This window comes from Lemur catta, chromosome 1 (assembly GCF_020740605.2).
Source record: "Lemur catta isolate mLemCat1 chromosome 1, mLemCat1.pri, whole genome shotgun sequence".
Classification (NCBI taxonomy): domain Eukaryota; kingdom Metazoa; phylum Chordata; class Mammalia; order Primates; family Lemuridae; genus Lemur; species Lemur catta.
In genome coordinates this window covers 118655-190743 of record NC_059128.1, presented here as the reverse complement: position 1 = coordinate 190743, position 72089 = coordinate 118655, and the positions used below count along the sequence as shown (strand labels likewise).

At 39.6% G+C, this 72089-nt stretch overlaps 2 long non-coding RNA genes across 6 annotated transcripts; one reads left to right on the top strand and one right to left on the bottom strand.

Annotated features, from left to right (window-relative positions):
- Nucleotides 1–21675: 21675 nt before the first annotated feature.
- LOC123643527 lies at nucleotides 21676–42076 on the top strand. 4 transcript variants are annotated; one of them, XR_006736821.1, is made up of 3 exons: nucleotides 21676–21699; nucleotides 35976–36117; nucleotides 41423–42076. It is a non-coding gene; the product is annotated as an uncharacterized LOC123643527 (long non-coding RNA). The 4 variants fall into 4 exon arrangements; XR_006736822.1 differs by lacking the exon at nucleotides 21676–21699 and adding an exon at nucleotides 33536–33574; XR_006736820.1 differs by lacking the exon at nucleotides 21676–21699 and adding an exon at nucleotides 35304–35579.
- Nucleotides 37007–68113, bottom strand: LOC123643518. Of its 2 annotated transcripts, XR_006736816.1 has the most exons (4): nucleotides 67728–68113; nucleotides 43999–44133; nucleotides 38799–38899; nucleotides 37007–37179 (listed from the first exon to the last, which is right to left on the bottom strand). It is a non-coding gene; the product is annotated as an uncharacterized LOC123643518 (long non-coding RNA). The 2 variants fall into 2 exon arrangements; XR_006736815.1 differs by lacking the exon at nucleotides 38799–38899.
- Between the last annotated feature and the right edge of the window lie 3976 nt (nucleotides 68114–72089).

The following is a 72089-nucleotide window of genomic DNA, read 5'->3' as shown; positions in this document are numbered from 1 at the left end:
AGTGCTAGGATTACAGGCATGAGCCACCGTGCCCGGCCAGCAATTTTTTTTTGAGACAGCTCTTACTCAGTTGCTGGGGCTAGAGTGCTGATGGAGTCGTTATATCTCTCTGCAACCTCCTACTTCTCGGCTCAAGTGATCCTCGTGCCGCAGCCTTCCAAGTAGTTGGGACTACAGGCATGGGCCACCGTGCCCGGCTACTTTTTTCTGTTTGTGGTAGAGATGGGGTCTCACTCATGCTCAAGCTGGTCTTGAACTCCTGAGCTGAAGGGATTCTCCCCCTTCGGCCTCCCAGAGTGCTAGGCTTACAGGCACGAGCCACTGTGCTGGGCCTGAAGTAGCAATTTTTAAAGCCAATCAAATATCCTTTAAGGGTTTTATAATTTAAATGTTTTTTTCCTTTGCCACAGGAAAGGTACCTGTTACCTAGGGTAGAAGTAGGCTGTTGATGTTTTGCCTTGTTTTTAGCTATGTCATTTTCTGTGTTGTATTACTGCTTGCTCGCAAGCTCTTGTAGTCATTTTCTGTTCAGTAGCCATTTCTCTTACCCCGCAATGCTACATCCTGGACGGTGCATGTGTTGTGGAAAGCACTTCTCACATGGTAAAGAAAAATAAAAAGCAGTGTAGTCAATGTGGATTTTTTTTACTGAGAAATGATGTATTTCTTGTTTAGAGACTGGCAGTGTAGTCACTAAAAAATGTTTTTCATCCACATTATATGTTTGTGAATGGATATGCAGGTGTCTCTGTTTGTTGGAAGGTAAAGTGAATCTTGAGATAAATTCGAGAAAAGTGTTTAGAATTATTCCATACATTTTGCTGTTTTAAAAAAGTGTTATTTTTTTAAAAGTTTCATTCCACAGTGAGTTTTTAGCCTCCTCTTTTTACATTTATTTTGTTTTTGTAAACTGTTCTAAAGAAGCTTAGAAACTAGTCACACAGTAAGTGGCAGAACTCACATTTGAAGTCTTTTCTGATTTTTCAGAGTCAGTAAGCTTGGGAAGCGCTGTACAGTGGCAGAAAGAATATGGACTTTGGAGTTAGACACACCTCAGTTTGATTCCTAAATCTGGCACATATTTGCTGCATGGCAAGTTCTTACCCTTGGTGATTTTTATTTTTCTTTTCATTTAAGTGAGGGTAATAGGCTTATTAAGATTAAATGAAGTAATACACATAAAGCGCTTGGCTTGTAGAAGGTGCCGATAAATGTTTCATTTCCTTTCTGCTACACCTTATGGTTTTAAAATATCTTGGAAGCCACTTGGACATTTCACTTGAAAGTGAATTGCAGTCAGGAAACTGGAAATAGACATAACCCAGGTGGACTCATATTGTAGTGACCCTCTTAATTTCCCTGTCTGAGAAGCAGAGTGGTTCTTAATATTTGACTTCAAGGCAGGTTTTATTGTTAAAAGCTGAAATGGAACCCATTGGGATGAGTTAATTATTGCTGACCAAAATGGCAAGAAAGTAACTATTTCTACATTTCCTGAGAAATTGAAGCATTTGTGCTGTATGCATAAAGATGGTAAATTTTAAAGGCTAAGAACTGACCCTTTGAAAAGAAATATATGATGAAAATAGGAGAAGAAAGTGTTAAACCAATAATAAAATTTTTTTTATCAGATTTAAGAGATGGTGCTGATTCAGACGTGCGCACAGTGACACAGGTGCTAAATGCAGTGCTGGAGGGAGTACAGATCTGTGGAACCTGTTGCAGAAGCACTTTGGCAATGTCACAGAGCAGAACTTAGTACTTCTGAGAGTACATCCTAAGTAACCGATTTTTCAGTTTTGCGGGAGTGAGGGGAGAAATAATTTTTTTACTGTAACAGCCTTATTGAGATTATTCACATAACATAAACACCTTTTTAAAGTACATAAGTCAGAGTTATGTAGCCCTTGCCACTATCTAATTTTACAATGTTTTCATCACCCCCCCCCCCAAAAAAAGAAATTAGTAGTCATTCCCCGTTCTTCCCTCTCCTCAGCCCCTGGCAACCACTAACATATTTCATCTTTCTAGATTCGCCTCTTTGGACATGTGATATAAATGGAATTATATGCTGTGTGGCCAACTGGCTTTTTTTCATTTTGCATAATGTTTCAAGTGTGATCTGGACAGTGTATATCAATAGTACATCATTCTCTTTTATGGCTAAATATTATTCCATTGTAGGATATACAACATTTGACTTATGTATGCACTAATGAATAGATAGTGAGTGAGTGAACCCAAACAACTATGATGAACAACGCTGCTATGAAAATTCATGTACGGGTTTTTTTGTGTGGATATGTTTTTTTTTTTTTTTTTTTTCTCAGACAGTGTCTCACTCTGTTGCCCGGCCTAGAGTGAGTGCCATGGTGTCAGCCTACCTCACAGCAACCTCAAACTCCTGGGCTCAAGCAATCCTTCTGCCTCAGCCTCCCGAATAGCTGGGACTACAGGCATGCGCCACCATGCCTGGCTAATTTTTTCTATATAGATTTTTAGCTGTCCAAGTCATTTCTTTCTGTTTTTAGTAGAGACGGGGTCTTGCTCTTCCTCAGGCTGCTCTCGAACTCCTGAGCTCAAACAATCTGCCCTCCTCGGCCTCTCAGAGTGCTAGGATTACAGGCGTGAGCCACCGCGCCCGGCCATCAAATCTCAATTTACTGAATCTTTTTTGATTTCAGATCAGGTTCCCTTCACAATATTGACTATGAGATTGCAGTCTAAGAATTTTCCATTTTTTTTGTCAAGCAAGAAAAAAATTATCTATAATCCTCGTATTTGTGGTTTCCAAAATCATACTGTTTAACTCAAGTAATTTGTCTCTTTTTCGTATGTGCTCTTAACATTATCACAAGCTATATAATACCTGCTGTTGATATTTGTCTGATTGAAAGGTTTTCTTGGTGTGCTATTTCCCCAGCAAAGGAATGTGTGTAAAGAGGTCTCTGAAACACTAGCTCTAGCCAGTGATGACACTAAGGAGTTAAGATCCTGTGTACATCCGGTGTTCTCATAGCACTTCTCTGAACCAAGGACAAATGACAGACTTTTTTAGTCGTGATGTACAGTCAGCCCATGGGTTCTGTATTCATGGATTCAACCAACTTTCTTGTCATTATTTGCTAAACAATGCAGCATAACAATTATTTACATAGAATTTACATTGTATTAGCTAGTATAAGTAATCTAGAGATGATTTAAAGTATACAGGAAGATGTGTGTGGATTATATGCAAATACTATGCAATTTTATATAAGGGATTTGAGCATCCTCAGATCTTGGTATCTGCAGGGAGTCCTAGAACCAGTCCCCCAGGGATACCAAGGGACAGTAATCAGCTGTAACTGATTACTCCTTTTAGATGTAATTTATTCATTTGAGCTATGAGAGACTTAATATTAACTAATCCAACCCATTTATTTTTTAAGATATGATTAAGGCCCAGAAATCTTAGCACTGTACTCCAGGCTTTTGGTCTTTAGTCTGGTCTTGCTGATATTTGCTGATAACTTTATAATAAGCTTTGTGATAGTAAAAAGAAACCATGAAATATTTAGCAATTTTTCATTTTCTCTTAAACTTCTCAATACAATAATGATCATTTCTGTGGTATATTGTGTTTTTCTACAAGCAGAAATGAATGCCGAACACTTACGAAGAGATAAAGGTTATTTGGTACATATTGGTGGTCTCTGTCCTTCAGTATCTGAGGTATGCCAAGATTTCTTTTTTGAACTTCATTTTTAAGTTTGTTAATTGTTCATATTATGATCATTTGTTGTGTTTCTACTTTTCACAAAGTTATTTCTCTTTTTTTATGCTGATTGAAGGTCTCATTTCCAGAAATACCAAGTTTCTGAAATTTCAATTTATGATTCTTCTACTAATTACAGGTGTGTTTCCCAAATTCAGTCAAATGTGCATTACTGTGTGCCTGCTGTTCACTAGAGGTTCTGTAGCAGACATCGGCCACAGTGGTGATAAAGTCAAAGGCCATTCCCACAGGAGTGTCCCAGGCTAGTATAGGGGGACACGTAGACAAATAGTTGCAGTCATTATAGACAAATAGCTGCAGTCATTAGTTTGTGCTGTTCTTAATCAGATCTTTCTTTGATTATACTTTGTAGCTTGTTATTAGAGTGCCTTAGTTAAGGAGAATGGGCTCCAGAAATAGATAACTTTGGCTCAATTCCCAGGTCTGTTAGCAACTTCATGAATAAATTTGGGCAATTTACTTAACCTTTTTGTACCTCAGCCTCCTCTTTGTCTATAAAGTGAGGTTAATAGTACTGTCATAGCGTTGTTGTGAAACTATGAGTTAAGTATGTAAAGCACTAGGAGTAAAGCCTAGCACATAGTAGATGCGCAGAAAATTGTATTCTATTATTTCTAATTTTAATTGCTTTTTAGATGACACTTTTATACTTTTTAGGTAGATAGCTACATCATCTATATATAATCTCTTCCAGTATATACATTGGTACTTTCTATTTTGTGACATTCTCAGATCATTCAAATCACAGTGGTGATGGAAATACCTTTACTATCTTCTGATAAAAAGTGCTGGCTGTTCATTTCAAATATGAAAATCTTTTATCAATTAAGAGAATCCTGTTTGTAGTTGGGGTTGAAATTTGTTAAAAAATAGGTGTTTAATTTTATTTAATGGAGTCACCTAAGAGTATGTGCTTTTTAAATTTTACTCATTAATGTGGTATTAATACATTTCATTATAGTAAAGTAGTATTATAATTCTAGTAGTATTACCTGATGTGAAAGATTCTTTCAATATCTTGTTGAATCCTTAAAACAAACTGTGGGTTTTTTTTTCTTAATTATTATACATACTGTGTGGAAATTTAGGAAATACAATTAAATGCAAAAATACAAGGAGGTTATAAAAAATTATCCATAGTCGCATCATTTGAAAACAACCACTTTTTAGATTTGATACGTATCCTGCCACTGTCTAGGTCTGTGCTTTTATAGGAATAGCTCTTGCTCGACTGCCTCAATTATATGGCTAAAATTCTGATTAGACGTTCCAGCTCTTTTTTTGGTCTACATATTTCCCCACAACAAGGCCATAAAGATATTCTCTTAAATATTCTGGTAAATGTTTTAAATTTTGACTTTCACATTGCAGGCCTTTGGGTCATCTGGAGGTTATGTTTGAACATAGGAATTAATTTTAATTTTTTTAGTATAAATAGTCCCCAGATTGCTAGTCTCTGCAACTTTATCATACATCAGCTTTGCAAATGTTTTATGTTAAATTTTAATATAAAATTAATAGGAGATAATTCATGAGAAATGCTTACTATCTTTTATTTCTCATCTTTAATTTGGTTTTTATTTAGTTATCCTAAATAAACATTCTTCCTGATTTCAAGCTAAGTATATCAACCATTTTTTTTTTTTGGGAGACAGAGTCTCACTCTGTTGCCCGGGCTAGAGTGCCCTGGAATCAGTCTAGCTCACAGCAACCTCAAACTCCTGGGCTTAAGCAATCCTACTGCCTCAGCCTTCTGAGTAGCTGGGATTACAGGCGTGTGCCACCATGCCTGGCTAATTTTTTCTACATATATTTTTAGTTGGGCAGATAATTTCTTTCTATTTTTAGTAGAAACAGGTCTCGCTCTTGCTCAGGCTGGTCTCGAACTCCTGACCTTGAACGATCCACCCGCCTTGGCCTCCCAGAGTGCTAGGATTACAGGCGTGAGCCACCCTGCCCGGCTTAGTATATCATCCTTTATAAGAGCATTTATTATTTTGAAAACTATATTTGAGCCAGTGGTTACAAAATTAAGTTTGAGGTAATTTAAAGTCATTAATGAAAAATCTTTTGGTTTTCTGCTTTTGTATTTTAGATATGCATCTCTTGCTTTCCAAAAAAAAAAAAAAAAACAGTGATGTAAAGATGGCTGTGAAAGGAATGATGCCAAAAAGGTGGGGGACTGCTGCTTTACAGTCTTTTTTAAATTCTTTATTCTTGAATAGTGCTACTCTATAAGTGACTAATTATTATACTTTCATCACTTTTTGTAGCTAACGTTATCTCATAATTGTTGAAACCATAAAATGCAGTCATTTTATTTTTTTATGCCCTCATCTTTACCTCACTGAAGTTTTAAACACGATGTGGAAAATGATGGAAGTTTGCTTTGTTCACTCTTTCCACTTCTCAGCAAAATGCCTGGGATCCCGTAGGCATCCACAGACCTTTCTTTTCAATGTACATGTAGTAAAATGCACATTTTGGTGTCCATGACTTTAGATGAAGGCATACGGGCAAGTAACCTCCACCATAATCAAGATACAGAACAGTTTCCTCATTCCAGAAAATTCTTTCATGCTCTGATATATTTCCTGTTCTTAAAATTTTACCTATTTCAGAATGTCATGTAAATGAAACCATACTATGTATCCCCAGTAGTCTGGCTTCTTTTACTTAGCTTAATGCACTTGACGTTGATCCATGCTGTTGTGTGTGTAAGTATTTCATTCCTGTTCAAGTATTCCTCATTTTTATTCAGTTATTTTCTTACTGACTTTTGAATTCTTTATCAGATAGATATGTGATTTGCAAATAATTCTTCTCAGCTTGTGCCTTGTCTTTTCATCTTAACAGTGTCTTTCTTAGCAGGGGTTTTTAATTTTCATAAAGTATAAACTATCAATTTTGCTTTTGTAACTTTTTAGTGTTGTAGCTAAGAGCTCTTAGCATAATTCAAGGTCACAAAGGTTTTGAGTTAATTTTTATAAATTGTTTGAGGTTGAATTGTGGTGGTTTTGATTCTTTGTATTTGTTTCTCTTTTGCATATGGAATTGTGCCAGTGTCATTTGTTGAGAAGACTGTCTAATGTCCATTGAATTACCTTTGCACCTTGGCCAAATATCAGTTGCCCCATTTGTGTGGATCTATTTCTAGACTGTGACAGTTCCATTTAACTCTATCTATTTTTCCACCCATACTACATGGCCTTGATTACTGTAGCTTTATAGTAACTCTTGAAATCAGGTGGAATGAGTCCTCTAACTTTATTATTTTTTAAAATTGTGGCTGTTCTAGTCTGTTTTGTCTTGCTATATAAATTTTATAATTCAACTTGTCTATCTACAACAAAAATCTTACTTGGATTTTTACTGGAGTTACTTTGAATTTACAGATCAGCACAAATCCCTTTTTAATAAATGGATGAAAGAAAAATATTCGTTGAATAAATGAATCTAAATTTTTCCCTTAATAAGATAAAGGGATCTCTTTCAACTCTGTCTGTTTTCCAATCCTTTCCTAATTCCTGGAGTTATCACATTCCTTTTCTATAGCATTACCGTTTCCATTCACAGACCTTTGTCTCTACTCTCAGTCAGGCATAGCCCTTCTTTATCCCGACAGGATTTTCACTTGACTTTGCATTCCTTTGACGTTACTATCCTTATCTGTCTTGTGTTCTTATTGCCAGACTTCTCAATGAAGTGATTTATATCCAATGTCTCAATTTCTTTGGTTGCTTCTCTCGTTTGTCCTAATAATCTGTCCTCAGTCTTTACAATTTCACTTGAACTCCTCTTTCCATTGTCACTGGTGACGTTTTCAATGGTCTTTCCCCATCTGCCTTCGTGACTCCTTGGCCTCTTTAAATTAGTCATTTCTTTCTGGAAACTCTTTTCGTCTCATCTCAGTGACACTTCACATGTAGGGTGAATTTTTTGTTTCCTTCCACAGTAGGAAGGAAGGAAACAAAGTACAATTAGGTTACATGGGGACCTAAACAGAAGGTTTGGGAACTGTGGCTTCTCCTCTCCCTTCTCATGTACCAATTAATATGGTTTCTTGCCTCTGCATCTCTGTGTGTTCATTCTCCTCCTCCTCTCTGCACATGACAGTTTTCTGCCCGCATTTGGCTTTGTGTTACTGAATTCTGACTCCACAGTATTTTCAGTTTGACAGATTAATTTGCTTGAGGAACACCAAAGGAGCACCCCGAACGCGGCGCCGGGTACCGGCACGGCCCCTTTGGGCCCTCGGACTCGGAGCTTCTTTGGTTGGACTGGTGGGTCGTCCCGAGTGCCGTTTTTGGTTGATGGTCTTGGTTTACTCTGAGCCGGTTCTTTTCCTAGGAATTGTTGTTTGGGATCCTAACTTAGATTTGGAGGTGCATCCTAAAGGGTCTTCTCCCTTGTCTTTTTATCGTAAAATTAATCTCAGTTGGCTTTGCTGTGCATTTTTGAAAGAGGAAACTGAACTGTCTTGTTGGTAGATAAATGAGAGACTGAGCTCCTCAGCTCCGAAGAGAAGGGGCAACCTTACTCCTCCCAGCCTTGGGAGACCCGGGCGACCGGGGTCCCGGGTGGGAGTTGCCTGGGGCGATTCCCTGAGGCACGAGTGGCCCCATAGGGAACCCCCCCACACACACATTAATTAAAAGAAGGCTCTTCCAGGAAACGCATATAAGAGCTGATCACTCGGCATTTGGAGCCCTCTCGGAGGTGCTAGACCTCCGAGAGAGAAACCTGAGACACCTAAGAGGGTGGGAGTGACTCAGTGGTGAGACCTTGAGGAGCCCCACCCACAAGCAGCACACTCTGATCCACGACACCAAACCCCGTGTTACAGTTCGGTTGCTTCTTTTAAAGAAAAAATGGGACATCCTTTAAAATGGAGGAAAGACAAGGGAGAATGACCCCCATGGGGCACCGCAGTTGGTGTGTGGTACCTCTACTTGCAAGTAGTTCTGGAAATGAAAAGAGTTGAAGGCATGCCAGGTGTTGGTAGGGCTCCAGCTGGTTATAGCTAATGCTTGTGCACAAGTTTTTACGAAAGGGCAAATTACATCCAGGAAAATTCAGAGTTGAAACGGTCTACCTACCGCCTATAGAGTTGAAGTGTCTCGAGCTATTTCTCTCTCTTCTTTTCTGGCTACTCTAAACCCTGCTAACTTTTTCTGTTGATGTCCAGATAACTCATTCTTTACGGCATTTACAATGGAAAGGCTACGTGGAGATCCTGATGCCAGTTATTGGTCAAAGGGGTATGAAAATATTTCCATTTTGGTCTTTTAACCCTAAAGGCAGATAGAGTTTACCTCCAGTGATTCAGTGTGTATAGAGAGGTACACAGGAGGTGTTTCTAAACGCACTGTCATGTAATGTTAACCGGAGTGTCAGGGACTCAGAGTTGTCCTAGAAGTTGTAGTTAGAAGAGCTTAAGGTGAAAGCTTCGGTTTTCCCTTCGTCTCATCCATTTTTGTCCCACTCTTTACAAGCGAGCAGGTTATGTGTACATTATGTGGCTGTGACAAAGTTTGTGCCTGGGGAAAATGTTTGTAAATTATTAATTTTTGTGTAGTAATTTATTTTAAGCTGAAAAGTAAATGATGATTACAATCCAGAGAATCTGAAAACAGTCTTACTCTTTATGAATATTGCGTGTACTCAAGTGTACAGTCCCCCCCAAAAAAAATTGTTCTGAGAACATTTAGATTGTTTCCAGACAGCTTAATCTTGATCCTCACGGAGAAAGCATGCTAGTTCTTCGTGTCATTGTTTGAGTTGCTGAGGACTGGCACTTAGAGTTGTTTTTTTTTTTTTTCCTTTCTCTGTCTCTCTCTCTCTGAGCCTACACTCAGGTGATCTTATGTTGATATCAGATTCAGAAAACTTAACTTAAAATGAAGGCTTCAGGAGCAAAAATGTTCTGACCTTGCCTTGTCTGCCTGCATCTTGTACCAACCCCTCCCTGAAGCCAGCCATAAAAACCAGAATCCCTCTACCCAAGGCAGGTTGTACAGCCCAGAACCCCTGTTTTTCTGAAAGCTAGCCTCAAAACCCAAACTTAGTCTATGTAAAATGGCCATGAAGTAATTATCTGACCTGCTTTGTTCTTACTTTGTTTTACCATAAAACCCCGTGCCAGAAAGGGCTTTGCCGCCCTGTGGCCCAGAAGGGAGGAAGGCACACTGGAGAGAGGCCCAGCAGAATCTAAATGTAAAAGCCTTGCTGGTTCTGCCACTTGGCCTGTTAGAATGACCGCACCCCCTTTTGGGCCAGTCATTTCTACTGCACTGGCCATGCTTTCAACATAAATAATGGGCAGTTTCCCCTGCACCTTTGAGTGTACGTTCTGAAGGTGTCCATGCATAAGTTTTATTCCTTTTTCCTAGTAACCTTCTCAGCAGTAAATTCTCAACAGGTCTTCACGGGGACCTTTTTGGGCCTTTGCTCCCCGACTTTGGGGACCAGAGAGACTTTGATCCCTGTGATGTCAATAAATTCTATTTTGGGACGTGACATTTTGGAAGGATCTAACGAACTGATGGGATGTTATAAAATGTCTACTACATTTATAACATTTAAAAGTGATGTCATATTTGCTGACTAAGTCTTACTGAAGGACTTACTTGCTTTTCTCGGTAAAATTTACGAGTTTAACATTGAAAAGCCAGTAACTTAAACGATATTTTAATCCCTGTTCCATGTTACAGATCTAATTTACAGGGTACAAAAATGGCAAACAGAAAAGTAACTTAAACGAATAGCTGGAATCTACGTAAACTGCTAAGGTAAATGAATAGATAAGATAAAGTAGGTAAATACAAATGAATAAAATTTTCCTATATTTTAAAATCTTAAAGTCATTATGTTAATTTAAAAGAGATACTCATAAAATGTTTGGATCGTTTATAAGGTAAAAGACTACCACATTGGTTCTTAAACATAAGCTTAAAGCTTGTACCTTGTTATCTTTGTATTTAGGAATGCCAATAAAATGGGTGACTAACACTTCAAAGTTACTTTAACTTCTTAGGTTTTTGTAAGAGTTGACGTGATCATCTGTATATGTGTGTAATTAAAACTTGTAGATGAAAGGAAAATAATTCCATACAAAATTTTATAATGAAAATATCATAAGGTATAAGTATTTTGTGAAAAGATGAATTTGTCTAATTCACTGATCTTTGAAAGTAAACTTCAGTATGTCAATGGTCATTAAAAATTAAGTGGATGTGAAAGTTAAAGGTCATAAAAGTTTGGTCATAGATGCCATCTCTCTGACATATCTTGGCCAAAAGGGGGGACTTGCGAACTAAAGTAAAATTTTGAGGCTCACCCTCCCCCAACAGTGCCGCAGCTGCCTATAACCTGCAAGCCGCTGTTTCCAGATGGCCCACCTCTTCAGGCCAAAGGGATGTGTACCTGCCACGTATTGATTTATGACTTTACCTAGAGGCCTCTTGGGCGTGGTTCGAGGTCATGAGTCTCAAATTTGGCTCAGATTAAATCTCTTTCAAATTATGTTACGGAGTTTGGTTTCTTTTCCATTGACAAGATTGACGCCTGGGCGTGGGGCTCGGGGAAGACTCAGGACCACCGAAGGAGCAGCCCGAACGTGGCCCCGGGTACTGGCACAGCCCCTTTGGGCCCTTGGACACCGAGCTTCTCCTTTGGTGGGACTGGTGGTTCGTCCCGAGCGCCGTTTTTGGTTGATGTTCTTGGTTTACTCTGAGCCGGTTCTTTTCCTAGGAATTGTTGTTTGGGATCCTAACTTAGATTTGGAGGTGCATCCTAAAGGGTCTTCTCGCTTGTCTTTTTATCCTAAAATTAATCTCAATTGGCTTTGCTGTGCATTTTTGAAAGAGGAAACTGAACTGTCTTGTTGGTAGATAAATGAGAGACTGAGTTCCTCAGCTCCGAAGAGAAGGGGCAACCTTACTCCTCCCAGCCTTGGGAGCCCCAGGCGACCGGGGTCCCAGGTGGGAGTTGCCTGGGGCGATTCCCCGAGGCACGAGTGGCCCCATAGGGAACCCCCCCCACACATGTTAATTAAAAGAAGGCTCTTCCAGGAAACGCATATAAGAGCTGATCACTCGGCGTTTGGAGCCCTCTCGGAGGTGCTAGACCTCCGAGAGAGAAACCTGAGACACCTAAGAGGGTGGGAGCCACTCAGTGGTGAGACCTTGAGGAGCCCCACCCACAAGCAGCACACTCTGATCCACGACACCAAACCCCGTGTAACAGTTCGGTTGCTTCTTTTAAAGAAAAAATGGGACATCCTTTAAAATGGAGGAAAGACAAGGGAGAATGACCCCCATGGGGCACCGCAGTTGGTGTGTGGTGCCTCTACTTGCAAGTAGTTCTGGAAATGAAAAGAGTGGAAGGCATGCCAGGTGTTTGTAGGGCTCCAGCTGGTCACAGCTAATGCTTGTGCACAAGTTTTTACGAAAGAGCAAATTACATCCAGGAAAATTCAGAGCTGAAACGGTCGACCTACCGCGCTATAGAGTTGAAGTGTCTCGAGCTATTTCTCTCTCTCCTTTTCTGGCTACTCTAAACCCTGCTAACTTTTTCTGTTGATGTCCAGATAACTCACTGTTTACGGCATTTACAATGGAAAGGCTACCTGGAGATCCTGATGCCAGTTATTGGTCAAAGGTTTATGAAAATATTTCGGTTTTGGTCTTTTAACCCTAAAGGCAGATAGAGTTTACCTCCACTGATTCAGTGTGTATAGAGAGGTACACAGAAGGTGTTTCTAAACACACTGTCATGTAATGTTAACCAGAGTGTCAGGGACTCAGAGTTGTCCTGGAAATTGTGGTTAGAAGAGCTTAAGTTGAAAGCTTTGGTTTTCCCTTGGTCTTGTCCATTTTTGTCCCACTCTTTACAAGCGATCCGGTTATGTGTACATTATGTGGCTGTGACAAAGTTTGTGCCTGGGAAAAACATTTGTAAATTATTAATTTTTGTGTAGTAATTTATGTTAAGATGAAAAGTGAATGATGATTATAATCCAGAGAATCTCAAAACAGTCTTACTCTTTATGAATATTGCATGTTCTCAAGTGTACAGCCCCCCCCCCAAATTGTTCTGAGAACGTTTAGATTCTTTTCCAGACAGCTTAGTCTTGATCCTCACGGAAAAAGCATGCTACTTCTTTGTATCATTGTTTGAGGTGCTGAGGAGTGGCGCTGAGAGTTTTTTTTTTTTTTTCTTCTGTCTCTCTATCTCTCTCTCTGTCTAAGTGTACACTCAGGTGATCTTATGTTGATATGGGATTCAGAAAACTTAAAAGGAAGGCTTCAGTAGCAAAAATGTTCTTGCCTTGTCTGCCTGCCTCTTGTACCAATCCCTCCCTGAAGCCGGCCATAAAAACCAGAATCCCTCTACCCAAGGCAGGCTGTACAGCTCAGAACCCCTTTTTTTCTGAAAGCTAGCCTTAAAACCCAAACTTAGTCTATGTAAAATGGCCATGAAGTAATTATCTGACCTACTTTGTTCTTTCTTTGTTTTACCGTAAAACCCCGTGCCAGAAAGGGCCTTGCTGCCCTGTGGCCCAGAAGGGAGGAAGGCACACTGGAGAGAGTCCGAGCAGAATCTCAATGTAAAAGCCTTGCCGGTTCTGCCACTCGGCCTGTTAGAATGAGCGCACCCCCTTTTGGGCCAGTCATTTCTACTGCCCTGTCCATGCTTTCAACATAAATAATGGACAGTTTCCGCTGCACCTTTGAGTGTTTGTTCTGAAGGTGTGCATGCATAAGTTGTAATCATTTCTCCTAGTAATGTCCACGGCAGTAAATTCTCAACAGGTCTTCATGGGAACCTTTTGGGGGCCTTTGCTCCCAGAGTTTGGGGACCAGAAACACTTTGATCCCTGTGATGTCAATAAATTCTGTTTTGGGATGTGACATCTTGGAAGGATCTAACGAACTAATGGGATGTTCTAAAACGTCAACTACATTTATAACATTTAAAAGTGATGTCATATTTGTTTACTAAGTCTTACTGCAGTACTTACTTGCTTTTCTCGGTAAGATTTATGAGTTTAAGAATGAAAAGCCAATAACATAAAGTATATTTTAATCCCTGTTCCGTGTTACAGATCTAATTTACAGGGTACAAAAATGGCAAACAGAAAAGTAACTTAAACGAGTAGGTGGAATCTAAGTAAACCGCTAAGGTAAATGAATAGATAAGATAAAGTAGGTAAATACAAATGAATAAAATTTTCCTATAATTGAAAATCTTAAAGTCATTATGTTAATTTAAAAGAGAGAATTATAAAACGTTTCGCTCGTTTGTAAGGTAAAATACTACAACATTGGTTCTTAAACATAAGTTTAAAGCTTATACCTTGTTATCTTTGTATTTAGTAATGCCAATAAAATGGGCGACTAACAAACACTTCAAAGTTACTTTAACTTCCTAGGTTTTTCTAAGAGTTGACGTGATTGTCCGTATATGTGTGTAAGTAAAACTTGTAGATGAAAGAAAAATAATTCCATACAAAATTTTTTAATGAAAATATCATAAGATATCAGTATTTTGTGAAAAGATGATTTTGTCTAATTCACTGATCTTTGAAACTAAACTTCAGTATGTCAATGGTCATTAGAAATTAAGTGGATATAAGAGTTAAAGCTCATAAAAGTTTGGCCATAGATGCTGTCTCTCTGACATATCTTGGCCAAAAGTGGGGACTTGCGAACTAAAAGAAAATTTTGAGGCTCACCCCCCACACACACACACCGCCGCTGCCTATAACCTGCGAGCCCCTGCCCGCTTCGAGAGGGCCCACCTCTTCAGGCGAAACCAATGTGTGCCTCTTACGTATTGATTTATGACTTTACCTATGACCCCTGTCTCCCTCAAATGCATAAAAACAAGCTATAACATACCAGCCACAGCGAGTCCACTTCCTCAAGGCCTCTTGGGCATGGCTTGGAGTCATGAGCCTCAAATTTGGCTCAGATTAAATCTTCAAATTATGTTATGGAGTTCGGTTTCTTTTCCGTTGACGAGATTGATGCCCGGGTGTGGGGCTCGGGGAAGACTCAGGACCACCGAAGGAGCAGGCCGAACGCGGCGCCTGGTACTGGCATGGCCCCTTTGGGCCCTCCGACTCCGAGCTTCTCCTTTGGTGGGACTGGTGGGTCGTCCCGAGCGCCATTTTTGGTTGATGGTCTTGGTTTACTCTGAGCCGGTTCTTTTCCTAGGAATTGTTGTTTGGGATCCTAACTTAGATTTGGAGGTGCATCCTAAAGGGTCTTCTCGCTTGTCTTTTTATCCTAAAATTAATCTCAATTGGCTTTGCTGTGCATTTTTGAAAGAGGAAACTGAACTGTCTTGTTGGTAGATAAATGAGAGACTGAGTTCCTCAGCTCCGAAGAGAAGGGGCAACCTTACTCCTCCCAGCCTTGGGAGCCCCGGGCGACCGGGGTCCCGGGTGGGAGTTGCCTGGGGCGATTCCCCGAGGCACGAGTGGCCCCATAGGGAACCCCCCCCACACATGTTAATTAAAAGAAGGCTCTTCCAGGAAACGCATATAAGAGCTGATCACTCGGCGTTTGGAGCCCTCTCGGAGGTGCTAGACCTCCGAGAGAGAAACCTGAGACACCTAAGAGGGTGGGAGCCACTCAGTGGTGAGACCTTGAGGAGCCCCACCCACAAGCAGCACACTCTGATCCACGACACCAAACCCCGTGTAACAGTTCGGTTGCTTCTTTTAAAGAAAAAATGGGACATCCTTTAAAATGGAGGAAAGACAAGGGAGAATGACCCCCATGGGGCACCACAGTTGGTGTGTGGTGCCTCTACTTGCAAGTAGTTCTGGAAATGAAAAGAATGGAAGGCATGCCAGGTGTTGGTAGGGCTCCAGCTGGTTATAGCTAATGCTTGTGCACAAGTTTTTACGAAAGAGCAAATTACATCCAGGAAAATTCAGAGCCGAAACGGTCGACCTACCACGCTATAGAGTTGAAGTGTCTCGAGCTGTTTCTCTCTCTCCTTTTCTGGCTACTCTAAACCCTGCTAACTTTTTCTGTTGATGTCCAGATAACTCACTGTTTACAGCATTTACAATGGAAAGGCTACCTGGAGATCCTGATGCCAGTTATTGGTCAAAGGGGTAGGAAAATATTTCAGTTTTGGTCTTTTAACCCTAAAGGCAGATAGAGTTTACCTCCACTGATTCAGTGTGTATAGAGAGGTACACAGAAGGTGTTTCTAAACACACTGTCATGTAATGTTAACCAGAGTGTCAGGGACTCAGAGTTGTCCTGGAAGTTGTGGTTAGAAGAGCTTACGTTGAAAGCTTCGGTTTTCCCTTGCTCTCCGCCATTTTTGTCCCACCCTTTACAAGCGAGCCGGTTATGTGTACATTATGTGGCTGTAACAAAGTTTGTGCCTAGGGAAAAACTTTCTAAATTATTAATTTTTGTGTAGACATTTAAGATGAAAAGTGAATGATGTTTACAATCCAGAGGATCAAAAAACAGTCTTACTCTTTATAATATTGCGTGTACTCAAGTGTATACCCCCCCAAACAAAAAATTGTTCTGAGACCATTTAGATTGTTTTCCAGACAGCTTAATCTTGATCCTCACGGAGAAAGCATGCTGCTTCTTTTCATCATTGTTTGAGGTGCTGAGGACTGGCGCTGAGAGGTTATCTTTTGTTTTTTTCCCTCTCTCTCTGTCTCTCTCTCTCTCAGTCTACACTCAGGTTATCTTATGTTGATATGGTATTCAGAAAACTTAAAACCATGGCTTCAGTAGCAAAAACGTTCTGACCTTGCCTCGTCTGCCTGCCTCTTGTACCATCCCCTCCCTGAAGCAGGCCATAAAAACCAGAATCCCTCTACCCAAGGCAGGTCATACAGCCCAGAACCCCTTTTTTTCTGAAAGTTAGCCTTAAAACCCAAACTTAGTCTGTGTAAAATGGCCATAAAGTAATTATCTGACCTGCTTTGTTCTTACTTTGTTTTACCCTAAAACCCCATGCCAGAAAGGGCCTTGCCGCCCTGCAGCCCGGAAGGGAGGAAGGCACACTGGAGAGAGGCCAAGCAGAATCTCAGTGTAAAAGCCTTGCTGGTTCTGCCACTCGGCCTGTTAGAATGAGTGCACCCCCTTTTGGGCCAGTCATTTCTACTGCACTGTCCATGGTTTCAACATAAATAGTGGACAGTTTTCCCTGCACCTTTGAGTGTTTGTTCTGAAGGTGTGCATGCATAAGTTTTAATCATTTCTCCTAGTTTATCTTCACGGCAGTAAATTCTCAACAGGTCTTCACGGGGACCTTTTGGGGGCCTTTGCTCCCAGACTTTGGGAACCAGAGACACTTTGATCCCTGTGATATCAATAAATTCTGTTTTGGGACATGACGTTTTGGAAGGATCTAACAAAATGATGGGATGTTCTAAAAAGTCTACTACGTTCATAACATTTAAAGGTTATGTCTTATTTGTTTACTAAGTCTTACTGAAGTACTTACTTGCTTTTCTCAGTAAGGTTTACGAGTTTAAGATTGAAAAGCCAAGGCCGGGCGTGGTGGCTCATGCCTGTAATCCTCGCCCTCTGGGAGGCCGAGGTGGGTGGATCGCTCGAGGTCAGGAGTTCCAGACCAGCCTGAGCGAGACCCCGTCTCTACTAAAAATAGAAATAAATTATCTGGACAACTAAAAATATATATAGAAAAAATTAGCTGGGCATGGTGGCACATGGCTGTAGTCCCAGCTACTCGGGAGGCTGAGGCAGTAGGATCACTTAAGCCCAGGAGTTTGAGGTTGCTGTGAGCTAGGCTGATGCCATGACACTCACTCTAGCCCAGGAAACAAAGTGAGACTCTGTCTCAAAAAAAAAAAAAGATTGAAAAGCCAGTAACTTAAACTATATTTTAATCCCTGTTCCGTGTTACAGATCTAATTTACAGGTACAAAAATGGCAAACAGAAATGTAACTTAAATGAATAGCTGGAATCTAAGTAAACTGCTAAGGTAAATGAATAGATAAGATAAAGTAGGTAAATACAAATGAATAAAATTTTCCTATAATTGAAAATCTTAAAGTCATTATGTTAATTTAAAAGAGATAATCATAAAATGTTTGGCTCGTTTGTAAGGTAAAATACTACAACACTGGTTCTTAAACATAAGTTTAAAGCTTATGCCTTGTTTTCTTTGTATTTAGGAATGCCAATGAAATGGGCGACTAACGCTTCAAAGTTACTTTAACTTCCTAGGTTTTTCTAAGAGTTGAGGTGATCATCTGTATTTGTGTGTAATTAAAACTTGTAGACAAAAGGAAAACAATTCCATACAAAACTTTTTAATGAAAATACTATAAGATATAAGTATTTTGTGAAAAGATGATTTTGTCTAATTCACTGATCTTTGAAACTAAACTTCAGTATGTCAATGGTCATTAAAAATTAAGTGGATGTGAAAGTTAAAGGTCATAAAAGTTTGGCCATAGATGCTGTCTCTCTGACATATCTTGGCCAAAGGGGGGCACTTGCGAACTAAAATAAAATTTTGAGGCTCACCCTCCCCCAACACTGCCGCCGCTGCCTATAACCTGCAAGCCCCTGCTTCCAGATGCCCTACCTCTTCAGGCCAAAGGGATGTGTACCTGCCACGTATTGATTTATGACTTTACCTAGAGGCCTCTTGGGCGTGGTTCAAGGTCATGAGTCTCAAATTTGGCTCAGATTAAATCTCTTTCAAATTATGTTACGGAGTTTGGTTTCTTTTCCATTGACAAGATTCATGCCCGGGCGTGGGGCTCGGGGAAGACTCAGGACCACCGAAGGAGCAGGCTGAACACGGCGCCAGGTACCAGCATGGCCCCTTTGGGCCCTCTGACTCTGAGCTTCTCCTTTGGTGGGAGTGGTGGGTCGTCCCGAGCGCCGTTTTTGGTTGATGTTCTTGGTTTACTCTGAGCCGGTTCTTTTCCTAGGAATTGTTGTTTGGGATCCTAACTTAGATTTGGAGGTGCATCCTAAAGGGTCTTCTCGCTTGTCTTTTTATCCTAAAATTAATCTCAATTGGCTTTGCTGTGCATTTTTGAAAGAGGAAACTGAACTGTCTTGTTGGTAGATAAATGAGAGACTGAGTTCCTCAGCTCCGAAGAGAAGGGGCAACCTTACTCCTCCCAGCCGTGGGAGCCCCGGGCGACCAGGGTCCCGGGTGGGAGTTGCCTGGGGCGATTCCCCGAGGCACGAGTGGCCCCATAGGGAACCCCCCCCACACACATGTTAATTAAAAGAAGGCTCTTCCAGGAAACGCATATAAGAGCTGATCACTCGGCGTTTGGAGCCCTCTCGGAGGTGCTAGACCTCTGAGAGAGAAACCTGAGACACCTAAGAGGGTGGGAGCCACTCAGTGGTGAGACCTTGAGGAGCCCCACCCACAAGCAGCACACTCTGATCCACGACACCAAACCCCGTGTAACAGTTCGGTTGCTTCTTTTAAAGAAAAAATGGGACATCCTTTAAAATGGAGGAAAGACAAGGGAGAATGACCCCCATGGGGCACCACAGTTGGTGTGTGGTGCCTCAACTTGCAAGTAGTTCTGGAAATGAAAAGAGTGGAAGGCATGCCAGGTGTTGCTAGGGCTCCAGCTGGTTACAGCTAATGCTTGTGCACAAATTTTTACGAAAGGGCAAATTACATCCAGAAAAATTCGGAGCTGAAATGGTCGACATACTGCGCTATAGAGTTGAACTGTCTGGAGCTATTTCTCTCTCTTCTCTTCTGGGTACTCTAAACCCTGCTAACTTTTTCTGTTGATGTCCAGATAACTCACTGTTTATGGCATTTACAATGGAAAGGCCACTTGAAGATCCTGATGCCAGTTATTGGTCAAAGAGGTATAAAAACATTTCGGTTTTGGTCTTTTAACCCTAAAGGCAGATAGAGTTTACCTCCACTGATTCAGTGTGTATAGAGAGGTACACAGAAGGTGTTTCTAAACGCACTGTCATGTAATGTTAACCGGAGTGTCGGGGACTCAGAGTTGTCCTGGAAGTTGTGGTTAGAAGAGCTTAAGTTGAAAGCTTCAGTTTTCCCTTGGTCTTGTCCATTTTTGTCCCACTCTTTACAAGCGATCTGGTTATGTGTACATTATGTGGCTGTAACAAAGTTTGTGCCTGGGGAAACGTTTGTAAATTATTAATTTTTGTGTAGTAATTTATTTTAAGATGAAAAGTGAATGATGATTACACTCCAGAGAATCTGAAAACAGTCTTACTCTTTATGAATATTTCATGTACTCAAGTGTACAGTCCACCCCCCCCAAAAATTGTTCTGAAACCATTTAGATTGTTTTCTAGACAGCTTAATCTTGATCCTCACGGAAAAAGCATGCTACTTCTTTGTAGGATTGTTTAAGGTGCTGAGGACTGGCACTGAGATTTTTTTTTTCTCTCTCTCTGTCTCTTCCTCTCAGTCTACACTCAGGTGATCTTATGTTGATATGGGATTCAGAAAACTGAACTTAAAATGAATGCTTCAGGAACAAAAATGTTCTGACCTTGCCTCATCTGCTTGCATCTTATACCAATCCCTCCCTGAAGCCGGCCATAAAAACCAGAATCCCTGTACCCAAGGCAGGTCGTACAACCCAGAACCCCTTTTTTGTGAAAGTGTTAAAGCTGGTTCCCCCCATCCCCAGGAACAGAAAGACAGAGTCACTGAGGCTGCAAAAAGGCAAAGGAGTTCTATTGACTAGCTTGAGCTGGGGTCCAAGCCCGGAGCACCAACGCAGTGGTGGTCTCTTTCCATGGGCAGGGATCCCGCACAGCGGGGGGTGAATTTCTTTTATACTTTTCAGCAGATTACATGCACGGGGTATGCCATCCCCCCTCCCTCCCTTAATTCATTTGCTCCTTCAAAAGTGGCTGATTGTCTTGGCTCCTGATTGGTTGGTTTTTAAGTTGCAGGACAGGCTTCTGATTACGCCTTGCTCTTCTTATCTGGTTAATTGGTTGGAAGGCCCAGGGACTTTCCAGCCCTTTATCAGGAAGTAACTTGTGGTTATCTCCGCCCGGCCTGTCAAGTCCATCTCGGCTTCACTTAAGCTAGGTCAGCAAGCCATATTTACAGAAGCAATTAGCATCCGTTAGAATCAAGGAGAGCACACTTTTTTTTTTTAAACAACTCCTGTTCTTCAAAAGCTAGACTTAAAACCCAAACTTAGTCTATGTAAAATGGCCATGAAGTAATTATCTGACCTGCTTTGTTCTTTGTTTTACTGTAAAACCCCGTGCCAGAAAGGGCCTTGCTGCCCTGCGGCCCAGAAGGGAGGAAGGCACACTCGAGAGAGGGCAAGCAGAATCTCAATGTAAAAGCCTTGCTGGTTCTGCCACTCGGCCTGTTAGAATGAGCACACCCCCTTTTGGGCCAGTCATTTCTACTGCCCTGTCCATGCTTTCCACATAAATAGTGGACAGTTTCCCCTGCACCTTTGAGTGTTCGTTCTGAAGATATCCATACATAAGTGTTAATCCTTTCTCCTAGTAACCTTCACGGCAGTAAATTCTCAACAGGTCTTCACGGGGACCTTTTGGGGGCATTTGCTCCCAGACTTAGGGGACCAGAGACACTTTTATCCCTATGATGTCAATAAATTCTATTTCAGGACGTTACGTTTTGGAAGGATCTAATGATCTAATGGGATGTTCTAAAACGTCTACTACGTTTATAGCATTTAAAAGTGATGTCATATTTGTTTACTAAGTCTTACTGAAAGACTTACTTGCTTTTCTCGGTAAGATTTATGAGTTTAAGATTGAAAAGCCAGTAACTTAAACTATATTTTAATCCCTGTTCCATGTTACAGATCTAATTTACAGGGTACAAAAATGGCAAACAGAAAAGTAATTTAAATCAATAGCTGGAATCTACGTAAACTGCTAAGGTAAATGAATAGATAAGATAAAGTAGGTAAATATAAATGAATAACATTTTCCTATAATTGAAAATCTTAAAGTCATTATGTTAATTTAAAAGAGATAATCATAAAATATTTGGATCATTTATAAGGTAAAATACTACAACATTGGTTCTTAAACATAAGTTTAAAGCTTATACCTTGTTATTTTTGTATTTAGGAATGCCAATAAAATGGGCGACTAACAGTTCAAAGTTACTTTAACTTTCTTTTTTAATGAAAATATCATAAGATATAAGTATTTTGTGAAAGATGATTTTGTCTAATTCATTGATCTTTGAAACTAAACTTCAATATGTCAATGGTCATTAAAAGTTAAGTGGATGTGAAAGTTAAAGGTCATAAAAGTTTGGCCATAGATGCCATCTCTCTGACATATCTTGGCCAAAAGGGGGGGACTTGCCAACTAAAATAAAATTTTGAGGCTCACCCCCCCACACACCGTTGCCGCCGCCTATAACCTGTGAGCTCCATTTTCCTAAAGAACCAGATGGAGGGAAAATAGGAAACGACTAACATTCTATGAGAATATGATTATTGGGATTTAGTTTTGACTAGAATGTCTGTCCCTCTAGGAGACCAACATTTAGCTTGTTGCATATTATGGAGCAATGTTTTTAATAAATGTACTGCAAACCACGTGTAATCCAACTCAATGAAAAAAACCAACTGAAATCTCAAGCTATTTTGAAACAGGAAGGAGAAAATTTGCAAATATAAGGTTTTCCCAACTAAAGCAGAGAAGGCAAAACATATGAACCCTTTGGAAGGTATTAAAGAGGCTGTCACAATCTGACTGCGAAGCAAGGTCATTGTCAGTCCTCAAATGCCCTTGGTCTCTGCCTCCAAAAGAAAAAAAAAAATCATTTTTTTTCTAAGTTACAATAGTCAAGCCTGTAAATAAATATTTTTAAATTTCCGAAGCTGTATCTCCCCACTAAAAGATGCTCAAAATTAAAAAATATATAAATCAAAATATTTTTTTAGCTACTTTCGTCAAAAAGCTAAATATTTTGTAAGGTCTCAGTATGCATGTCCGCCCTGTCTTTATCACGCTGTAACACACCATCTCTTGGGTTTTGCCATAACAGTAGGTAACAAGGCTTCCAGGCTCTCTTCAACGCCTCCAAGCTCCCCTTTCTCCAAACACAAAAGGAAGACGAAAACTACAAATCCCCATCTGCCCACCCTGCAGTTCCTGGGAAGAGACAGTCCTCAAATTGTTCCTGCCTAGACCCCTGAAGCCTGGAGAAGGAGATGGGGACAGGTGTGGCAGCGGGCGAGGAAGGACGTCCAATGAGGGGACAGACGGGAGAAGGGACATGGAGAGGAGGGGTCAGCGGAGATAAAACAGTGAGGGGGATGAGAAGGAAGAGCAAAAAAACTGGGAGAAAGGAGTGAGGATCACAGAAGAGAGAGAAAGATAAAATGGAAGAGAAAAAGAAGAAAGGGTCAGGGTTAAAGGACGGGGAGATGGTGGCAAAGAGAACGTGGAAAGGCTGTCACTGGGAAAAAGGGAGGTTAAGGCGGTGCCACCTACAGGGCTTTACCCCAGCAGGTGAATGGGCTGCACGGGGAAGGGGGAACTGGAAACCGAGCGGGTGGTAGCAAGGGGCTCTGGGCAAAGGCAGGAGCCTGAGGGGGACACCTGAGCCAGGGAGCAACAGGCACGCGGGGGACGCGGGGGACGCGGGGGACGCGGCGGCGGCTGTGGCTTGGGTGGGCCCCGCTCCCTCACCGTGGCTGAGCCGGCCCGATCCTCGGGCGCAGCTTCTGCCCCGGGTGCGCCGGTGGCTGGACCGGAGCCCGCCCCCAGGCTGATCCAGCGCTGGGGCTCCGGGCTCGGCCCCAGCCTTGGCCTCTTTCCCTCAGAAGTCGGAAGTGCCGCGACCACAGCCGGCAGTGGAGCGCAGACTCCACCTCGCTAGAGCCGCGCCTGCGCGGTCCTGTTTCTGTTGCTGGGTCCTGGGGTCTGTGTCACTGAGCAGCCGGCAGAGGGCAGGCTTCTAATTGTTGAAAGCCCTGGAGTGTCTGAGCGTGTCCAAGGGGGTTGTTGGGGACCTGTCACCTGGGTGCTGCTGGGTGAAGCCTGGGGGACTCCAGGGGACTGCCACAGTGGGTATGGGGAGCAGCCCTGCTCCGATGGCCAAGAAGCTGAGGAGTCTGATCTAAGATCAGAAGGGAACACTGGGCACCGACTCCCAGCCCAGGCATCTTCCATCCCATCCCTCCATCCCCCTCGCCTGTGAGAAACTGGAACCCGCATATATTGCTGCTGAGAGTGAAAAATGGTGCAGCTATTGTTGAAACACTTTGGTGGTTCCTCAAAAGGTTAAGCATAGAATTACCGTATGACCCAGCAAGTCCACTTACAGGTGTGTAACCAAAAGAATGCAGAACAGAGATTCAAACTTACATTTGCATACTAATGTTCATAGCAACTGTATTCACGCTAACCAAAAGGCAGAAACAACCCCAATGTCCATCAACAGATGATAAATGGATAAAGAAAATGTGGCAAGTACACAAAGAGGAATATTACTCAGCCATGAAAAGGAATGGAGTTATATGACACCTGCTACAGCATGGGTGAATCTTGGAAACATCATGATAAATGAAATAAGCCAGGCACAAAAGGACAAATACCATATGATTCCACTTCTGTGAAATATCTAGAATAGGCAGATTCATACAGACAAAGTATGTTAGAGGTTACCCGGGGCTGAGGGCAGGGGAAATGGGAGTTATCGCCTAATGGTTACAGAGCTTCCAGTTGGTATGATGAGAAAATTGGAAATATATAATGATGATGGTTGCACAGCATTGTGAATTTACTTAACGCCAGTGAACTACACTTACAAATGGTTACAGTGGCAAATTGTGTATATCAGAAGAAAAATAGGTTTAAAGTGAAATACTTTTTAAGATACATAAAAGCTGAAAGAATCAATCAGCAACACACTCTTAAAATGCAAGAAATGTTAGACGTACTTTAGGCAGGAGAAAAATGATACCAGATGAGATTATGTTTAGAGATCTGCCCATGGTAACCAAATGGGTAGTATGTGACTTGTTTTCTTTTTAAAACGTCTTTAAAAGATAATTGACTCTTTAAACAAAAATAACAATAATGAAATTGGGGTGTATAACACATGTGTAAGTAACATATATGACAATACCATAGAGACCCGAGGGGAAGCGATGGAAGTGTGGAGCATTCTGTATGGCTCTTACGCAGCACAGAAAGTGGTGTCATATCACTGGAAGGTAGAAACCAACGGTATTGTTTCATATCCTATGCTGCACAGGACAGGTGCCCCCACAGAGAACTATCCAACCCAAAATGTAAGGTTGAGAAACCATGCCCTAAAGCTAAATAACTAAAACAGTAAAACAAAAAGTTATAGCTAATGGGCCACAAAGGAAATAAGAATGAAAAAATACTCAATGCAAATGAAGTCATAAAAGAAAACAAAGAGCTGATGAGATGAAGAGAAAATATACAGGACGTCTTTGGTGAATGGAACATGGTGGAAATGACATGGTATCAGCTTCCAGGCCCAGGACTCACGAAACCAGCAGCTTCCACTGTCTGTCTCTTGGAACATTTGCTCTGGAGGAAGCCATCGCTCACATTGCCACCTGGGCTCCACCTCTTGTCATACCACTGGTGGCATTAGATTGTCATAGCATTTAAAAAGAAATATTTACAGGTAAATCTGACAAAACTACAAAAGACCTGTACTACAAAAACTGTAAACATTGCAGAGTAAAAATAAAGGAGACCTTAGCAAAGGGAGAGATACTCTTTCTTCGCAGGTCAGAAAAACACTCAGACATCAGTTCAGACCAAATTGATCTGCAGATTCAGCACAAGCCCAGTCAACATCTAAGTGTTCTCTGTTATAGAAATTGTCAAGCTGATTCTAATATTCATGTGGACATGCAAATGACATAGAATAAGTCCTCCAGAAAAAAAAAAGAACAAAATTCAAGGACTAATACCACTCAATTTCAAGATTAATAAAGCTATGGTAATCAAGACAGTGGTATAAAGACAAATAGATCAATAGAACGAAATAGAGAGTTCAGAAACAGACTCACGGCCGGGTGCAGTGGCTCACTCCTGCAATCCCGGCACTCTGGGAGGCCAAGGAGGGAGGATCACTCGGGGTCAGGAGTTTGAGACCAGCCTAAGCAAGAGTGAGACCCCGTCTCTACTAAAAATAGAAAAAAAAAATTAGCCAGGTGTGGTGGTGGCACCCGCAGTCCCAGCTACTCAGGAGGCTGAGGCAGGAGGATCACTCAAGCCCAGGAGCTACAGGCTGCAGGGAGCTAGGCGGACACCATGTCACTCTAGCCCAGCGACTTGAACAAGCCTCTGTCTCAAAAAAAAAAAAGGAAAATAGACTCACTCAAGCATGGAAAACAGATGTGTTACAGATGAGCAAAGGCCATGCAGTGGAAAAAGGATTGTCTTTTCAATAAAGTGTGCAGGAAAATGTGGCTACTCGTGTATCAAAAAAAAAAAATTTAACTCATTCCACATCTCATACATATACGAAAAGTAACTTAAAATGGGCCATAAATATAAATGTAAAACTATAAACTTCCAGAAGAAAATAGAAAATGTTTGTGATCTTGGGCTAGGCAAAGACGTCTTAAATATAACACCTGAAGCATGGTTTTCTGAAAGAGCACGCAGAATTTTATCAAGATTTTATTTTATTTAATTTTTTTTTTTTTGAGACAGAGTCTCACTTTGTTGCCCGGGCTAGAGTGAGTGCCGTGGCATCAGCCTAGCTCACAGCAACCTCAGACTCCTGGGCTTAAGCGATCCTACTGCCTCAGCCTCCCGAGTAGCTGGGACTACAGGCATGAGCCACCATGCCCGGCTAATTTTTTTGTATATATATTTTTAGTTGGCCAGATAATTTCTTTCTATTTTTAGTAGAGACGGGGGTCTCACTCTTGCTCAGGCTGGTCTCGAACTCCTGACCTCGAGCGATCCACCCGCCTCGGCCTCCCAGAGCTAGGATTACAGGCGTGAGCCACCGCGCCCGGCCTAAGATTTTAAACTTATATTCTTCCAAAGACACTGTTAGAGTGAAAATACCAACCATAGACTGGCAGGAAATATTTGCAAAGCCTGTACCTGATAAAGGACTTATATCCAGAATATGTAAATAGGTCTCAAACTCAGTAATAAAAAATAAATAACCCGATAACAAAATAAGCAAAAAATCTGGTTAGATACTTCACCAAAGAAGATGCTCAGAAGACAAGTAAGTATGCTCAATGTCATTAGTTGTGGGGGAACTGCGACTTGCACCACAGTGAGAATTGCTGCGCACCTGCCCGAGTGGCTGAAAGAAAGAGACTGGCGGGCCATGCAGGGCTGACTTCACGGGCCTGTGACCTGTGCAGTGACACAGAACCCCTGCACAGAGGGCCCTGCGCCTTGTTTCATGCCCTCCTGTTTTCATCTTGAAATCCTTAATGATCTTAGAACAGGGAGCCTGGCGTTTTCATTTTGCCCAATACCCAGCAAATTATATAGCCAGTCTCAACTCCACATGTTAGCAAGGATGGGGGAAAGTGGGGCTCTCATACACCGCTGGTAGGAATGTAAAATGGAACCACCACTTTGGAAAACAGTTGGGCAATGTCTTAAGTGTTTACCTCCCGTAGGACCCAGCATTCCCACGCTTAGGTGTATACCCAAGAGAAATAAAAATATATGTGAAAGATTATGTAGATTTTATGGGGATTAACTAACCAATAAAATCCCTTTTCTTTCCATTATATCTTTCATGAATAGTGAAGGCATTACAAATACTTTCTCTTTAAAAAGTTTCTCTATTATGATTGTCCCAAAGGTTACACTGCAAATAATTACATTAGATTTTGACCTCTTATTTATGCAGTGACATTAATTAAAAGTAGAAAAGTAAAACATTTATTTATCTTAAAGCTAGTAGAGACTTAACTATCCCTTCCATAACAGGCAGAGTTTTCATTTGGGAGAAATAAACCGTTTTTACTGTGACACATACACTACTTACATTATTAACATTGGTTCCATTTTATAAAAAATATTTTTAATTCTAAGTTGTGATTTCAGTAATGATGAATTGTACATTTTATAGCTTGCTCTAATCTTTTTACACAATTAAATTGGACCTATCCCCAAGTTTTACCAACTTTTTAAAAACTTACCAGTCTATAACAATGACACAACTGATGAAAATGACATATCTGTGTAACAATGCAAAACTCACCATAGGTTCAAGAATAATGTACTTGTTTCATATCTGAAGATTAAACATATTGTAAATTTGGAGGGGGAGGTGTCTTTTTCTTTTTTTGGAGACAAGGTCTCGCTCTGTTTCCTGGGATACAGTACAGTGTTACTACCACAGCTCACTGCAACTTCAAACTCCTAGGCTCAAGTGATCCTTCTGCCTCAGGCACTCCAGTAGCTGGGACTACAGGCACATGCCACCACACCTGGCTTTTCTCCCCCCCTCCCATTTTAGTAGAGATGGGGTCTCGCTCTTGCTCAGACTGGTCTTGAACTCCTGGCCTCAACCAGTCCTCCCTCCTTGGCCTCCCAAAGTGTTAGGATTATAGGCACGAGCCACTGCACCAGGCCTAAAATATACTGTAAGTTGTACAGTCCATTTCCTTGGTAGTTGGGAAAAAAAGCACAGGCAACAGCAGAGGACTGTCCTGGGACACTCTTCATCACACAACCAGTGACAGTTTAGTCAAAATCGCACCCGAAAGCCCAACCTTGACTACTCAAGACACAGGGCTATGCTCTGCCATCAATTAGAAAATGGTTACCTTTCTGAAAACCCTCAGGATAAATTTCCTTCTGGTTTTAGCATTGTGAATAAAAGCTACGGTTCACCTGGGCAACAAATTTGCTTTATGACCATCACTAAAATGTTGAGCTTGCCCTTTATACCAAAAGCCAAATTTGTGACACATCCTTAACAAGCTGTAGGAATTCATGGAAGACTTTCTCGTATTAGGTTTCCTCCTGGCTCTATTTTAGATCCTAAATTTCATTTCTCTTTTCCTCATCCTTCTCATCCCCTTCTAATATATATAGCCTTACTCTGTATCTTCTTTTCTAATTGTCCTCAAAATATTTTTGGAACAAAAGCTCTAATAAAATATACCGTGTATACTGATTGATACACATGAGGACAATGTGCACACACGCACACACATGGATTAAAAGCCAACCGAATTTTATTTTTCTTTCAGGATGATGGGGACCCTGCTTCCTGCACTGTGTGGCTTGCGTCTTGCACCGACAGCACTGGTGACAGCGCCAGTCTCACTCTTGGCCAGTGGCAAACATTCCCATCTCTTTTGTTTCTCCATTCCTCAGCAGTTGAGAATAGGAATTAATCAATGTCTCATAATGAAATGGGATGTTTCAAAATGTTACATTAAAGCTCAATTCCACCATTGAAAATATTTGTTATATGTTTTTCTTATTATATACATTTACTAGCCCTAAACCAAATCTAACTGTATTTTGTACAACACTTAGTACACAATCTATTTTAACAGAACTCTAAGACAAACTTTCAATGATTAGCAAACTTTATGATGTATAACCTACTAATTTTATTGAATGGATTTTCTTTCAAAATAAATTATGTAATTAAAAATTAGAAAATTACATCTTTCTAAATCATATACATTTTTAAAACTTCTATTTTCATTTTAAACTCAATTATAAAATATTATCATAATAATGTACATTGTACCTGAAAAGCCCTAACCTCACCATGATATAACTCATCCATGTAACCCAAAATACTTGCACCCCCTAAATCTATTGAAATAAAAAAAAAAAACTAAAAAAAAGGTCACAATAAAATTATATGCTTTGTCCATTTGTCAGAGAAAAATAATTAATGGTAAATACTAGGCCTTCTTTTTCAATTCTGTATGAAATTTCTCTTGATAACACTTGATAGAATTCTACTCACAACAACACTCAGCCAAATACACTTCTTTCTATAGTGCCAAGTGTTCAAAAACACACAGCATTCAAATAATGTAGTTTCTATGTAATTAGGATATCATTTTCAGTTTGATAATCTGGCATAGAAAAGTCTTCAGTGGAAGAAAAGAGAAATACCTAAAAAGAAACAGTTGACTTAAATGATGATGATTACTACTGAATGAACCGGTTCCCTAAAACATAGTGGAATAGGCTGTCAATGCCTGAATGTGACTGAGATGTGCACATCTGGGAACAGAAGGAAAGCTCTGCTGGCAACACAACAGTGATCCGACCAGGCAGGATAATCAATCCTTTCATTACATATCCCACCTCCTGACCCCTGTTTATCATCCACGTTCCCCAACAGACTTCTGTGCCATCCACTTACTCGTTCTTTAAAATTTTTCATTTAGAAATTACTCATACAAGGAAGTATTTTAAAATATGTGCAGTTTGAAGAATAAAAGAAACACCAGAGAAACCACCACCTCACCTCAGAAAGAGCAGAAGCTCCTTGGATAGGCCCCCTCCTGCTGGCTCCTGCCCCCACCACCAGTGTCCTTAATTCTGTGTTAACCATCTCCCTGTTTTTGTCTTCATACCGTTGGGTCCTGTGTATGTGCATCCCTTAAAAACACGTTGCTCTGTGCTGCCGGTTTTTGAGCTTTACAGAAATGGAGTCATTCTCCAAGTATTCTTTTGTAATTTGATTCCTTTCTTTCACATTATATTTTTGCAATTAATCCATATTGATGTGTGAGGCAACAGTTTATTTGTATTGTAGTGTAATAGCCTGTTATATAAACATATGACTATCCGTTCTGCAGCTAATGATCCTTTGTTGTTTCTATATTCTGCTGCTGGTGTTACAGTTGCTCTGGCCTAAATATTTTTCACAAATTGAATGTTATATTTTATAGTTCATGCTTTAATTTTAACCACATTTATCAACTTTGCTCTTTATTCATTCTTACATTTCAGAACTTTCATTTGGGATCATTTTTTTTCCTACCTAATGTAAACCATTAAGAATTTCTTTTCTCTCAGACTTTGTCTAAAAAAGCCTTTATTTCAATTTCTTACTTGAAAGGTAAGTAATTCTAGGCTGAGAGTTAATATCTCTCAAGACATATTGAAGCTATTGTTCCAGTCATTTGAATTCCAGTGCTACAGTTAAGAAGTCAGTCATGAGTCTAACTACCACACCTTTATAAATGATGTCTTTTCAAAAATCTATTGTCTGAATTTAAGGTTTTCTCTTTCCCTCTAGTAAATTCTGCAGTTTTCACTATAATATGGCTAAATGTGGATATCCTTTTGATTTGTTCTGCACTGGGCTTCCTGGATTTAGTACTAGTATCTTTTACCCAATATCTCTATAAATAGTGATTCTTCCTCATTTCCTCTATCATCTCCTTCTAGAACCATAGATATGTAGATCTGTCAGTGAACTCGTATCCAGCACATATGAAGAACTCTATAACACTTCAGTAAGAATGCTGAAATAAACCAACTCACTAGGAAATGGGCAAAGGAACTGAACAGACACTTTGTGAAAGAAGATATCATTGGTCAATAGGCACATTAAAAGGTGCTTACATCAGGAAAATGCAAACTTAAACTTTGTGAGATGCCACTAACAAACCCACTGGAATGACACAAATTTTATAAGATGGACAATACCAGGTGTGGAAAACTTGGAATTCTCATATACTGCTGGTGGAAATGTAAACTCTTCACTTTGGATAACAGTTGTGCTGTTTCTAATAAAGTTAAACATACATTTATCATATGGCCTAGTGATTCCACTCTTAGATATTTATCCCAATACACGCCTACACCTGTACATAAAAGCACACTCTATCTTATGTCATAATAACCCCCAAATGTCCCTTCAGCAGATAAATGGATTTAAAAAATCATGGTGTATATATATATGCACACAATGGACTACTACTCAGCAATGAAAAAGAATGAACCACCAACATCCTTAAGCAGATGAATCTCAAAACATGTTGATAAAAAAAGCCGATCATGGAAAGTAATATACTGTATAATTCCACTTATATAAAATTCCAAAGCAGGCAAAGCTCATCACTGTGACAGAAAGCCAATCAGTGATGGAGTGGGGCTGGAGGGCAGGGTGGGCTGGCCACCCAGGAGCACAGAGAACCTGTATCTTGAATGAGATGGTGAAGACACACAGGCACCGATTTACAGACAAAGTAAGAAAAACGACTTCCTCGAGAAAACAGCCAGTTAATAGTAGAGCAATATTAGCATTAGTCTTGGTCTATTAACATTTTCAAGCTTTCTCTCAGAAGGACAAACTGGCTGCAGGAAAAGAGCTCACGTGCACCCAGCATGTAACAAACACTGCTGGAGACAGCTGGGTGAGGGCCACATGCCAGCCACATGCGACAGAGACCCCGACCTCACAGAGACCACACACCGGTGGGAAGAGGTTTCACGGCAGAGGGCAAAGAACACTATGGCACTGCCAACAAGCAATTTAACCATATGGTCGGCTACAGGGGCCCCTAAAGTATCTCCCACAAGAGTTTTTAAGGCTTTTATGTTTAAAGTATAAAGAACAAGGTAGACTCACAACAAACAATAAAGTAAGGTAGATCCTTACCTAACACATAAAAAGATAACTACAGATGGTTTAAAGACCTAACTATGAAAGGTAAAACTATAAAGTTAGTAAAGGAAAATGTAGGGAATATTCTTGTTGCCTTAAGGACTTCTTAAATAAAATTTCAAAAGCATAAAACAGTAGGCAAACTAGACTGAATTTGATCACATCCAAATTAGAATTTTCTGTTCAGTAAACTATGGAAAAAATTAACAAACAGATGACAGAGAAAAGATTTACAAACCATAAAACCTATAAAGGAATTATTGTCCAGTGTAACAAGAGCTTCTGCAAGTCAACAGGAAAAGACAGCAATCCCAGTGGGAAATGGGCAGAAGGCAGTAACAGGCACCCGCAGCAAAGGAAGCCCAGAACCATATAAGAACACCAAGAGCTGCCTAAACCAAATACAGAAATGCAAATTAAAACATCCCTCTGAATGACAAAATTTGGGCACGTGAACGTCAAGTATATGCAGATGTACAGGAAAACAAAACTCAATGTGCACGGCGCTACCAAACTTGTAGACTGAGGCATCCTTTCTTAAGAGCTTAGTCAAATTAAGTACCCATATGCACATGGCATCACCACGGAGGAATTCTTTCTGGACGTACATCGCAGTGAGTGGCCGTGAAGAGCTGGGGCAATGCACAGTCATCTGGGCTGGAGGGAAGCCAGAGACACTCGCCTGCGTGTCCATGGTAGGGAAATAATTCAAAGCACGAGGCAAGGGTGTGATGCGAGGGGACACAGAGCATGGTGAAAACACCCAGGTTATCCTAGCATGCGATGGTGACAGCACGGTGATGAAAAAGGCAGGACACTCACCTCAGGGTTGTAGACAAAGCCAGATGAGGTAATGCACGTAAAGTGCCCAGTCCCTTGCCCTTAGTCCTACGAAAGTAATTTCTGCTCCTTGGTATAGGTTACCCCTCTGAGCTTTCACCCCACTGTTTGTTTATTTGTGCAGCTGGAGCACGGAGCTTTGTTACGAGAACTTAATAGAAGATGCAGTGGCCACGTGAGTGCCCGGGGGAGGCGAGGCCTCTGGAGTCTGCGGGTCCCCTGTGCACAGCAGCCGCTGTATGGCAGGACAAGCCCTCATCCCGCCCGCATCTCCAGCTGCACACCTAGAGAATCATTAAAGCCAGTGCCATGTGGCTGTGTTGCGGGTAAATGAGATAATGCAAACCTCATAACAAGTGCTCGTTCACCTCGCTTCTCCTCCCTCCCAGGTATGGGGAGGCACCGTCTTACCAGGGGGAGCCCCGTGCCACCATCACATGTTGTGGTGGCCACGCGACAACATGGAGGACAACTCAGCCATGCTGAGACAACACATACATATACAGAAAATGACTAGAAAGAACAACATCAAAATGAGTACCTTAGTTGAATTTGGGTAGAGAAATTACAGGTGGTTATTTTTCTGTTTTTGTATTTTCCGAGTATCCTATTATATGGTTATGTTACTTTTAGAAATGTAATATTTCATGGCAAACAAGTATTTTACTTTAAAATTGCATTGAACAAAAAGTGTTAAACTTCAAAACCTAAACAGCATCTTTATAGATTCTCTATCAAATGGAGTTAATTTTAAAATTCTAGAATATATTCTGAAGCACTAGGTTCTTCTTAATTCTAACACTTAACCTGGGAGAAGTAATTTACTCTGAGAGCTGCATTCTTCACCTATGAAGTGGGGCTAGTTTTAACTCACAGTTGTGAGGATGAAATGAGATAATATGTAAGTACCATGGAGATGGATCATGTTTTGAAAACTTCAAAGTTTGCAAAGATATAAATATAAACCCCTTAAATACCAGAAGAAAAAATTTTAAATGTTTAGTAGCTTGAACTCCAACATTAGATAGACCTATATTCAAATTTTAGCTCTGCCACCGACAACCTGGATGACTTTGGGCAACTACTTCACCTTCTCACTACAGTGCCTTCTCAGCAGTGTGGGGGTAATGACCACATGCCTGTGTTGCTGTGAAAATTAAATGAGATAAGTAACTTATGTATAGCACAGTGCTTGTCACAAAATAATGGCTCATTTAATGTTACCAATTATTATAATCCTCCTTAAAACCACTTCTGCAGTTAATGAAACTGAATATTATTATTAACGTCTCAATCACTGTTTCACATTAAGATACAAAAATAGAAAAGACATTCCCTACCCTTAAGGTTCTCACAGTCAATAAAAGAAATGGAAATATATTTCAAAGATCATAGGAGACTACAATAACTAATAAAATCAAATTTTATATCTATTACTATGAGAATAAAGACAAAGGGGAACAGGATTGGTTACAATGAGGAATGTATCAAAATCTCAAAGGAGATGATATTTTAGTTGGATCCTGAAAGACTGGGTATGATTTTGTCCATTAATGAAGGAAAAATACAAAATTAAAAATCCAAGCCAGGCATGATGGCACATGCTTGTAATCCCAGCTACTCAGGAGGGTAAGGTGGGAGGATCATTTGAATCCAAGAGTTCGAGTCCAGGCTGGGCAACCTAGCGAGATCCCATCTCTTAAAAAAAAAAATCTATACAGTGCTCAGGCCATTGAGACTTGTCTCATCAGATGGAACACTGAGAGGGGAAAGGCTGGCTGTAAAAAGAAGAAATATTATGATCTAATTGTGAAGAGCTTTATAAAAATGCCCTGCCCCATTATTTGGACTTTATGCACAATAGGGAAATCAAAAGAGGATTAAAGAACACAATCAGACCTAAAATTTAGAAAAATAACTGGTAAAATTAGGTTGACTTAACAGTGCCAGGAAAGACTTCCCAGGGATGACATTTGGAAGAAGAGTCTGGGAAGGTCATCCCAGGTGGCGTGTGGGAGACACAGACCTGAGGACCTGCCAAGCGCGTCTCCGGCTTCTGGAGCATAGCAGAGTGGGGGCAGCGGAGGTGATGTGGAAGACACGGGCCAAGACAGCGACACCTTTGCCCAGGAATGTGGGCTTCAAGGGCAAGAGAGAAAGGCCTGCGATGGTAGAGCGATCTGAGAAGATGACGTTGTGGAAAAACAGGGGCTGGAGGAACAGGCAGGAAATCACAAGAGTGAAAACTCAGCCCAGAAGAGGGAAGAGCAGATGGACTCAAGAGACATTTGAGGGGACCATTCAGTCTAGCCTGGGAGGGAAAAAAAATGAGTATGTTCTATTTTTTACCATTTTTCTATTCAAAAAGCACTCACTATTCCCCTCTACCTATGGATTAAAATGTCAAATCTAGCATTCAAGGCCTTCCTAGTCTGACCTCTCTGCCTTTTTATCCACTTTCCTTACACCCCACGGTCCCTCTACTTGGACTGTCCTCTCTGCCATGTCAAACCCCATCTGACGATTGAGGCCTGACTAATTCCATGCCACCCACAAGGCCTTCCGAGCTCTCCTGGTGCCTCTCCCCTCAAACAAAGCCTCCAGTGTTGTAAATTAATAAACCCTCATCATGTGGTAACGACCCTCTCCTATTACTAGGTACTACTGTATGATTCTTTAACAGCTGTTTACATTTCTATGTGCCTTGTCTGTATGTTTCCTTCATAGAACTGCAAAGAAATGTCAAGCACATGACCGCAGCTAGACAATCCAAGGCAAGATGAATGTCAGAAGATTTTGGCTTCCTGGAAAAAACTCACCATGGACTTTGGTTATTCAGAATTAGCTACTTCTTCTGTAAGGCTATCAGGTAAAATAAAATAGTAATGATAAGAGTGGTAAAGTATATCTGCCAATCCACTTTCACAATAAGATATGTAAGAAGAATAAATCAATATAGGTTGAAAGGAGAATACAATGAGTAATTCCATGAAGAATCCTTGGAATTACATAAGCAGCATAATAACAAGTAGTTTTTCAAACTAACTTATTTACAAAGAAGTAATTTAGGAGTGGCCATTCTCCTCCTCTCTAATAATTTTAAGAGAGAGAGACATAGCAAACTTTAACTTAAATAAACAGTTTCTGGAAATTGGGCTTCAACAAGTGAAATTATAATACATAAAAAAAGAAATAATATGTACCTAGTTGCAACTTCAAAGTCAAGCTACACACGAAGAGGACTTACAGTTTGGGCTTATATATATCTGTAGCAACAGGAAGAACTCCAGGAGAACTCAGAAATTTCAATGCCAAACATGTCACAAGAGGTCAGAGGTCACATTTTCTAACTTGGTTTTTACCCTAAAGTAAGCAATACATGTAATTAATTGATGCCCTAATTCTGAAACATTAACTTGAATGGGACTAGTCTACCAATCCGCTGTTAGTCTAATCATGCTAGTCACAATGTGATCACCTCTAAAAACACAAAGTCAAAGTTACTCAAGACAGAAAGGAAACACCTAGGTTGACTATTTTGATTGCTTTTTCCCAGTAGTCAATAAAAAATAAGTTAACCTCCCCAATCACACTGCCTAGCTAATAATGCCAGCAGAGACTAGTAAAAAATCCATATCTGTTTCAAAAGCATGTCTTTAAACTATAACTATTACTTAAAATAATTATAAACTTCTAATGCCATGTTATAATTACCCAAATTAGATGTGCATAATTTGTTTGGTTTAAAGAAAAGCAAGTGATATATGTAACTTGATTTTATTGGACATTAAACTATACATGGCATTTAGAGAAATAACATGACAATGAGTTATGAATCATATTAGGAATCTGCATGACTGAAGGCTTAAATTTCACTTGTTACTGATTCTTTGTTCTTTGATTCTTCACCCTTTACATCTTGATTGGAAATCTGTAAAACAAGGGCATCATCTGAAGCATAAAAATATTTTATAAATATTTAATAGAAATGTTAAGTAACTGAGTATTTCAAAGCTTTAATGACACCTATCCAAATTACATAAAAGTGATGAATTCATGTGACAACTATAGTGTTTACAGACATTTAAACTGAAAAGAGGACTACTATTATCATGCGTATCTTCATACAACCCTCAACTGACTACTGTATTTCCTTTTTTAATAATAAAATGACTCAATTGTTTCAATTTTACGATGATTAAACATTAAAAGACATCCTTCCATTTCTAGAAATGTAAAACGTTTTTACTGAGAGGCCAAAATTCATGCTTATTTAGTTCCCAAATGAAGTCATCTATAGAATTTATGTTATCATTAATTTATAAACATGAGCTGTAAATCAGAGGGACAGCTTCACCATTAATCAAAACATCATACTTAATCCCAGATATGTATTTTGAGCTCAGATTGATCTTTTTAGTAAAAATACTTTCCATAGCAAAATAATAAAACTTGTGAAAGAAGTTTCCCTTAGGTATATATTTTTAAAGATTTGAATTATTGAATAAATCTCAGCAGTGATTCTGTAACTTACAGCACCTTTCCTACTTTCTTGGATACAGCACTAGCAGTTCTTTTAAAAAAGGAAAATTAAAAGAAAATGGTAAAAAGGACTCAGAACACTCTTTCCTGGGGAGGTATCATGGACAGGTACTGCTGTGAACTCTGAATGTTGGATATCATCATACTTAGGTGGAATAAACATCTAGAATGAACACAGATACATTCTCCTATTTTTTTATTGAGATAAGATTATTATTAGTTCCAATTAGCCGGGCATGGTGGTGCATGTCTGTAGTCCCAGCTACTCGGGAAGCTGAGGCAGTGGGATTGCTTAAGCCCAGGAGTTTGAGGTTGCTGTGAGCTAGGCTGATACCACGGCACTCACTCTAGCCCAGGCAACACAGTGAGACTCTGTCTTAAAAAAAAAAAAAAAAAAAAAAAGATTATTATTAGTTCCTAAGAGTTCAATCAATTATGAGGATCTGAGGCTTAACTACTTTAAAAGGCCACAAATTCTACTCATGGAATTTCCTTTTAAAATTGCAATGTAAGTCTTACAACATTCAGGATCCTGTATTTGATGATGAGATTGCTGTGGATTTTGAGGTGTCCAGTGTTATATACAAACATGAAGAACATGCCTTGGGTTTGTTTCTGCTAAAAGGGATTTTTTTTTATTGCTTTTAGCTCTGCTTTTGAACTTCAGAAAATATCCAGTGCCTTTAGCAACAAATTTTTTTTTTTTTAAAGATAAATCACAAGATTGTTGTCAGCTGGGAAGATGGTGGAGGTAACAGTTTTAAACTCGCCCCTGAACCTCCTAGACAGAGTTACTGGAAGAGAAGCAAACAAAACAAAGCAAAAGGCCCTGGGACAACATATACAGTACCAAAAAAATTAAGTGATAAGGAGTCCTGTGAATCCCAAAATTTGAGCAGTCAGGACAAATCTGCAAGAGCTACTGATCTGCAATCAGTACTGACAGCTATGGAGGACAAGGAGGGACACAGTGGGGAATCTAGGGGAGCTGAGTACAGGAGGACCAACCTTGCAGCTGCAATGGACAGGGTGAGACATCCTCACGTGAGACGATTCACAGTAACGCACGGATCCATGGTAAAGTCCTCAGGAGCTGGAGCATGACAGTCCTGTGAACACCCAAAATTAGGCAAAGCTCCCTTCCAGGACAAAGCCCCACATTATAGATAAGTGTGAGGAATTAAAATATCAAATACTACTGGAGTCAGTTAAAAAGTCCTTTACTATAAGAAAGGGTGGTTCAAGGAAAAATGGGGGAAAGATAGAGAAAAACCTAGGAAATCTCAAGAAATATGAGGCCATATTTTTAGCACTTCACAAAACTGGCATAAGAAGAGCATTAGAGCCATAAATCTAGTAAAAGGATTCAGACCCACTTCTACCTGCTACAAGTTTGGGAAAACAGATTTTCACACCAGAATGACAACAGGAAGGACTGCAGCTCACAGGACAGAGTGACACCCTTAGATGAAGGCATGTCAGAAAGATATGCCTGCAAAACAGAAGAAAACCAGGATCCACTGTTTCAAGAAATGAGAAAAGACATTAAGAAAATGATATAATAGGAATGCTGTAAATCAGAATTAGAAAAACTCAGGAATGGGTTAAACATTTGAAGTAAATGGAAAAGAAATCACTTCAGAAGTGAAGTCTAAACTAGAAGCTACACAAGAGTGATTATACAGCAGATAATATCAGATAAACATAAGTTGCAAAGAATGAAAAAATTAAAAATCAAAAAGAAAAAAGATGAAAAGAATTCAATTGAAAATTACAAACAGAAGATAGGAAAAGAAGACTGAACACACTAAGACAGGCCTCAAATAATATAAACTAAATATATATAATAGTAATATAATCTTAACTATATATAATATAATTTTGTTTCTTATTCTCAGATAGCTGTGTATATAATGTTGCATAAAATATTGACTAATTATATGATATTCTAAAATTTTATTGTTCATGATATCCACAATTCTCACCATGTCAGAGAGGAGGTAAGATTTTAGATAGAAGAGATACATAAAACCCAGTAGCCATAAATTTCAATGGAAAATATCAGTATGAATTAATGAGGTGTTTTTATCTTTTAAAAGTATATTGATTTCCTAACTCTGTCCATTCCAAGGCCTAGAGAGACAACACAGTAGCAACTCGGAGTGGCCAGAAAGTACTCTTGAAATACAATTTCAAACTAAAAGAAACCGGAGCCCTTGGAAGAAAGCAGTGGTTTAGGATGTGTACAAAATGGGCCTTAAACCCTGTCACCCGAGAAAGCAGGAACAAACTTTGGGATCCAACACAGAGGCCCCCACTGGTCAAAGATGGGAAAACCTCAGCATCAGAAAGGATTTTGTCAAAAAATGACAACTAAAAGAAAAAACCTAGCTGGTTACCACTGAAGGATGCTATTTTGAAAACTGGTAAGTACATAAAGAGAAGGAATTAAACACTTCTCCTACTTTTCCCATGTGAACCATACCACAGCATAACCAAATAGCAGATAATGGGGAGCCTATGTCCTTACAGAGGCATTCCAGTTAGCAAAGGAAAGAAAATTAGATTACCACCATTTTGCAATTCTTAATGAATTACTGGATCTAGCATCAATAGCTACATATATCACAAAACGAGATAACTGACGTGTGCCTCCTGAAAACACAACTTTCCGCAGCCTGTGCAACAGCCTCGACCCACCCCACAGCCTCTGGACCAACCATCAATTTCCGGGAAATACAGAGGACTGAGCAGCAGGTCAAACTGGACCACAGAGCTGCGATCCTCAAAAGCCAGACTATGAGAAACCAAATGACCCAGTTTCCCCAATCAATAAATCCCAAATGAAAGCCACAACAAAAAAGATGGATGAGAAATCCACAGATCAAAACGGAAACAAGCAGAATGAAGCCATTATACCAAAGTAAATGATAATGTTTAGGATGCAGGATAGCCTAAGAGGGAGTCACACCAACTCCCATAACTTTGAATGCATGACTAAAACTATGTAGCTTTCAATTTTTTTTAAAATGGAGTCACCAGTCAAAATAAAGAGTGAAACTTAATGACTACATATGCAATCCTAACAATAATTCTTCTGCAGCCTTCTGTAACTTCAGCCATTTCTAAAGTTTAAAAGACACCTCTATGTTGAGACTTACCTGTAAATAAGCAGAACAACCTGACCTAAAATGAATCCAAGGCTTGAGAGTACAGAATAGGCATATCAGGCTTTACAGCAAAAGATCAGAGTGCCTGTCCTCGTCCCACACCACTTCCTAACTGACCTCAGGCAAGCGCAACAGGCAAGAAAGTTGACGTTAACCAAGAAGCAAAGGCACTGGGTCAGGCAGTTCTCTGCACAGTCCCCCCTGGAGCCAACTGTCCAGCAGGGAAATAGTTACGGCTGTGACTGATGTTGGGAAAAAAGCACAGAATGCTGAGACGTGAGCCACTGCGATGGGGGGAAATATGACACAGCTCTCAGAGGGGACGAGGCAGAGGACACACGGGGAACCCCTCCTGAGCACTTAACCTCCGATTTTCTTCCTTTCTTTTCATCTATCTTTAGATGACACTAATAAAACTAAGACTATTTACTAGGTAAAATAAATTTATTGATATTTAATTAGGAACTATGGACCTCACAACATGAAGGAAAATAAGCCTTGGCATCATTTAAGGCTATACCGATGAAGCAAGGAGAGAAAGGAACACTTAACGACAAGCCGCGATACAAAAGGAGAAGGTGTGTGCAATCCTGTTTAACAACCTTCGCATCTTTTGTCACAGTTTAACTTGCGCACACACGTACACACATAAGTGTTGCGATAATCCAACAGACGTCTGCACCCGGCACTGTGGGGTTAATTCTCTGACTCCCACACAGCAGGTGGTCACAATCTAACAGCAATATTTACTAGGAGAGTCTGACAGCTTCCTAGGGAACATCCCTAGAGCTTCTAGAAGGATGCTACACGTGAGATCTAGAAAGATGCTACACGTGAGAAAAACGAATAGTCTGAAAAACTGAAATGTTTCAGTCAAGCTTACATGATTTTAATTTTTAAAAACAAATCCAAAGAACAGTATTTTATTTCAGCGGTCTTCTATGAGCAATTTGATATACAAAAACTGTTTTCTTAAAAGTCTCAACCATAAGAAAATACTTTTTATTCTTTGAGATTTCTTTAAATGTTTTTATTATCAACATCACCTCTCTGTAATTTGTATTTAGCTACCACACCTCAAATTATTTGCTTTAATTAAAACTATAATAATTAAAACAATGTACTATTTATTTTATTCTTACTTTTCATACAGTATTATTTTGTTCCTTCCACTAACCTACAGGAGCTAAGAGTTGAACATGGTCAGCGTCAAAGTATTCTGAGGGTGAGTGTAGAGTCAGAGCCACACAGAGCCTGAACACTTTCTCCATCTTCTGTTCCTTCCCTTGCAGGTAATTTTATGATCTTCTTCACCAGAATACAGGGAAGGGACAAAAATATATGGAATTCAATTTTGTTACTTATTAACAAAAGCCAACAAAAAGTGTTTAAGTGAGCTTTTGTAAATTATCTGTTTCCATTTTTACAAATAGCATTTAAAGAATATGGAGAAATAGGTATAAAGAAATTTTATCTAAATTAACAGCAACAACAAAAAAACCAACCTCCAAACATTTAAAAAGATAAATTTGACTTTTTTTTTTTGGAGACAGAGTCTCACTCTGCTGCCCGGGCTAGAGTGCCATGGCATCAGCCTAGCTCACAGCAACCTCAAACTCCTGGGCTCAAACAATCCTCCTGCCTCAGCCTCCCGAGTAGCTGGGACTACAGGCATGCGCCGCCGTGTCCGGCTAATTTTTTCTATATATATATTTAGCTGTCCATATAATTTCTTTCTATTTTTAGTAGAGACAGGTCTTGCTCTTGCTGAGGCTGGTCTCAAACTCCTGAGCTCAAACAATCTGCCCACCTCAGCCTCCCAGAGTGCTAGGATAAATTTGGCTTTATTCCTTTAAAAATACCCAGAGAAACAAAATAAAACCAAGTTCTTATTTTAAGACATCCTTATAATTAGTACATAACAAGTAAATAGAAGAGTCATGAATTAGTTTGATTTTTTTTTTTGTATCCTGAATTTTTGTGTACCAATATAAATAGCATTACAAACTGGGGTGGGGAGGAAATTTCTTTTTAAAAACTGAGTGGTTTGGCCAGGCGCAGTGGCTCATGCCTGTAATCCCAGCACTCTGGGAGGCCAAGGCGAGTGGATTGTTTGAGCTCAGGAGTTCGAGACCAGCCTGAGCAAGAGCGAGACCCGTCTCTACTAAAATAGAAGGAAATCATATGGACAGCTAAAAATATATATAGAAAAATTAGCCGGGCATGGTGGTGCATGCCTGTAGTCCCAGCTACTTGGGAGGCTGAGGCAGAAGGATTGCTTTGAGCCCAGGAGTTTGAGGTTGCTGTGAGCTAGGCTGATGCCACGGCACTCTAGCCTGGGCAGCAGAGTGAGACTCTGTCTCAAAAAACAAAAAAACCAAAACCGAGTGGTTTATTTAATAATTTCTAAAATATAGAATGAAATTGTTAAAAATGCTGTCAGTGGGCTATGACCTAATACAATTTTGCTTTGTTTTCTTTTGAGGGTCTTTGAGGGGCTCTGTGGCCCCGGTTAGAGTACAGTGCCATCATCATAGCTCACTGCAGCCTCCAACTCCTGGGCTAAGGTGATATCCTCCTGCCTCAGCCTCCCAAAGTGCTAGTATTACAAGCGTGAGCACACAGCCAAGATGTTATTTACTTACTGCACATACCATGCTTGTCCTGTATTACAATGAGTAATGAACAGTATACTATTTTTAGACAGCTTCACTACATAAAAGCAAATGATTAACTAAAATCCATTTTAATAAAAGACCTAAAGTTACCAAGAGTTAAAAATTCTGATAACTGCAAAACTATTATAAATAGTACATACTGATATTTTACTTATCTAATATTTATTTTATAAACACAAGTTGCTTGTGTATGTTTCTATATTTGTTTTTCTAACAACTATATACTCCTGCAAAGAAAGTGACTTCAGTCCTTTGTAATATATGTTGATTAGCATAATAAAGTATTTTTGGACTTTTCCCCCAAGATCTCACATGAAATTTTACAAGGATTTTTTTGTTTGTTTGTTTAAATTTACTTACTTGGTAATACGGTCAATGTTGGCAATTTGCTTCTGGTTCTGTATAATCTCAATGGCTGCCCAAAGATGCTGGATAGCTTTTGTATCCGCCTGTCATCTTTTTGTTAAACGTGCCATGAGCTGTTTACTTCTTTAGCTGTAGTAATACATAAAAACATAAGGGAAAAAAAGATTACAAATTGAATTATTATTAACACAAGCAAGTAACATCATCAGTGCCTCTTGACTACTGATCATACCAAGGTAGCAGGTAGCTCTGCCAACTTTCTGCCTCATTCCCTACCATCCACCTCACCACTTTCTTCATACAAGTTACCATTTGCTTCGTTACTTCATAAAAAGTGAGAGTCTAAAAATGAAAGGGTTAAGGTTTTCCCAAGGAGAACAAATGGCTACCTTATGCCAACATGTTTTTTTAAATAAATTTAAGTTTTATTCTAATGCACAGAAATATTACAAGACAACATTTATCAATAATGCATTGTTTGTAATTTGATCAATAGAAAGTGGAATTTAAATGCCCTAATTGTTTGTACTTTGGTTTATTATAATCATGGCTTAAAAAACCCAATTGTATATGCATATATTGATAAATGAAAGCATTTCAATAAAATAAAACCATGAACAGAAAATGCAAAGAGTATTAATAGTTACTTCTGGGGTAAGATGGGAAAAGCTGGCAAACAGGATACCAGAGGGCCACAAATTATTAGGAACAATCATATTCTTGAATAGATGTTAGTTTCAGGGGTATTTATTACATTATTAAGAAACAACATTGCTATTTTATTCAAATTTCAGTATTCTGGATTAACAGAAGAACATAGTCACCCGACCTCCAGATGATTTTCCACCTGTGTCTGGCAAGACTGGGAAAAACCCTGGGGCTACACTCGGGTGTCTGATGACTGAGGGTTTCACAGAAGAGGCCTCTCCTGACTCAGCTTGGAGGGACTCGTCTGTTAGGAACAGCATGAGCCTAGGAAACCTTCATCACGAACCTTGTGTTAGATCATGAGCCCCAGCATTTGGGAACAACTGAAACATATCTCTAAATCTTACAGATTATAATACTGTTTAAATTCTAGGCCTTAAAAATACAGTAAACATTAAAGCTTCTGGGATTCCTAAAATCTCCTTGCCCGGACCTTTCCCGTCCCATAAGGGAAGAAAATGAGCGAGGGAAGCTCATTCTCAGCACTTCACTGTATTCCATGATTGCAACTGAGCCCTGTGAATCTCCTCTTTCCCCACCTCCACACTTCCTTTCACAGCCCCCTCAGTCCTCCCTTTCCTTGACAAACCCAAGTAAACCCCACAGTTCAACCAACTGTAGATCAAAAATATTTGAGAAAAAAATTGTATCTGTACTGGACATGTACAGACTTTCTTCTCTTGTCATTATTCCCTAAACCATGTAACAACTATTTGCATAACATTTACATTGCATTAGGTATTATAGGTATTATAAATAATCTAGATATGATTTAAAGTAGATAAGAGGATGTGCATAGGTTATATGCAAATACTACACCATTTTATATCAGGGACTTGAGCATCCATGGATTTTGGTACCTATAGGAGGTCCTGGACCGAATCCCCCACTAAGGAACAAGGGACAAATGTATATGTATGTATGTATGTATACATGCACACACATACATACATATACACATAAACACAAAGATGAGTATACCAGCAGCAATGAGCATACCAGACATCCAGACTTTGGTTTCTAAATACTATTCTCCTCAAAAGGAACCAGAGAAACGGCTAATTTCAGGGCTCAGGCAGGGAAAGTATTGAATAAGCCTAGAACATCATGTGCCATAAAGTATGGAAATTCCCAAAAGATCATGGAGATATGTCAAAATGACACTGGAGCTAACCAAGGGGCTCCCACTGGCTAAATCTGGGACAATTTGAACATCAAAGAAATGATATAATGAGAGCAATTGTCTATAACCCATTGAATAAAATAGGAACCTAGGAGCCCATACTGATATCAATTAATAAATAAATGGGGGGTGGATACAGAGGCAGGAAAGCTTTCCCTTACAATACAAGGTCAACTAATAAATGTAGAACGATGATGGAAGGGATGATTACCATTTGGTAACCCTTATAATAATTGTTTTGGTCAAGGAGCAAAACTGGATACTAATATAAATGGGTGAAAGTGTGATCAGGAACAGGATTTTTACATAGTCTCAAAATATCTCCAGACAATATTTATTCATTAACTTTCCATTGCAAAGTCTGGCAGATATCATCTTACCAAATGATAAAAGTAAATGTCATCAGCAATGGGACAAATCAACATCATGTGCCTTCTGATAGGATGCATTGAGAAGAACACAGCATCACTTCTGTGGTATTCCTGCCAAAAATGTATGTCCTGAGTACATTGGTGGTATAGTGGTGAGCACAGCTGCCTTTCAAAATGCATGTCCTAAATCCAGTCATGAGGAAACATCAGGCAAACACATACTGATAGACATTCTGCAAAGTAATTGGCCTGTCCTCTCCAAAATATCAAGGTCATGAAAGGAAGGAGAGACTCAGAACTGTTCAAGATAGAAGGAAACTAATGAGACATGACAGTTAAATGCAACATGTGATCCTATATTGGATCCTGGATCTATAAAAGACTTTATTGGAGAAAATCAGTAAAATTTGAATGAGGTTTGTGGATTAGAATGTGCTATTGTATTAATTTCCTGATTTTGATGGGCATAATGTGATTCATGTAGAAAAGTGTCTCTATTTTTTAGGAAACAGACATTGAAGTATTGAGGGGTCCTGTGACATCATATCTGTGACTTACTGTCAAATGGTTCCAAAAAAAATGACTTGTATCTACAGAGAAAGAGAGAGTGATAAGGCAGATATGGTAAATTTCTAACAACTGGGAAATCAGGCTGAGGGAACACAGGATATCTTTGTACTGTTCTTGAAACTGTTTTGAAGAGTTTAATTATTTCCACTTTAACAGTTTTGAAATATTTTTAATAACCCTATTGTAACATCCCCTTCAGCAATTTAATTCAAGATCAGTATAAAATAAGAGCATGAAGCTAATAAGAAATAAGTCATGCACAAAGGAAGAGAATTTATAAAGATAAATAGATAAGAGTTACTAAATATATTAAGACCTATGAATCTTGGATGCTATTTTTTAATTACATACTAAATTTTACTGTTAAAGAGCCATGGGGGGCCAGAAAAGTCCTAAGAGGTCTTTTCTTCATATATTTTTATATTAGGATCAAGAATAAAGTACAATGATCCCAAGAGGATTATGTATCAGAGAGTTCTTCTGGAGTTAACTCATATAAGGTTTTTATTTTATTTCGTCATAAAACAAGTCAAGCAAAAAAAAGCCTAGCTCTCTTTTTCTGCTGTGACAATGTGTCTGGTTGTCATCTGTGGCATATGTATCACACTCTGTAAACCTGTATCTTGCTCTTGCCCTATAATCCTATCTTTCTCTCCTCAATAAACCTCATTTCCATGCTTGCCTTACAAAAAAAAAAAAAAAAAAAAGCCTAGAGAAAACATCACCAGGACTTAATTTTGGACGGGGAACGAGGGAGAGGCAAGTCTCAAGGACAAAGCTTCCATTTCTGGCTTACACGGGGTACTGAAGTAAGGACTGTGGGATGAAGACTAAGTTTGCAGAAGGCAGTGGTGTGTGCGTGTGTGTGCTGAGTTCAGTTTGGGGCAGACCAAGTTCAGATGCCTTTTAGAAATCCAAGGGAAGATGCCAAGCAGCTATGTGGAGATACAGCTGGGGAGTTCAGGAGAGCACATGCTGAAGATCTGTGAGACACCCAAGAATAGTAACCAAAACCATAACTGCAGATTTGACTTCCCTAGGATAGAATATGGCAGAAAGAGACCTAGGCCCCAAGAACTAAGAGCAAATCCAGGAGAGCTATCCTATAGAAATCCAGTGAAGATAGGGTTTCAAAAAGTGCAGAGTATCACTGAAAAGTCAAAAAGCAAAAAGAACTGAAAAGTCCACTAGATTTAGCAAACTGTTGGTCACTGGTGACTTTAGCAAGAGTAATATTATTTTGTTGAAATAATATTGTTCCAAATCAGATCAGGGTGGGTGAAGGAGTGAGTGACAGGTGGCGAAACTGAAACAGAAATAAGAGCTCTTCCCAGAAGACAGACTGAACAAAGGGAGGAGGCAGATGGGAAAGGACCTGGAAAGAGATGAGAAGGCACAGGAAGGTCTATGGTTATGCAAATTTTATCCTCATTTTAATTCAAATACGTACATATGATTTTTCAAAAATCAAACAATCCCAAACCCTGTACCTCTATTGCTGCTACCCTACGGCAATCCCTGCCCTCTATTTTAGTTTTGTTTTTTGGTACTTACCTCTGTATTTATAAGCCCTACCCTTACCTACTGACGTCCTACCTCAAGTCAATTAATCTCTTCCACATACACCCACCCCCAACAAAAATGCACATACACTATCCTTCCTCTTATCTTCTCAATAAAGTCATACCCGACTTTCTAATTAAACCAGCATTCACTGTTTTTATTTATCATTTATTTATTTATTTATTTATTTATTTATTGACAGAGTCTCGCTTTGTTGCCCGGGCTAGAGTGAGTGCCCTGGCGTCAGCCTAGCTCACAGCAATCTCCAACTCCTGGGCTTAAGCGATCCTACTGCCTCAGCCTCCCGAGCAGCTGGGACTACAGGCATGCGCCACCATGCCCAGCTAATTTTTATATATATACTTTTAGTTGGCCAGATCATTTATTTCTATTTTTAGTAGAGATGGGGGTCTCGCTCTTGCTCAGGCCGGTCTCGAACTCCTGACCTTGAGTGATCCACCTGCCTCGGCCTCCCAGAGGGCTGGGATTACAGGCGTGAGCCACCGCGCCCGGCCCAGCATTCACTGTTTTAATTACCAGGACTACGTGCTGACACTCACAACTGCTCTGAACCCTTATCGCATCTCCAGTGCTCCAAGACCCAGTCAAGACATTTCCCCAGACACAGAGCAGGGCAACTGTGGGCTCATCTCCTCTATTTACTTCCTCTCGGGACTGCAGTCTTATACTGCCTATTGCCCAGTGCCGGAAAACAATAGCCTTGTGTATTTTACCCAGTTTCATCATGGAGGGTGGGAATGTAAGTCCATTAGCAGTTGCTCTGCCATGGCCAGAAGTAGAAGTCTAGACTGTCTCCTAGTACCCCTGTTTCTAGAAGGGCATCACCCACTTTCAAGACAGTCTAAATGAGAACTGTTCTCATTTGCCCTTTTCAGAAAACACACCTCAAGGCTTTTGCAGTATAGAAAAAGGTAGCGAGCTGGCTGCAGGTGCTAGGGAAGGACTCTGCGCATGTAACTACCACAGACTGGGAGAAATCACCCCATTCTCAGCCCCTTCACTTCCCCACCCCCAGAGGGACCTGGTGCCTCTAATTCTTGAGATTTCCATGGTTTTGAGGCTCAAACTGGCATGTTCCTTGACCTTCCCTCTCAGGCACTTACCTTTCCTGCTAAATCAAAAGACACTTCCACCACTTTCTTTCCAGTTTCCAAAATGTCATCTTTTCTACACTCTAGTCTATCTCATTCTTTTTGTCTCTATATATGGATTCACACACACACACACACACACACACACACACACACACACACCCCAACACTCATTTCAATAGGGTTTCAGGAAAGAATGCACATTCAGTTAATCATGTTTCAACAAAGGATTCATTTCAAATACTAAAGGCTTCAAAATGCTTGAGATCCTATAAAAAGATTCAGTTGAGAGGATGAGGTTGACTATATAAGAGAGGAAAGACATACATAAACTTTTTTTAAAGCCAGAAGATCAAATTCAAGCCAGAGAAAACATAGTTTTTAATAAGAACAAAAAAAGTATATCACATGCAAATTAATAACTTTGGCCATATTTGAAAAAATTTATTAATATTTATAAATCTAAAGAATCCTAAGGAAAATAATTATCTTCTCCTAAATAGAAATTCAGGAATATGCCATAAAATTATTGAAATCAATATAAAAGAATAGTGAAAAGAAGGTATTCAATTTTCTCCTGCTTAATCATAAAGAGTGGAGAACTATAAAGGGCTTCTCTGTTAGCCTCAAGTATTTGATGCATAAAAATGTCCTTTGTACCTATACAACCTGCACTGTACCTGCCAGAGCACAGCACAGTTCCCATAAGAGTTAGTTTGTTTTGACACTTTCTTTACATTCTGTGGGACAGAGACCCTACACCATTCAGCATGGGATCCAAGCTTAACATGGAAAAGTCTGAATTTAATAATTCCAAAACACTGTACAACACTGTATCCTGGGGAAGCAAATAAATCTATATAAACAGAAATTTTGGGTGCAGATTGCATAATTCAAATTTTTGCTTTCTTTCTTTTTTTTTTGAATCAGAGTCTCACTATGTGGCCTGGGCCAGTGTACAGTGGTGTCATCACAGCCCACTGCAACCTCAGACTACTGGCCTCCAGCGATTCTCCTGCCCCAGCCTCCTGAGTCGCTGGGACTACAGGCGTGTACCACTACACCTGGCTAATTTTTCTATTTTTTGTAGAGACAGGATCTCGCTCTTTCTCAGGATGGTCTTGAACTCCTGGCCTCAAACAATTCTCCCACCTCAGCCTCCCAGAGTGCAAAGATTACAGGTGTGAGCCAAATTTTTGCATTCTGAACATGTCAAAAACACTATCACATACAAAAATGACCTAAAGCAGTTTGCTGTCTACACATTTCTCCATAAAAATGGAAGTCTACAAAAAATCATAAATTATGGAAGAGATTTGAGTTGTAATAGCTTATCGACAATTTACTACATTAAAAAGATGAGTATATCACGTTAATCTAAAAATTTTAGAACTACATTATGAAACCTAGGCTGTTAGTTTCTCTACTTGCTATAAATTATTTTGGTTTTATCCAAAGTGGGTTATGTGTCCAAACCTAACAAATATTAAGTTACAAACTTCCTCCATTAAAAACTCTAATATTTTACACTTCTAATAGAAAGCAGCCTATAAGTATATAAAGCTAAAATTTCAAAATGTAAAAAATTCTTTATTCACAGGAAGGAAAAACTCTTTCATAAGGAAGAATGTCATTTACAAGCAAAAGGGAGTAATAATTATTAGTGACTATTCATTTCTGCAGGGACAGAAAGAACTAGAAGGAAGTTAAAAGGTGTTTTTTTTTTATATCTTGTCATGTAAAATTATGATTAAATATAACATAAATATCTCCCTATTCAGCAAAGATAAACAAGTATTCTCATAAAAATATAGCTAAGAGCTGAAAATAGTTGCTGTTAGACAACACTACTAATTTTGCATCATTTTGCACTCCACGTTGTTGGGCCAGCGAAGTTTTTTACCAGTGATCTAAATCAATACTGCAATTGGAAGTTTATGGAATTATAAGCATAATACATTGTATTTTTGCGATAACTTTCTGGTTTGTATTGATTAATGATGGTCATTTCTAAAGACTTTTCCTAAAATGTTTTTGAATACTTAAAAAATAACTATTACTATCAAAGAAAATTACTCTCAGTTGTCTATAGCAATTCATAACAAAAGCACACCTAATTTTGTTTAATGGACATTAAAGAAAATAGGAAAAGGGCCCAGTTCTATTAAAGTGCATATTCCCATTAGTGGGAAGTGTAAAATTTTGCTTATTTCAAAAATTAACCTAGAATCATTCATCCAATGTTTTTGAGCACCTACTATTTGCTAAGCACTGCTCTAGGTACTCAGGATATAGTGGTGAATGATTCAGAAAGGTTCCTATACTTATATGGCTTAGTGTTAATATTTGAGGCTATTGGGGGAACAGACAATAAATGTGAAAACAAAAAGATGATTTCAGATAGTGACAAGTCCTGTGAAAAAAAGAAAAGAAAAGGAAAAAAACAGCAGGCAATGGGGAGTGCCACTTTAGATTGGGTGGTCAAGGTTGCTGTGGTGGTCATCAGTGTTGTTCACTAAATACTTCTAGTTGTCCTAAGCAACAGCAGTATTGCACTTGTAAAGGAAAATCAAAACCTCAGGACCCTCCAACTCCTTATGCCAAAAGGGAAGGTCAAGCCCAGATGCTGAGTCATGCAACGCCCTCTTGCAAATGAATAGCTGTTACTAACACTGCTGGCCAGATTGCCACAGAAAGGTAAAGGGCTTCAGGCATCTACATGGACAGTTCCCACAGATCATCCATAAGGACACTGTTTGCTGGCCGCCCATCAATGAGGACATGCAAATTGTAACTTCCAGGTCTGCAGGCTAACTCTAGCTCCTAAAACTAAAGTCCACTTTGATTCCACACTAATAATGTGGATTACAAGTTTATCTTCCCAAGTGCAGAACAGAGACAAGACCATTCTTTCTTCCAGCTACCCAGGGACATCTGCATAACTGATTCTTCCTTTACTCCCTTTTCTCTTCAAACATTTACCTAATCTTGTGTAAAATGAAGATTTCCTGGCACTAACACAAGAATGTCACCATTTGCATCATGGCCCACCCTCTCCCCTTTTTTCTTTCTATATGCCCTCACTCTTTAAATACTGAGTTTCCAAATCCCTCTTCAGATAGCACAGGTGCTTCTGTGGTTTGTCCTTGAACTTTGGCTTCGTAACCCTCCACTGATTGAGATCTTTGCCTGGCCACCTATTTGGGTTGTCACACTTCCCCACAACCCTAAAAAAGTGATTTATGACACTTGGCATTTGAAGATTCATGAATCTTACTCTGATTTGCTACGCTTTTTCTATATACCACGGGCAATGGCAATGCCCCAATGGTGGCTGCTGTCAGCCTCCTACCAGAATGAGGACCATTCGAGGCAGAGCTCCCACTAACCCATGATGGATGGGTAGAATAAGCATGACCCATTTTTTGAACCACTGAGGTTTGAGGTTGCTTGTTTTGGAGCACAACCTAACCAATCCTGCCTATCATAGAAAGTTAGGGAGATCATAAATGAAGTAAAACTTAAATGATGAAAAAGAGCTAGACACACCAAGGGGAAAACACATGCAAAGACATAACTGAGAAAGGACAGTGGCGGGAGTGTGGCGAATAAGGAGAATCAGTATGAAGGAGGTGGAGAACTGTACTCAGATCAGGCCACGCAGGATTGAAGGCAGACTGTGGGCAGCTTGGGCTTAATACCATTTCGATAGGTGAGCAAGGTTGGGATTTTAAGCTGGAGTGGGTGGGATGGGCATCGGGGGGCTTTTAAGGGAAAAGCTACCTAATGAATCATGAACAGGTAAAGTCCCTTTCTACCACCAAATTCCAGTTGCCTGATCTCAGGCGCAGACAAGAGACCAAACAGTACCTTTCTGGAGAAATTAAATGATCCCAGAGAAAGAATTTTCAGACACTGACATTTGAAGGAACCTAAAGAAAAAGCCATCTGACCACCTGACATCCCAACAGTAAAACCCACACAAAGAATGTCCAACTAGCTTCCCAATGTCTCACTCATAAATACAAACAGACAGCCAGGAATCACCAGACATTTGAGACCAGCTTCTCCACAAAGGAGAGAAAGAGGCCACATGGAGCAAACAGAATACATATAATTGATATCATGGAAAAGTAAGAAATGGAATCGCACGTATAAACCATAAATAGGATACTCTAAATGGAAATATTCAAAAAACTTTAAATATGATAAACAAATTCAGTAAAAGGGTTAGAAAATAAAATTGAGGCAATCTTGCACAAAGTAGAAACAAAAGACAAGAAATACACAAATAGGAGATAAGAGAAAAAAACTTTGCGATACAATATCTGAATAACAAGAGTTACAGAATGAAAACGGGAAAAATTATTCAAGAAAAGTACCTGCCAATGAAAAATAGGCATCTGCAAATGGACAAAGACCATGAAATGCCCAGCATATGAATGGAAGGAAGCGCAAAGCACATCCACCTGGAAAGTCAAACACTGGTGGTACGAAGAGGAGGTGAAAGGCTCCGCAGGGTGGGTGACAGGAGAGGTCATAAAACAAACTGGTATCAGATTTCTCAGTAGCAACCTGGAAGCTAGAAAATCATGGAGAATGCCTTTTAAATTAAAAAAAAAAAAAACAGAAGTGGAAGATGAAGATGTGACTCAATTGCCACAATCACAGGATAAAACTTTAACACATGAGAAGTTGCTTCTTATGAATGAGCAAAGAAAGTGGTTTCTTGAAATAGAATCTACTCCTGGTGAAGATACAGTGAACATCATTTAAATGACAACAAAGGATTTAAGAAATTTAATTGATAAAGCAGTAGCAGGGCTTGAGAAGACAGACTCCAGTTTTTTTTTTTTTTTTTTTGGAGACAGGGTCTTGCACTCTTTCCTGAGCTAGAGTGTAGCGACATCATCATAGCTCACTGCAACCTCAAACTCCTGGGCTCAAGCCATCCTCCTGCCTTAGCCTGTTAAGTAGCTTAGACTACAGGCACATGCCACCCCACCCAGATAATTTTTCTATTTTTTATAGAGACAGGGTCTTGCTATGTGGCTGAGGCTGGTCTTAAACTTCTGACCTCAAGAGATCCTCCTGCTTCACCCTTTCCTATGACTCAAAATCCAGAAACAAAGCAAGCGAAAGGCTGAAAAATGGGACTACCACCACATACACACAAAAACACAAAAAAACCCCACAAAACCTAAAAACAAACAAGCAAAATTTAAACCTTTTACATGTCCAAAATACACCATAAACAAGGTCAAAATATGCATGACAAATGGGATAGGTAAAAGTAAAAGAAATTTTTGCAAATTAAATTATGAATTAAGGGTTAGTATCCTTGGTATGTTAAAAAAAAAAAAAAAAGAAAGAAACTTCTAAAATTTCAGAAAAAGCCCCAAAAACCCAATGAAAAAAATGAGCAAAAGATACGGACAAACAGAAAACACAACACAAAAGGTCAAGTTATGGAAAGACAATTTCTCTTAGAGAAGACCAATTTCTAAACTACATCTAATATAGCATTTCTATTTAATACCTATCAGACTAGCAAAACTATAAACAGGGATTCTCATATAGCAGTGGTGGGAACAGAAAATGTCCCAATGTTTATGGAGGGGAATGTGGCAATAACCACCAAAATTACATATGCATTTTCTCTTTGACCCAGCAATCCCACTGGCAAAATCACAAAATGATATACATACACATTCATGTCTTATGGCAGTATTTGTAATAGTAAATCCACAAGGAACTGGTGGAATACAGTGCAAGGCATCTACACAGTGGAATGCAAACAAACTAGAAAAAAGAGATCATATCATGTCAAAAGGCAACCAAAGAAAAAATTTAATGGATAAAATGGGCTATGTCAATATTAAAAACTTTTGTGCTTCAAAGGACACCATCAAGAAAGTGACAGCCACAGAATGGTCAAAAAGACCTGCAAATCCTACATCTGATAAAAGACTTCTACTCAAAACACATAAAAGGTTTTTACAATTCAATATAAAGACAACCCAACTAAAACATGGACAAACGATGTGAACAGACATTTATTCAAAGAAGATCAACAAACAGCCAATAAGCACAAGGATGCTCAGCATCATTAGTCATTAGAGAAATGCAAATGAAAATCACAATGAGATGCCATTCCCAACCACCAGGGTAGCTATAGTCAGGAAATCCGGACAATAACAAGTGCTGACAAAGATGAGGAGAAACTGGTATTCTCATACATTGCTGGTAGGAAGGTAAAATGGTACAGCTGCTTTCAAAAGCAGTTCAGCAGTTCCTCAAAAAGAAAACAGAGTTGACACGTGACCACAGCAATTCCACTTCTATATATATGCCCAAAAGAACTGAAAATATATGTCCACACAGAAACAGGTACATGTATATTCACAGCATTATTATTCATAATAGCCAAAAAGTGGGAAAAACTCAAATGTCCATCAACTGATGAATGGATAAACAAAATGTGTTACATCAGATGGAATATTATTGACACAATGAAACATTATTCGGCCACAAAAAGGAATGAAATAGTGATACATGCTACAACATGGATGAACCTTGAAAACGTTCTAAGTAAAAGAAACCAGACACAAAAGGCCATATATTATATGATTTCACACATATAAAATGTCCAGAATAGACAAATCCAGAGACAAATAGTAGAATAGTGAGTGCCAGGGGCTGGGGTGAGAAGAGAATGGGAGATGACTGATATTGCATCTGGGGTTTCTTTTGGGGGCAGTGAAAATGTTCTAAAATCAGATACTAGTAACAGCTGCAAAACCTTGTAAATATACTAGAAACCACTGAACTGTATATTTAAAGAAAAAAGTCACTGGAGCCAATTTACATGTCACTTTGTTCAAGTGGGGAGTCAGCAGAGGATTATTTTTGTAGCTTCTATTTAAAATTATCAATTTACAAAGAATTTTCAATGATTCCTGATTTTTCCATGTGTCTCCCCTTCCTTTGCGACTTTCCCCCACCCTCTAGGAAAGTTTTCTTCATTGTTACTGTTACTATTAACTTTTAAAAGTATCTGTTATGGACATTTTTCAAGCACAAAAGTAGAGAGAATTATATAAGCCTTTTGTGCTACAATAGTTCATTAACATGTGCCATGTATTTTAAATCTAAATTATTTTCCTGAAATTGCCAAGACCCAGGCCACAGCCTGAGGCATGGCTAATCACTCAAACCTGCCAGGATGGTGCTGGGCCAGTCATGTAACACTTTCAGGCTAACTTTGGGTGAATTCTGGCAAACTATTTCCTTCACTCACAATGACATTTCTCAAATTTCCCCTTCACTATCTTTGAAGATAGGATGGGCAAGGTAACTAGTGACCATTACATCACCTAAGGAGCAGGGTTCCATAAAAAAGGAAGTGAAAGAGTGAAAACAATGCACGTCGTTAGACTGTTTCAGCTTTTGTCCTTTCTCACAATAAAGGGCCATTCTCCTAAGTGATATAATGTCTAGTTAAAGGGTAAGGCTTGATAAAGTATAAAATCCATCCCCATATACACTAAAACATACCCAGAATGTAGAGTACAAATATTTAAAATGTAAGGTAACTGAATATATTTAGGTATACTTTACTAGTGTGTTGCTCTTCCAAATGTAAACTATATTTTTAAAATAATAACCAGTTTACTGCCTTGAAGCAGTTCTCAGGCCACAGTGCAGGGACAGAGAATCCAAAAGGAGTCTGAGGACTGAGTTGCAGAGACAGAGACCAGAGACTGAAGTGGCCAATTTTCAGTTTAGCCTTTTTTCAGAGAATTCAGATTTTTCAAAGCCAATTATTTTCTATGATTAATACTTCAGATTCTTTTGCTTTCCTATTATTTACAATATTTAGGATAATTCTATGAAATGGTACCTACTTAAGAATACTGACTCACAATAGTATAGCCACCTAACATTTTCTACTCTGTTCAAGATCAAATTTTATAAAAATATTCTCTTTAAAATGTAATTCTAACAGCAGCAATTAAGAATATAATTCTTGACTGTATCTGATAATCTGAGACTGAGAAAATGATGTGTATTTAGAAAATTTGACTAAACACACTTTAAAAACACAGAACTTTGTGTGTTATCCTCGAGGCAAACTGAGAAGACAGAACACTAACACCACTGGGAATCCAGCCACCTGGGGAAGGGCCATGTCATGCAGTGGGAGAAGCAAATAAAGAACACGGACCAGACTCTGCTGAACACCCTGTCAACAGTGCCAGCCCAGGGAGGCTTCCCTGTCACTTCCCAGATGTCCCTCCTCCTTTAAAACCCATCTGCCATGCACCTTGACTTTGTGAAACTGGTGAAGAGTTATGAACCTATATTAAAGAGGAATTAAAGAAACCTGTGGAAATTATCACAGCTGTCTAGGTCCTAGGATCACTATGAAGCCTCAAAATGCTTGTATGAGAAATACAGTTAGTGAGGAGTGAACACAGATATTGTCCAGTAGTGGCTGAAGCCACAGTAAGTCTTGCAGCTCAAGGACTTCTTCCCAGGGCAAAGGAAGTAAGTAATAATCTTCTAGAGCTCAGCTGAAAGACTTTGAGTCTCCTCCTCTGGATGGCCATACCCACTGAACCACCTGTAGGTGGAAATGCCACCCCCAATCTGAAGGGACAGGAAGAATCATCTGAAACCCAGACAAAGGCCAGGGAAAAGAGGGGGCTAGCCAGAGAGCAGAGCAGAGCCTGGAAAACTTTGAGGTTGTCTCATCATGGACTGCAGATGTGACCCCAAGACGGCTGGTCTGACTTCCCTAGGGAAAGGCTTTCAAGCTTTTCTGATTTTCGTACAGGATTATGAGGAATCCAGAGCACTGAGGGCAGAAGGGGCAGGAACACCACACTGCTGCTTTTCAGTCCAATTACTGGAATGCCCAGACATTCAAACTGGATGTCAGCCTATCTCCTGAATATTACCTACCTCAAGATATGGTACGTATTTACCTGTGATTATAGCTATATCTGAGCCCATCAGGGAACATCAGTCAATGATACTTTTGCTATCCATCTTACCTAGCAACACAGTAGCATTTCCGAGGAACCTGAAAAGACTTAAGGCTTTCTTCCAGGATGCACTTATTTTTCAGGTTGTGTTTTTCCCCCCAGGTTGTTTTGATTATCATCTTTTTTTCCCTAGGAAACTTAATTGATCTGATTCTTGAAAGAGAATTTCTGAGATTTAGAGCTAAAGGTCCCAGGGTACACCATTTTCTATAATCTATTCCAAAAAGAAATATTTAAAAAGAAAGCATGAATATCACTTAGAAAAATAAAAAATTTGAAATGTAAACATTTAAAAAAGTGTAACTTTTAAAACTTAGAGCTTAGATCCATTCCCAGAGATTCTGGTTTAATGTTTTTATAAAACAAAATTTAAAAAGCAATTTAGATGCTTACTCATGATTGAGAACCAGCATGCTAAATATTGTTTCTTCCTAATGTGACTTGTGTAGCACTGTCACCTAAAATCCCAAAGAATTCATTTAAAACAATATGGTACAAATACTACTGTAACTAAGGCTTACAATAGTACATTTTTAATCAGCATTTGTCTAAAAATGCAGATGAACCAAGAGAAAGTCCAACTTTATGTTAGAGTGCTGGTCGTTTGGCTTTTAAGTCACTTGAAAGTAACTGGGACTGGCCGGGCGTGGTGGCTCACACCTGCAATCCTAGGCCTCTGGGAGGCCAAGGAGGGTGGATTGTTCAAGGTCAGGAGTTTGAGACCAGCCTGAGTGAGACCTCGTCTCTACTAAAAATAGAAATAAAAATTATCTGGACAACTAAAAATATATATAGAAAAAAAATTAGCCTGGCATGGTGGCACATGCCTGTAGTCCCAGCTACTCAGGAGGCTGAGGCAGTAGGATCGCTGAAGCCCAGGAGTTTGAGGTTGCTGTGAGCTAGGCTGATGCCAGGGCACTCACTCTAGCCTGGGCAACAAAGTGAGACTCTGTCTCAAAAAAAAAACAAAAACAAAAACAAAGTAACTAGGACTAAAACTAATTTTATTTGAATAGTCCTTAAAAAAATAAAATTTAACTTTCAAATGATTCAAATGGCAGTTTCTTGCCTGAAACAAACCAACATGAATATTAATCACAAGTAAGAGGCTTCTTAAGATTGTGTAGAACATGTATGTGAAGAGTGGTAAATAAGTAGGTATTTCAAAAGAAACATTTCAGGTATGTTGATATTAAGTGATATTAAACTTGGTATTTCCAAACATATAAGAGAAATGATAAATTATAAGTACAGTAGAAAAAAATTACTTTAGACTTTATATTGTCTATAATTTAAAAAGACAACATCTCTAATGGTAAATACGCCTCCTCCCAAAACCTATTAAATTTGCCATCAATGGAAACCCCAAATATATTATTCTTATTTTTTGACTGGACAGTTAAAACAGGCATATTTTATATTAATTGGGGAAGTGCCCCATGTCAAAATTCATTTGAAAATTAAGGACTTGCTCTCTCAAACAGCATTTTTCAGATGCACTTTTGAGATACAAAAAACAAACAATAAGCAAGTAAATCAAGAATCTACAAAAAGAGAAAAGTAAAAAATTCATAATAGCTTTCAAGTTCAGAGAGCTTCTCTATACTTAGCCTTTGTTAAAAAATTTCTTTTTAAAAATCTTTCCATAGCTATCAAATATGAGAAAATCATTTAATAACCCACTGGAACATTGCTATTGATGGCTGTCAGGATGCTCTGGATCTGTGGATGCTATAACTCACTTGGTCTGTTACTCTCTTCACCACATGCTTCTCATGAAAGGGTATTTTATTTTAGATGACAGTGCACACCTAATGGAATTCTGAAGCCTTAGCATTTACCGCAGCTTTCAAGAAATTAGCTATTTCAATCTAAATTGAACTTATCCAGTAGAAGGTATGTTAAAAGATTCCTCAAGACAATGACTTTCCCTTTGAAGACAAGAATGCTTTAATGTTGGAGTTAATTCCAAGTGTTTTCAAACATTTTTCTCCATTACATAAGTATTAAAATAAAGATCATAGGTCTCCCCACCTCCACTGCTCCTACCTCAAGTTATCTTTATAACGTGAGCTACCATAGTGACAGCAAGAAAATGAGCCAATTACCCACACTTGTTCTTAGATTGCCAGCTATCATCACCAGTGAAACTGGAATTAACCAGAATTTTATGTGTGGAATGTTTTGATTATCAGAAGTTTCCTAATATCCCTGCCTTTCCACCTTCTGCTTCTGTAGGTAGAATGAGCATAGTTTTTACATTTTGTTAATATGACATACTTTTGCAGACTTATAAAGATACATTGGGAAGATGAAGGCATATCAGTACAAAGACCCAAGAGGTTGATGGGTTTTAGGGAGACAGACTAGCATAACATACTACAGGTTTGGTAGTCATCATACACATGGATTGAAACCAATTTGATTATCTCTGTGTGAACTTGGGTACCAGCAATTTAACTGTGTCTCTTCCCTTATTGTAAAATCGTTATAACAATATTCCCCTCATGATGCTGCTGTGAAGACTAAATGGGAAATATACATTGCCTAGTATGGAAGATGCTCAATGATGGACATCTTAAAAAAAAGATGGTAGTGCCACAGGCACTGTTTGTGATAAAACCTAGCTTGCTAGAAACTGCTTGCAAAGTGGACTTGCAAAGTGATCTAATGTGCATAGTCAAATTAAAATGTATATAAGTCAGATTCTCTTGCTATAAACCATAGTATCTAACTGAATTTTTTAAATAGTATTTTTAATCCCACTTATGAGAATTAATGTGACAAGCTCTGAACAGAAATCCATTGAAAAATATTTGTATATCTTGCTTTTATGTCCATATGATAAATGCTTAAACTAAGAAAGAAGATCCTACATTCTTTGAATTATATTTTAAATTTATTTAACATACAAGCTGACCAAACTGGAAAAAAAAACACTAAAACTTTTAAATGGGTGTATGTTTCACTTAAATGCTCAGATAATATCTGGAGAACATAATATATGTTTGATATTTAATACAGGTCTACTTTTTAACAGAGTACTGTAAAAAATTAACATAAGAAAGTTGCTTTTAGGCTGGGAGTGGTGGCTCATGCCTGTAATCCTAGCACTCTGGGAGGCTGAGATAGGTGGATTGCTAGAGGTCAGGAGTTCGAGACCAGCCTGAACAAGAGCGAGACCCCGGATCTACTAAAAGTAGAAAGAAATGATCTGGATAACTGAAAATATATAGAAAAAATTAGCCGGGCATGGTGGCGCATGTCTATAGCCCCAGCTCCTCGGGAGGCTAAAGCAGTAGGTTTGCTTGAGCCCAGGAGTTTGAGGTTGCTGTGAGCTAGGCTGATGCCAGGACACTGTAGCCAGGGCAACAGAGTGAGACTCTGTCTCAAAAAAAAAAAAAAAAAAGAAAGAAAGAAAGTTGCTTTTAAAAACCCGCAGGTGGTTAATACGGTAAAATCTCAAAGTTACAAATTAGAATAAATTTTAAATCATCAGTGGTAACACCTCACAAGTAATCTTAACTCAAATACAATGTATCTTACTTCAGATTCTGTTCCACAGTACCCTGGACTTACTCTCTTCTGTTACACTTTATTGTGCTTCCTTCAGTAATTGTGTTACTCTGAACTATAAACTCTGCAATGGCTAGAACTCTCTTATCTTGTTCACCTCAGCACCTAGCAAGTGTATGGCACATAGCTGAGTTCCAATAAATAACAATGTATTAATAAATGAAGTTAAGACATTAAAATTGCATATATTCTACTTGTACAAAAATGCAATTTTTAATATGATTTTATGAAACAGATTTAATTATGAAGCAACTTGAACTATAAAAGCATTTATTTAAAATAAAACTAGCTTACCTACTATACTTATTATTCAGTTTAAAAAATAAAACTTTGTGTACAAGTTTTCAGCAACACATTTTCCAACTAATGTATAAGATAATGTGATCTGGAAATATATCACTCTCATCCCTGAAGAACATATAGATAAGAGTCTATATGACTCCTTTAAAACTCTGATGCAACAGTATTCTATTACCCTCATCATTTCTCTTTTTAATTTTACACAAAGGTAGACAAACTTTTAGCCATTTATGGAGCAAACACTCTGGACAATGGCTGATGTTACCAACTTTAAGTGAAATCTGCCACATACCCAGTACAAACGTAACTTTCCAATGACTTAATAATGTGAATAAATTACTTCAGTGTTTGCACATAAGGGTATTTCTACTGTTATCTGACCAAACACATTTAAAAGATCTTACCCTGCACCTTAATTGTGAAAATACATTCCAAGATGCTAAATTTCCCTTAAAAGAAACCTCAGTTAAAAATCAGAATACTACTCTGAAATAGAAAATATACAAAAAAGAAAGATTAACTAAATATCTAAATAATTTGTTGAATTGAGTTAAATATCTAATTTGCTAAATTTCCCTCCTAAAATATGAAATAGATTATACAAATACTAAAAAAATTCCAAATAATTTTTTGTTTTATAGACTATTTCTTTCCATTTGTAACTAATTTTGATATTAAAGCTTGTATAGCATTTTCACAATACAAACTAAATAACTTTTTATGAATTTCCTACAGAAAAAACGTAACAGCAGGTACCTACACACACATAAGCTCTTTCTTGAAAGCAATAATTCATTTCTGTATATGTTTTAAAAATTAAAGTTAAGCCGTGATTACTCAAAAAGACTATTTTATTGAGTATTTAGATTTAGAGTCTTATCTCCTTCCCATTATCTTCATTTCTATCATTTACCTCTTATTCCAGGGATTCTCAAACTTTCATGTGACATGGATCACATTCTCTCTCAAAACATCTGATTCACCCACTTCTCTTCTGTGTGTGTGTTTTTCTGTTTGTCATGCGATGGGAGGGGATGAGGGGTGTGCTACAAGGAGGTGAACCTTCCATAACTTAAAGGAGGACTGCTATGCTTTTAAGATGATAATACGTAAGGGTTTTAAGTGAGATAATGTATGTAAATAATTGCACAGTGGCTGACATACAGTAGATGGACAATACATGATATTAATATATATCATTATAACTCATCTGTGTTATAAAATTGTAGACACCAAAACATTTCAAAAACCAAGACTACTGGGGGGCAAAACACTGATAACCTGCAGTGCAACCTCTGCACAGAGTCTCTGCACCAAAGCAGATTCATACTTGTTTTGAAATGTGACAGTGGTACTGCAAGTAACTAACTCAAAGTTATTACGTGACAGATACAGGTAGACAGTGAACTCAAATCAGTTACTTTTTACTTCTTGTGAAAATTCCTAGTAAAAATGTTGGTAAGGGATTAAGGATGATCAAATGAAGAGGTGACAAAGATTTTCTTTATTCAAAAAGTCTGTTTCAAACAAATATAAAACATATAACCTGAAACAATTACAGACAGGGTGACAGATGTGGGGGGAAATATTAATTTAAAACTAATGGTTAAAATAAGAACTCTCACAATGTGTATTTCAGATATTTGTATTATTCGTCAAAGATTGAGTCATGATAGAAAACATTAAAATTGCTTCAGGTAAACAAGCCCTCAGGAGTGTAAGGAATGCTTATTTTCCAACATTCTGAGATAACTACTGTGCAAAAGCAGAGATTCAGATGTATGCTATGAGAGTTAAATACAAATTAATAAGACAAGGCATATCGTATGTGAATATGTCACACCATAATTTCAGATCTCATCCCTTTCCACAGTAGTTTAATTACTATTTTCCTGAATTAGATTTGACTCATAAACCAATTTGAGTACCTTCTATGTATATGACAGTCCATTTTCTTCTTCCTTCTATTCTTAATATGACTTATTAAAAAATAATAAGAGCACACTGGGAAAAGCAAAGCAGAAACAAAGCAAACTAAACACAGAAACTGTCTAACTTCTATCATAGGAAACAACAGTCAAGATCAATGATGAGGGCCGGGCGTGGTGGCTCACGCCTGTAATCCTAGCACTCTGGGAGGCCGAGGCGGGTGGATCGCTCGAGGTCAGGAGTTCGAGACCAGCCTGAGCGAGACCCCGTCTCTACTAAAAATAGAAATAAAAATTATCTGGACAACTAAAAATATATATACAAAAAATTAGCCGGGCATGGTGGCGCATGCCTGTAGTCCCAGCTACTTGGGAGGCTGAGGCAGTAGGATTGCTTGAGCCCAGGAGTTTGAGGTTGCTGTGAGCTAGGCTGACGCCACGGCAGTCACTCTAGCCTGGGCAACAGAGCAAGACTCTGTCTCAAAAAAAAAAAAAAAAAAAAAAAAAAAAAAAGATCAATGATGAATGAGGTTTTAGATTATTTATGAATTTCATTTAAATCCATGCTGTGGGCACATGAGGTTTCAAAACCTAAGGTATATGGTACTTGAGCTCCAAATACTAAAACTACCATTTCTAATAGGCAACTTTTATACTGGCAGCTTTTAAAAAATAGTGATGGGCATGCATTACACATGTTCCTTCTCCTACTAGAATGAAGAAAAAACAAATAAATTTAGAAAGAATTCTTAAGGTTAGACTGTCACTGGGAACACAAGACAGCCTATATCAGAACACAGTACAGAAATACCTTTATTGAGACTACAGGTTGAGGATCTGTGTTTCCTAAATCAACTTGAAAATAATGTATTGTAAGAAGGAGCTCAACTTGTGTTTACCTATCTTTGCTGTGCTCATTATGAGCCAGGCACTGTTTCAAGTGCTTTAAAAATGGTACCTCATCTAATCTTCACAATAACCCTATGAGTTTGCTGCAATTACTATCCCCCTTGTTTTTCATATAAGGAAACTGAGACAAGGCATGGCAAGTTAAAGTGATTTGCCCAAGGTCACTGTGCTAGTAAAGGACAGAGGAGAGATTCAAACCTGAGCTGTTGTGTCTCAAAGTCTGTGCTCTTCATCATTTTGCCATGCTACCTCTAATGACAAAGGAAAAATAAAAAAAGCCAAATGAACAAAAAAACCCTTATCACCCTGTAAAAAAAATTAAATAGTAAATCCAAGTTAAGGTTTGCAAACAGTGAAAAGTTTTTAACTATCAGGGATAAGACTATTTTCTCCATTTTTTTTTTTTTTAAGACACAGCCTCTTTGCTTAAATGTAATGATGGTCTCTGTGTAGAATTCAATTGAAGGACAAGGAAGACAAAGACAATCTGACATCAGAGCATTAGGGCTTTAAGTAAGCAAGTTAGAGCAGCATTTCATACTTCCATTACAAATGTTAAAATTCTTAGTTCGGTCCAATTAGTGTCTCAGTTAAGGTATGCCAAAGGGTATGAATGCCCGTATTATACATTATCTGAGCAACCCTAAAAAGAAAAAAGGGGGGGTTACAAAAGGGTAAGAGTTCAAACAAACATATGTCATTTACTGAAGCATGCAAGATGATATCTATTCAAAGCACCAACATAACCACATCCTAGGAATGTTTAGTATGAACTAAAGAGCTAAATTTTAACATTTTAATTGATTTTTCTTTGTAAAGCTGGAAGGACATGTGTGCTTATTTAAATACCTCACACATGGTAATTGCAAAAATAAGGTGCCCAATTTAGAGAATGTAAAAGGGAGATTCAGTTTTCACATCAGCAATTTCTACAGAAAACAAAGACATTGTAAAATACAGAAATCCTCATAATCACATACTTAAATAAGAAAAATATTTTGATTCTGTCATAATTACAAACTATATCTTCTGATCTGATTCTGTATCCTGTTCATCTTATAAAGACGAGTCAACCAAAAATAACGACTGTAATGTAATCTGCATCAATTAGTCAAAGACAAGTAAAATAATATGCCTGTACAGAAAATCATATTTTATCTCCTGCCTGTACAAATCAGACATTCAGAAGAATTACAAATATGACCTTGCCTACCAGAAAGCACTCAAACCTTTAAACTTTTAAAAGTACAACCAACATTCTCTCTCTGATAACTTCAAACCATTAATTAGAACCAATGACCCCAAAATCTGAAAAGTTTAAACGTTCCATTATTAGTAAGCTGATACTACTCTGCTTCTCAGTTTAAAAGTAAACAAGTAAACATTAATTTTCTGCCTGTGGAACTTCGTATACACTGTATGAGACAACCGGTAGCGCTTGCATACACAGCGTGACAAGGACAGTGTGTACACACAGTACAGAACGCTAGGTACTATGTACACACTGTATATGGCATTGGGTACTGTGTAATACTCTATATGACACGTGGTACTGCATACACAGCTTAAGGACAAGGATGCCATGTACACACAGCATGACTCTGAGTACACACCACATACAACCCCGCGTAGGACGCCGTGTAAAACACCAGGTGCTGTGCACACACCGCAAAGCGCCTCCACAGCCTGGCTCTGAAGAAAACCGCGAGGGAGGACAAAGCAAAGGATAGTTCGCAGCCCGGCCTCCCCCAAGGAGCCCCCTCGTCCCAGCGCGGCCCGGCAGCTTCTCCCCAGAGCTCCGGCGGGAGGAGGGCGGCGGACCCCACGGGACAGTCCCGGAGGCCTGCGAGGACCGGTTGAGGCAGCGGCGGCCTCATCTCCGGGGTCGCCCGCAGCCCCCGGGACAGGCACGGACCCCCGCCTGGCCTCGGCCCGACCCTGCACCGCGGCTCCCACCGCCCACGGCGCCCGGAGACTGCGAAGCGTCCTCTCCTCTCCGCCGTCCACACGCCGGGCCCGCGCTGCCACCAGCCCCACCGCACATGGTCCGAGGCCTGGCCGGGCGGGCAGCGCGGGGCCCGGCGGGCGTGCTCACGCGACTCCACGGCTTCCCGGCCTGACCAGGCCCTGCGCCGTCCTCCCGGGCCTCCGCCCCGCGCCGCCGAGCTTTCCCCACCATTATCCTCCGGCTCCGCCACCGCCACGCCCGGCCCTCCCTCCGGAGCCGCCGGTTCCCGCCGCCCGGCGCCTCTGGGGCCTGAGCCGGCGCCGGGCGGGCGCGGGGGGCGCCATGTTGGCTGCGCACCCGCACTTCCTGTGTGTCTTCGCGAGCGGCGGCCGCGGCCAGGCGGGAAGTTCGGAGCTGTCGCCGGGAAAGTTGGCGTCCCCACGGGCCGCCCGTCCCTGCCGCCCGGACGGGCTGTGCCCGCCGGAGCCCCACGCGCTGCTCCTACCTCCGCTCCGTCCCGGCTCCCGCGCGCTGCCCGCAGCGCTTCAGCGCGTTCCCGCGCAGCCGCAGGCGCCCTCCGTCTGCACGCGCGCCGAGGGGCAGCCGGCTCCGCGGTCCGAGCGCCGCTGGTTCTGCGGCCTCAAAACCGGCCACCTGGTTCTAGCATCTTTTTAATCCATCGTCAGGAGGAATTGCAGACAGGTGCTGCACTCCCGTTCTGTGCACAGGCAAACAGCACCTCGACAAGAACAGGACCAGCCCTTGCCAATTTGGCAAGAGCACCGCAAATTTGCGTTCCAAGTAGGTTGTCTATCAGTCAGTCAGTCTGCATCTGACATCTAACGGGAGGAGATCCCGCACACCTGTGGTTTAAGAAAGTATCAGCGATAGGCATACTTTTATAATGCTCGCATATTTTCCCTCTTGTCTTTTCTCCCAGGAGTTTGGAAGGAAGACATTTCGGCTAAGACGTCTTGCTCTCGTCATCAGTGGGCACGTGCACCTATACTTAGTTTCAGTTACCAGCAGTCAAGTGAGGTCTGAAAATAGGCGAGTACAGTACAGTAAGATATTTTGAGAGAGACCAAAGTCACATAACTTTTGTTATAGTATTTTGTTATAACTCTTCCATTTTATTATTATTGTTGTAAATCTCTTATTGTGCCTAATCTATGAATTAAACTTTATCATAAACATGTATGTGTAGGAAAAAATCATAGTATAAGTAACGTTTGATAGTATCCTGGTTTCAGGCGTCCACAGGGGGTCTTGGAACCCCCACAGCTTAAGGGGGGACCACTATACCTGAGAATCATCAGAAAGAGACTGTTCTAGAAATTTTGGGAATCTAATCCAATTTATCAATTAGCTTTCATTGCTGGTCTCTAAGATTAAGTTAGAACTTAGAAACAGGTGGTACTTGAATAGGTCTATGATGTACATCAGTCAAACATGATCTTTCAAACCATTCACAGCCCTTTTTCTCATACATCCCAGAGTTTTTGTCTATCTCAGAGACCATTACAAAATAATTTTAACTTATTTTGATTTTAAGGATAAATATATGCCATTAAAATTTAGTAGAGAGGTTAAAGAATGTGAGAAGAAAAGCAAGCCATAACTGGTTTGAACATTGGACTTCCAACAATGAAAAGCTTTAAGTGAATTGCCTTTTTTTTTTAAGTCTGGTACTTAATTTATAAAATAGAGGACTGTATGGTTCTATATATTAATATTTCACAGAGACCACTCAAGTAAGACAGCATCATATATGTGTAGGAAAGTAGTGGCTGCATAACTGCACATTTTTCTCCTCTTATACTTTGTGGGCATCATTTCAATTTTTGTACCCACATACCATCTCTCATTCAACCTAATGTAAATTAGGTAACTTATCTATGAATTTCTAAATGGTTTTGCCTAGCATTTAACCCTTGGCTCTGTTTTCCCTTTACAATGGTTCTATTTATCTCTTTTGTCCTTCAGCTGAGTGAATGTGTGTGTGGGTCAGGTGGCCAGTGGCTGGAGGTTGGGGGGAAGTCCAGAAGACCAAAAGTTATTTCCATGCAACCTAATTCGGATTAGGTTGAATTTATGAATTTATCTACTAGATTGTGAAGAGAGGGCAAGGGACTAAGGTGGTGAGGGGAAGGAAGGGAAAGGGAGAGTAATGGGGCATGAGGTGTGGTTTTTCATCAACTAGTTTCAGAGCTGGGACCACCTAGGGAAGGACCCCCAGGCATGGCCCTCCAAATTCTTCCTTGCCCCAACGAACACTCTCTCTGTTTCATAACACCTGACCAGTATACCACTTCTCCAGATTCTGCATTGAGAAATGTTATATAAATAGAGAAAGCATGGATTAGTCAACAAACTGGAGTGGAAAATTTGTCTCTGTAAAAATTAAATATATCCTTACATTACACTACACTCTTTTTACAAAGTCCAAATCACTTAAGTAATACAACTGTAAAAACGCAAGATTTTTTTCAAAAGCTATAACAAAATATAGGCACCTGTTTGTAAGATTGAGCATGGAGAAGAATATCCAAAGCCCTAAAGCAATGGAGAAAAAAATCACACACACACAGAGACTGATAAATTTGAGTATGTAAAACTTTATAAATCCTATATGTGAAAAACAAGTATAGTCCTACTCTAAAATATGTCCATAAGAAGTTTCTTGTAATACCCTTTCTCCTACTTTCTTTGTATAATAAAGACCAACTCAAATTTCTTAGGACTTGCTAATGAGCCACGTGGGCAACTTGAGACCAAGATGGATAATGACGAGCTAAAAGTTGTAGTGGAAACGAATGAATCTCAATGGATGCGTGAATGAGCCAGCAGCAAGGTTTGCTGTTACTGTTCCAGTGGCATTGGATCATTTGAAACAAATCGGCAAGGTAAAGAAGCTCGATAAATGGGTTCTGCATGAATTAAATGAGTGTCAGGAGAGAAATCATCCCAAAGCTTGCTTTTCTTTACTGTCACAACATAAAGATGAGCCATTTTTACACCATATTGTTATGTGTGATGAAAAATGTATTATTTTTGACAATTGCAAGCATTTGGCACAATGGTTGGATAAAGATGCAGTGCCAAAACACAGTCCAAAACTGAATATTCATCAAAAAAAGCTAATGGTGCCTGTTTGGTGTCCAGCACTGGTATTATCCACTACAGCTTCATGAAGCCTGGTCAGTGGATTACAGTGGATGTCTACTGCAGCCAATTGGATGAAATGATGAGGATGCTTGAAATTAAGCAGTGATATTGGTTGATAGAGACAGGCCAGTCCTCTTGCAAGACAATGCTCAACCACACATTGCACAGACAACACTGCTGTAACTACAGAGGCTGGACTTGTACCAACTGACTACCACTTCCAGGGTTTGGACCACATCTTGCGAGGAAAAATACTCAATTCTCAACAAGCTATGGAAAACACCTTTTGAGATTTCATTGCCATTCGCTCTCCAGGCTTCTTCGTTGCTGGCATAAAGAAGCTACCATTAAGATGGCAAAACTTTGTCAGTAGTTTAGGCACATACTTTGATTAATTGTACTACTTCTTGTTTAAGATATAATAAACAATACTTTTGATTAAAAAGTCAGACATTTCATATTGAATGACTTAAATATATCTGATAAGGGATTGATACTAAGAATATGTAAAGAACTACAACTCAAGAAAATCACCGAATTAAAAAATGGGCAAAGGATCTGAGTAGATATTTCTCCAAAGAAGACACACAAATTGCCAATAAGCACACAAAAAGGTGTTCAATATTACTACTTATTAGGGAAAAGCAGTCAAAACCACAATGAGGACCGGGCGCCGTGGCTCACGCCTGTAATCCTAGCCCTCTGGGAGGCCGAGGCCGGTGGATCGCTCGAGGTCAGGAGTTCAAGACCAGCCTGAGCGAGACCCCATCTCTACTAAAAATAGAAATAAGGCCGGGCGCGGTGGCTCATGCCTGTAATCCTAGCTCTGGGAGGCCGAGGCGGGTGGATCGCTCGAGGTCAGGAGTTCGAGACCAGCCTGAGCAACAGTGAGACCCCGTCTCTACTAAAAATAGAAAGAAATTATCTGGCCAACTAAAAATATATATACAAAAAAAAAATTAGCCGGGCATGGTGGCTCATGCCTGTAGTCCCAGCTACTCGGGAGGCTGAGGCAGTAGGATCGCTTAAGCCCAGGAGTCTGAGGTTGCTGTGAGCTAGGCTGATGCCACGGCACTCACTCTAGCCCGGGCAACAAAGTAAGACTCTGTCTCAAAAAAAAAAAAAAAATAAATAAATAAATAAATAAATAAATTATCTGGACAACTAAAAGTATATATAGAAAAAAAATTAGCCGGGCATGGTGGCACATGCCTTTAGTCCCAGCTACTCGGGAGGCTGAGGCAGTAGGATCGCTTAAGCCCAGGAGTTTGAGGTTGCTGTGAGCTAGGCTAACGCCACAGCACTCACTCTAGCCTGGGCAACAAAATGAGACTCTGTCTCAAAAAAAAACAAAAACAAAAATCAAAACCACAATGAGAAGCCAGGCGCTGTGGCGTGCTCCTGTAGTCCTAGCTACTCAGGAGGATTGCTTGAGCCCAGGAATTCAAGACCAGCGTAGATAACATACCAAGACCCCATCTCAAAACACACACACACACACATGCACACACACACACACACACACACACACACTATGAGATACCACTTCATACGCATTAGGATGGCTATTACCCAAAAAAGAGAAGATAATAATGTTATGGAGAAACTGGAAGCTTTGTGCATTGCTGGTGGTAATGTGAGATAGCACCACTGCTGTGGAAAATAATATGGCAGTAGCTCAAAACATTAACATGGCATT